The sequence below is a fragment of the Myotis nattereri genome (genome assembly GCF_964212035.1).
Source record: "Myotis nattereri genome assembly, chromosome: 4".
Classification (NCBI taxonomy): Eukaryota; Metazoa; Chordata; class Mammalia; order Chiroptera; family Vespertilionidae; genus Myotis; species Myotis nattereri.
Genome location: NC_138079.1, coordinates 65,636,614 through 65,708,702, shown reverse-complemented (window position 1 = coordinate 65,708,702; position 72,089 = coordinate 65,636,614).

Sequence of the window (72,089 nt, the reverse complement as noted above, 5' to 3'; positions counted from 1 at the left end):
TTGTTTTAACTTGTATGTGTACAATGATAAGAATGAAAATCTACCATAAAATGATGAATACCAGCAAGAAACAGTGACAGCAGGCACTGAGAAATTAAGAGAAAAAAGTGTTAAAAATACTAGTTTCGATAAATACATAAATTGTCAATTATATGTAATCACCATGTAGCACAATAACAATTATTCACTATTAAATATGTCAGATTAACATTGTATATATTTAATTTCAATCTAAACCATTCATGTAGCGTAGTTTTCAAAATTCCTTGCTTTCGTAACATGGTTGACTGTTCAGAGCATATATAACAATAGAGAGGACAATACCCACCCATGAAGTATCCACTATATAATTGTACCATTTGGTTGCTGTTTTGAAATTAATAATACTGGTTAAAATTTTTTTTTTTTATTGAACTGGAAATTTATTTTAATGATATTTCTAAACTGTAACAATTGGCATATTGTAATACTTGCCTTAGCTGACTTTTCTAAAGGAAACACATTCATTTTCAGGGCTGGCTAGTCTTGGAATAATAATGAATTGTTCCTAATGTTAAGTTGAGAAGAAATTTAATCAGATTGTTTTAATTTGGGCAATTTCAGGATTTCTAGGTTTTATTTCCTATTTCCCCAGCAAAAACTGAACAAAGAATATTAGATTTTTCTGCTCATCAGATACTCCATTTAAACATAACTTTTTTTGAAAACTGATATTTAACCCAAAAACAATCAAAGGAAGTCTCTTTCTTGGCCATCCCTCATCCTTGGTCATGCAGTATTTTTAACTTAAGTTGTATTTTGATTTTAAGATTGAAGAAATAATGTAGGCACTAAGGCAATCAAGTAAAACAAAACATGGGATTAAACATTTACAATTAAGGGAAGAAAAAGCAACTAGTGGCTTGATTATCAGATAGGCCTACCCTGACCCACTTGATGCAATTTCTTTAACCTTTGAGAGTCTGTTATGTGGGTTGAGCTCTGATTCTTTATCTATCATCCATTTGACTTTTCCCCCTTTTCCTTGAAGGAGTTATTCCAGATTCTTGGCAGCCTTACTGAAGTGCAGTGGAATCAAAGACTTTTGTGTCTTCAAGTTCTTAATTGTAAACACTGTAACAAGCATTGGCAAATTGGGATTTGGCAGAGTCCGTCTGATGTCATAGAAAATAATTTCCTTTGTTTCATTTAACAGTGGTTTCCAAGTTTTTCTCCAGTTAAGTCTGCCTTTTATCTCAAGCTCTAAGAGAGCCCTTCGCCAGATGTCGGAACCCAGACATAATCTTTGACTTCTAAGGACTTTACCCAGGTTGACCTGGATTACTCCCCTTCATGAATTGAATACAAACTTCTTATCTTAAATAACACTCCATTTCTCCAGGCCGATGTTCTGTCTTTTTCTTACATTTATCTTGCCCTGTCTGTCCTCAACCTTTGTCATAGGCAGTCCTTTCTCTACTCAGTTTTTTTAGTATAAAAGTGATTCTCAAACACTATCATCTCCTTAAAACATTTTCCAAAGGAGGTATTGATTCCCAACCTGATTTCATCCTCTATAAACAGACAAGTTACAGATGGATGAGTATGATGTCAATTAATGGCAAAACCTTAGACTATTAAACAAGTGGGTTGTTAGCATTTAGGAAAAAAGTCAGTGATAGATTATGAAGGTCTGCTTGAATTTTCTAAGAACAAATGCAAACTAACCTCTCCCTTAGCTAGTTACCCTGCATTGGGAGGTCAGAGGAACCTAATGGAGCATTTTGATTCCAGGCATTTGAAGTAGTTGCTCAAGATGACGTCATGGACAAGATGGAGAAAACAGCTGGGTGAAATGGCAATGTCTGGTTCAGCAGAACACTTAGTGAAATGATATAATTTAGAAGGTGATCTTTAGGGGTATGCTGCCACCCTCTAGATTTATAATTTGGACAAGTCATGGAAGGCCCTTTTCTATTTCCTATTTGGTTTTCAAAACCCTGCTCAGAAGCCCCTCCTACTGGGAGTCTTCTTTCACCTCCAGTTATCTCAGAAGTCTCTCTTCTGTACTCCTGGAGTAGTTTTTCATGGTCCCTACACCTTGCTCAATGAATCCTTATTGACCTGTCTGTTTCCTTTGCTAGACTGTGAAATTCTTGAGGTCAGAAACCAATCTTTTTTTTTTTTAAATATATTTTATTGATTTTTCACAGAGAGGAAGGGAGAGAGATAGAAAGTTAGAAACATCGATGAGAGAGAAACATCGATCAGCTGCCTCCTGCACATCTCCCACTGGGGATGTGCCCGCAACCCAGGTACATGCCCTTGACCGGAATCGAACCTGGGACCTTTCAGTCCGCAGGCCGACGCTCTATCCACTGAGCCAAACCGGTTTCGGCCAGAAACCAATCTTATTTGCCTTTTTATCCCATGGCATCTTTAGTATCCATTGGTAAAATTTTTTTTGAATATGTGAAAAAATGAGCGACTTAATGCCATATTTATCATTACTTTCATTTGACACACAAAAAGAAGTAATATAATTAATAACCATTAAAATTCAGAAAGAATTGAGAGGTTGAAAAAGTGGCTCTGACTAAAATGATGAAGTTTATTACCTCCCCTCCCTTGATCCTACCAGCCAGCATTTGTTGTTTCTTATACCTTGCTCTTCTCTGTTGCCTCATCACCAAACCTAATTTTATGGCTGATAATTATAAGCATTGCCTTGCCCATCTCTGGCCTTGTGCTTTATAAAACCACAACTCTGGGTAAGTCCAACTCTTTACATGCCTCCATGGATAAACATGGCAGAAGAAGAGCCCACCACCCTGCTGACTCACCACACTTTTAAAACACTTCACAATTATATAATGGAAGAGTTGTGATTTACCATTTACTTGTGAGGGAAAAAAATATGAGTTTTAGTCAGATATAAATACAATATACTATTATTCTCTCATTGCTAAACAGGTTAAGCATTAGATTGTGTAATGAGAATTAATCATCTTCCCATTGTACATTAAGTGCCACCTATATATTAGTAACTGTCATAGGTTCTGGAACTACAACAGTGAAAAAAACAGCTAAATATCCTTGACCTCACAGAGTTATATTCTTGTGTATTATACTTACTATATCTTCTATATCCTATCTAATACAAGAGAAACATGGTAATTAGCCGTACATCCGCTACCCTTCCCATTGGCTAATCAGGGCGATATGCAAATTAACTGCCAGCCAAGATGGCGGCCAGCAGCCAGGCAGCTTGAAGCTAACATGAGGCTTGCTTGCTTCAGTGACGGAGGAAACCAAAGTTCCCCGCCTGCCTTGCCGGCCTCTGAGCTTGCAGTTTGGAACATTGTTACAAATATAGAAGCTAAACAAAACCCCAGAAACCTGCTTTCAGCCAGCCTGGATCTCAGAGCTGGAGTTGATACAGTGTTTCGATTATAGAACCCAAACAAACCAGATACCTGCTTTCAGCAGCAGAGGCCTCAGAGCTGGAACCAGAGCTAAAGCTGGCCCAGAAAAAAAGGAGCAGTTGGGAGCTTCAGTCACCCGCCAGCCTGAAAACAGCCCTCAGCCCCTCACGCAGACTGGCCAGGCACCCCAGTGGGGACCCCGACCCTGAAGGGTGTGTGACCAGCTGCAAACAGCCATCATCCCCCCACCCTGATCCAGGACACCCTTCAGGGCAAACCAGCCGGCCCCCACCCATGTACCAGGCCTCTATCCTATATAGTAAAAGGGTAATATGCCTCCCAGCACCAGGATCAGCGGAGCCGTGAGGCCTCCCAGCACCGGGATCAGCAGAGCCGAGAGGCCTCCCGGCACCGGGATCAGCATGACAGGGGGCAGCGCCCAAACCCCCTGATCGCCCTGCGGCTCTGTGTATGACAGGGGGCAGGGCCACAACCTCCCTGTCCACCCTGCTCTGTTCATGACAGGAGAAGGCACCCCAACCCCCTGATCAGCCCTGCTCTGTGCCTGATAGGGGGGAGCTCCCCAACCCCCTGATCGCCCTGCGGCTCTGTGTGTGACAGGGTGCGGCGCCCCAACCCCCTGATGGACCCTGCCCTGTGCGTGACAGGGTGGTGCCACAACCTCCCCATCGACCCTTCCTTGAGTATGACAGGGGGCGGTGCCCCAACCCCCCAATCGGCCCTACCCTGAACGTGACTGAGGGTGGCATCGCAACCTCCCGATCTGCCCTGCTCTGTGCATGACAGGGGGTGGCGCCCCAACTCCCCAATCGGCCCTGCTCTGAGCCCGACCAGGGGCTGCACCTAGGGATTGGGCCTGCCCTCTGCCACCGGGAGCAGGCCTAAGCCAGCAGGTCGTTATCTCCCGAGGGGTCCCAGACCGCGAGAAGGCACAAGCCGGGCTGAGGGACCCCCCCTCTACCCCTCCCCCCCCCCCCCGAGTGCACAAATTTTTATGCACTGGGCCTCTAGTATATATATAAAACCCTAATATGCAAATAGACTGAATGGTGGAACAACCGAACAACCGGTCGCTATGATGTATGCCGACCACCAGGTGGCACATGCGGAACATGGTGGACGTCAGCCGCAGCAGGATGGTAGAGCAGGTGAGCAGGAGCACCAGACCAAGGCTTGGCGCCGGTTGCTGTCATTGGGGTGAGCCTCTGGTGGTTACTGAAAATTCTTTGATCCCGCGCCATGGTCTCACCTGGCACTTGTTCCTGCTGCCGGCGCCAGCCCCACTCGCACCTGCTGCTGGCGCCTGGCATCAGCCCTGATCGCTCTGCACCTCAGTGGGTGTGAGTGGCGACTGTAAGCCCCGATTGCCCCTCAGGGCTTCTCCACCTCCCCTTGCTCCTGAGAGGCAATTGGGGCAGCACCCACCACTCGCACCTGCTGCTGGCGCTGGCCCCAGTTGCTCCACGATGATAGCGGGTGCGAGCGTGGCAGGCTCCTTCCGTGTGTGGGAGCAGAAGCAGCAGGAGCAGGGCTGTTGGCAGAGAGGGGGCTGGGGGCCATGATGGGAGAGGCCGGGAGGGGGTGCGGAGCATGGGTCGAGACCCGCCCCTGTGCCCACCACAGCCTCGTGGCCCACAGTTCCTTTCAAGGTGCACAAATTCGTGCACTGGGCCCCTAGTCTAGTATAATACACTGTATCCATATGGGCTATGCCAGACCAATCATATTGCATTTCCTTTGGTTATTACTCTTTGAATAATATGTCACATTGCTTAAGAGCGTTGAAATCAGAGAGACAAAGATTTGAATCTTGGCACAGTTGACTGTTTGACTTGGGCAAGTTACTTAAACTTTCTAAGCCCCGGTTTCCCCAACTATAGAGTATGGGTACTTATGCCTGCTATAAAAGATTATTTACTTAGACCAGGGGTTGGCAAACTTTTTGACTTGAGGGCCACAATGGGTTCTTAAACTGGACCGGAGGGCCGGAACAAAAGCATGGATGGAGTGTTTGTGTGAACTAATATAAATTCAAAGTAAACATCATTACATAAAAGGGTACGGTCTTTTTTATTTTTAGTTTTATTCATTTCAAACGGGCCTGATCCGGCCCACGGGCCGTAGTTTGCCCACGGCTAACTTAGACTGTCAGGGCCTGGCCCATTCCAGAGTAATGTTTTATACTTTAGATATCTTAACTTCAAAAGAGGACAGTGATTTACAAAAGACATTTTAGCCTGACACTTTTGCTGTATACCATGAGATGTCAATATGGTAAGAAATAAGCAAATTTAAAGTGCATAAATGTCTATAAAATCTTTTTTTTACTTAAATGTCATGTAAATTACTTAAAGCATTTATTGCATATCTGTGAATGTTTTGCATTGAATGAAAATATTTGTTTACCTATAAAAGGAAAACATCACATAAAATCTAAATATTTAATGATGTAAACATATATATTTTGCCTACCAAATTTTTACTGCAAAATCAGAATTTATAAACTATACTCATTTCCTAGAAAATGGTACAGATAAAAGCGTGTAGTAATTGTTGAAGCACAAAATTTATTTTAAAAACATGAACTTTGCTCCTAACTTGCAGAAAGAGGTTTGGGAAGCTCTCTAATCATTAGGATTTGCTTCTCCTATAGCAGCCACAGGAGAGGAAGACACAATAGGTCTTTGGAAGAATTCAGGCAGGGGGGTTGGAGGGAGGCCTTTGCTTGCTTATGCCATCTTTCATTTTCAAGGCTTCTCCCAACCTGTACATCTGAAATCACTTCTGCTCACCAGTGAATAAATTTTGTTTTGTGAGGTCTATGAAATTTTTATAGCATCAAAGAGTCTCATCAGGATCATTTTCCAACCATTCTTTGTAATCCGCACCACTTTGTCCATTCTGTCAACACCTGCCTGTCGCTCGCAGCCTCGGAGATCACACCCCCTCTTAGCACAGCATTTTGTAGCGAAGTGATCTTTTGTTATTACATAAGTGTTACTAAAACTGGGTGATCATGAAAATCCCTTTTTAAAAACGAGTTGGTTATTTAAATGCTTACAGTATTTAAACTCTCATATAAATTATCTTCTATTGTACCTAATAGGAGATACAGGAGTTCAAATAATGGTAATGTATATAAAGAAGTTAGCACACAATTCATGGCACAGGGTAATTGCTTAACAAGTGGCTTCAATTATTATTATTAACAGAAAACTGGTGTATATTTAGAGGAGAATTCTAAGGATTGTGAAAGGATTCAGTGTCGTGAGGAATTTTTGAAAAAGCAATTATGCTTACCTATGTACATATCGTTCATATTCCTTTGGAATTCTCCCTGTACATTGTCCATGTTAGCTGATGAGTTCCTAGGTGACAAAGAACCACACCAATTTAACTTGCTTTTATTCCAATGTCTAACCAAGCAATACGAATATTGTAGGTACATTCTCTTTGCATTAGATAAAGTTAATTGAATATTTTTCTTTCCACTGAAGGACACTGGGAGTTTCCAAGATTCCTGGAAATCATTAAATTAGGATTAATGATTATCTTATAACGAGAATCTCTATTGCATAGATTGATGTTAGACAAGGTCAAGGATCTACATTATTCATTCATTTATTCAGCCTGTAATTTTCAAATCATTCAGTAAACATTTATTGAGCATTTATACCCTTAATTAAGTATGCTTGATGTTGGGGAATTAGATTCAAAAGAACTTTTAGGCTCTATTATTAAAGTGATATATATTTGTGCTGGAAGACTAGTTTTATGTGTGAAGTGGGAGGGAGAGGTTAGCTTACTTTATCTAAGACCGGACACTAGATTATATCATAAAGTTTTATCTTGAATATGCTTACATACAAATGCATGATTGTATTAGTTAAGGTTTTTTTAGTCCAAATGATAGAAAACCCAATCCAAACTAGCTTAAGCAAGAAAGGGAACTCATTGGCTCATGAAAAACCCAGGGTATTTCTTATTTGATCATTGCTAGATCCAATTTATTGATATAATCAGAACTAAATCACCCTTTTAATCTTGCTGCTGCATCCCTCTAGAATTTGCTTTCCTCTCAGGTTGGCTTTCTCTTAGCTGCTCAGACTTACATCTTCTGTGTAACAGAAAGGAAAGGATTTCTCACCCAGTGACTGTTACTTGATTATAAAGGTGAGGACCTGAAGTTCTCACCACTCCATATACAGGATTTCCAGTTGGCTTCCATAATGGCTGTGCCCTCCATTTCCAGAGACTTTCCAGGTTTCTGAGGATCCTAATGGCTTGCTTCTTATTTGTATCATGCTGTTGTAGATTTAATTTTCCTGCTGTCTGTTAAGTCATTTGTCATTTTTCTATCTAGTTTCTGCTTTTATATATTTGGTTCAGGGTTATAAAGATCTTCTAGTTGCACTGAAGTTAAAGTTTTTACTTGTTTTTTGTTGTCTATGTTTTTTGAGAGTAATTTTAAAAGAAATGGACAAAAATATTTTTACTATTTTGGAATCAGCTGTCATCTAATTTATAACTCTCTTTTTTAAATTAAAAATTTTAATATTTTTTCAGTTATTTTACATTCAATATTATTTTGTATTAGTTTCAGGTGTACAGCATAGTGGTTAGACAGTCATATAGTTTACAAAGAGTTCTCCCTAATATTTCCAGGACCTACCTGGCACTATACATAGTTATTACAATATTATTGGCTATCTTTCCTATGCTGCACTTTATGTCCCTGGCTCTTTTGTAACTACCAATCTGTACTTCTCAATCCCTTCACCTTTTTCACCAAGTCCCCCAACCCTCCCCGCCCCAGCAACCATCAGTCTGTTCTCTGTATCTATGAGTCAGTTTCTGTTTTGTTTGTTCATTTATATTCTTTCGAGGCCACATATAATTGAAATCATATGGCATTTGTCTTTCTCTGACTGACTTATTTCATTCAGCATAATACCTTCAAGGTCTATCCATACTGTCACAGATGTTAGCATTTCATTCTTTTTCATGGCTGAGAATTTTTTGATGCAATTGTAAATGGAATTGTTTTCTTAGTTTGCTAGTCTGATGGTTCATTATTGGTGTGTAAATATAATTTATAACTTTCTTGACCTCACTTTCCTCATTTGTAAAATGAACTATATGGCTTCTAAAGGTGAAAATTACATCATCATTATTGTTTTCATATTTATGTGAGAGTGTGTGTGTGTGTGGTATGTATCTTTTAAATTTCTAGTTTATTGATCTAGGACAGGGGTGGGCAAACTTTTTGACTTGAGGGCCACAATGGGTTCTTAAACTGGACCGGAGGGCCGGAACAAAAGCATGGATGGAGTGTTTGTGTGAACTAATATAAATTCAAAGTAAACATCATTACATAAAAGGGTATGGTCTTCTTTTTTTTTTAGTTTTATTCATTTCAAACGGCCGGATCCGGCCCGCGGGCCGTAGTTTGCCCACGGCTGATCTAGGACAAAATTTTTCTGTTAAGGAGGCCTGAAAAGTGAAAATTCCTATATGTTTATTAATTTTATTTCAGGGATATAAGGACAAGTTCATATGTATCCACTATTATGTTATAAGGTATTCCCGACAAAAGTGATTACTTAATGGAAGCATATTTTTATAATGGGACATCTTCCAAGCAGACCAAACCATATACAAATAAATGTGATTGTCTACTTACTGCTGTAGCATAAGATCTATGTAGCTTTGAGAAAAGTGACTTTCCAAAATGCAATAAATCTAAACCTAGTCTTAACACATCTTTATATTTTAGTTGAGGCATTTATTCTATTAGGATTCAGCTCATATGAAATGGAGAATTAATGATTTTTAAAACAATTTTAAAAGTTCTATGCTTTTCCATTGTTAAATCTTGGGACATAACAAGACCACTTTGGGAATTCATTCTGATCAAACCAATTATTAATAATACAAATGAAGACAAATTTTAACCCATATTTGGGATTTGAGTATAACACTTAACTCTGATAAGACCAAAGGGACATATTTCTTACTTATGTGTTTCTATTTTACTTTCCCCCTCCTTCCCACCATCTAGTTTTCTCTCCTAAATATCTTTAATCCTAATTTGTCACTAAGAAAACATTTCTACATGTCTGGCCAAAGGCCAAAGGCGAATGCCAAGCAAACTCAGTCACATCTTTGAAGATTAATGATGGGGTTTTTACCCAGCATGCCCTAGGTTTACTGTGTACAAGTTTTGCCAAGATAAATCTCTGGGCAGCCCAGTTTTTGTTTGGAAGGGGACTTGAGAAAAGTTTAATCATTCTGTGGGATTGATTTTTTGACAGGTCAGCAGAAAACACTGCTTTATTTAATCCATATATTTAAGTAAGACTTAGGAAATAAAGAGTATTGGTTTTGGCAGCAGATTTGGGCAACAGCAAATACATGGAGTTCTTGGGTAAGCCACCAATAAATATATGTCTCTGAGGAAAAAAAAACAATCCCATGAATTCATAAAGAAGCCAGTTTTCTAGTTATGTGGACATCGAGGATCAATTGTTTATAGACAAAGTTGGATAGAGGAGGGAAAATTGGGCCCTGGCTTCGGTTCATCATAGGACCCTGGTCTCTGGAAATCAGGGGTTCCCAGAAAAGCTTTCTGGAACCTTTAGTGAAAACCTCTGGGGAGAGGAGGAAGGGAAACTTGGAATGGAAAGGTAGCTGGGAATTGAATTACCATGCAATAGGGATGAGGGAATAAAAATGGGAGTTCAGGTACAGAATGAATGTTACCAGAAGCTAGAGAGAGAGAAAGGAAATGAAACAAATTAAAAAATGCTCCAAATAGACATGTCCTCTTGCATGCAGTGTCATCTAGAAGAGAGGCCAGCTAAATTTGGTCATCTTTTGAAGTCCAAATGGCTTGTATTTCCCAGGAGTGACTAGGCCCCAAGAATCTGACTCATGCTTACCAAAATACTTGCATGACTGAGGTAGACACAAGAATGATAATGCACTTATTCACAAAGGAAAACATAACTACTCTGTGGCCTGGGAATACATGTGAGAGCATGGTCAACACAGTTCTTCTTTGTAGACAAATGTCTCTGAGAAGCTTCATCATGGTTAGAAACTGTGGAAAAATACAGTGACTTCAGAAATAAAATTCATATCATCAGTCTGTTTACCCCCCAAAGTTAAACCACTTGGGAATTAGAGTTTCTTTGTGATCCTGGACTTAGAACAATGGGGCTTTAAATAAACTCAGTGTGCAGTGGCACTAGTCCAGGGGTATGCGATGCCTCCATCTCTTGAGAGGGATGTATTTGACAGATGGACCAGGGTAGTCACAGTCTGATGGCACTGGCTTCCAAGACCCAGCTCAGCCATAGAGCAGCTTTGCAATTGGACTGCAATAAGTATAGCAATCTCCTTTTCAATTTACTTGAATTTTCAGAACTGTTCAAAGTCTATTCTTAAATCCACTTCTACTTGATAATTGAGTGCTTTTGGGAACAGCTTTACTTAATGGATTATGTTCACCCTCTGTGACTTTCCAGCCGCCATCTGTCTCTTTCTTTGACCAACCAAGCTGGGTAAATAAGTGACAATTAGAATAGAAGTCACCACCCTTATATTTCAAAATTTCACTGATGTTACCATGTTGGCCAGCCCTCAGAATTGCAGTATGGCTTTTGGTTGAATATTGTGGTAGGGAGAGGTGTTACAGAATAGTTAATTTGTTCCTTACTCCTATATTTTTTGCTCTGTGAATCAGGAAGTTACTACGTGGGCTCTATGATTGATTAAGGATATCAGTTCTTCAGCTCTTGAATTTATAATTGCAAATAACCACATAATTGATCCAGGCTACTCTAAGACCCACTTATGAGGCTGTCAACATTTCACTTTTAACCTGAATCCCCTGTACCCCCATCCTGACCAGTAGACTACAGTGATATTCTGGGTGTCTAGAAATTAGTGTTAGCTCAGAGCCAGAGTGCAGTAGTACAAAAAGTTTGAGTGTCACATTCCCTAGTGGAAAGTTATCCCAGTTAATATTGTAGATTTCTATTTAGATGGATAATAAGAATAGATAACATTTATTGAGCACTTATTATGCATTAGGCACAATTCTAATACTTGCTTTTAAATGTTCTAAATTCTGGTATCTCTTTCACTAACTACCAAAGACTTAAGCATAAAGAATATTTTTCTGGGCCCAGCCAGGGAGCACATAAGAGGGTGGGCAAGTATTCCTATTTCGTGAAAGGAGAATTCCCTTCAAATAAGAAGTGATTCTTCAGGCTGGATAACCAAAAGCAAAACAAAACAAACACAGAGACCTGGTAAATGCAGGTCTAACTCATCCTTATAACAGTAACTGCTGCATAGTAGTCTATTGATCTGATTTCCCATTGTTTATTTACTCACTACTCCTTCATCAACAGACGTAGTTTCCCTATTTACTAGTATTGTTACTTCAAACAATATTTCATAAGTATTTTTATCTCTCTGAGTACATGGATGAAGATTTTTCTAGGATATGTACCAAAAGGAGGGTTTCATTAGCAAGTTTGTGTTTTGCCTCTATCTTGAAGGTGCCAAGTCCACATCTCTTCCCAGTTAAAGAGAGGATTCAAAGTACAGTGGGGCCTTGACTTACGAGTGTCCCGACTAACGAGTTTTTTGAGATACCAGCTGTCTCTCAGCCGATTTTTTGCATTGAGTTGATAGAGTAATTTGAGTTAACGAGCTCGGTCTCGGAAGGAATTAAACTCCTAAGTCAAGGCCCCACTGTAATTATAGTTATGAACTATGATAAGCAGAGGCAGAGGGCTTTTCAGAAGGAAAAAAAACAATGAATTGTAAATGAAATTCTTTCAAACAAACAAGCAAGCACACAAGAAACAATAAAAACAAACACTTTCACCAACAATCTTGTCCTAATAATGAAAATCAACCTTTATATGGATTCCAGAAAAATGAAAAAGCTTGGATAGACAACTTATGTTCCCTAGAATCTGAATAGGGACAATTAAAGCTAAAATAGGCTCCAACTTTTAAAAGACAAATTTAAAAAATATTTAGTTTTCTAAGCAAAATATCCAATGCCCTCATCTCTTTTTTCCTTCCTCTGAACTTACAGGAAAACACTGTGTTTATTTCTTACAGTTGGGAAAGCTGTTTTAGCCCCAGTGTTGACTGATAGCAATAGATACAAGGATTAATAAAAGAGATGTGTTCAATGAGTTACCAGCATAAGAGCTAAAACAGGTCACATCCCAAGATAAATCATTCGCATCCTAGCATCACCACATAGGGTTTTGAACCTGTGATTGAAAGTCAGAAGGGAGAGATATGTATTTGCCAAGAAACATCAATGCTTTTGACTTCTTTCAACCTAGACTGTTTAGTGGCATTTTCAAACACCTGATGAGGTCCAGAGGGGAGGCTATAAAGTTAAAGTAAAAAACCTTATTGAAGTGAATTCGCTTTAGATTTTTATTTTAAATGCATGAGTGTTTCTGGGTGAAATATTAGAAATGAAAGATGTTAGCATGAAATGATAGGCCAGGTCTATCTGACTTTTCAATAAGGGTAAAAAAAAGCCTGGAAATTTCATGTTACTCATATTCCTACTCAGATCCTATTAATGATATTCTTTAACCTAAAACAAACACCTAAACAAACATCTCAATCAACAGTATTATCTTAATAATGAAAATCAACCTCTATAGAGATACCAGGAAAGTGAAATAAAAAAGGGATAGGATAGACAATATTATTGATATCACGTATTATAATAACACCACAAATACTTGATCATGTTTTCCAGTAAAGTAGCTTCATACATAATTAACTTTGACCTCATCTTAAATAATCCTAGATTATCTGCGCACTTGCAATTAAAATGTTTCTCTAATTTGTTGATGAACCTATGCCTTTGGATATTATTATTGTTAGTATGAATTAGTAAGGACAGAATATGAGGACCAATGTGTCTCCTTTCAGTTGCGATTGCTTCTTTTCTAGTCAAGAATATCTCGAATTCCTTCTTTCATCTACTGTGGGCTCTTGCTTGAGCTTGGCACTTAATTCAATTGTATGGTCTCTGCTGAACTTATTTATTTGGAATTAAGTGATATGACTTTCCTCTCTATTCACTGTGGCTCTTAAAAAAATGTATATAGCATGTGCTATGTGATGAATTGTGTCCCTTCAAAAATTCATATGTTGAAGTACTAACTGCCAGTCCCTCAGAATGTGACCATATTTGGAGATAGCATCTTCATGGAGGTTATTAAGTTAAGCCCATTAGGGTGGGCCCTAATCCAATGCCTGGTGTCCTTATAAGAGGAAATTTGGACATAGACAGATGCAGAAGGAAGGCAGCCTGGCAAACTAATATAGCACAGATCCTTTATTCCTCGGACTTTCCTGCCTGAAACTCTTCACACATTTTCAGATTTATTTGTCCAATACATTTAATACACAAATAAAAGGTCATAACATAACTGTTTCTCTTTCCAAACTCAACATGGCATGGCACACACAATCTTCACTAGAAAAGTATTTTAAATTTAGGCCATCAAAATGAAGTCGATTGTCTTTGCATGTGATGCACGTATCATTTTCACACTACTAGATCCCTTGCTCTCTGGAACCCAAAGCAGGTTTTACCTTCATTGCATATGTACTATAGGAACTGCCATTAGCATGAATAGTGGCTTTCTTCAGATTCTTTCTTTTCTACTTTAGTGGGTGGCTTACTATTAATCCATAATTTGGGGTAGGGAAGTTATGACCTGGGTGATTTAAGATTGTCTATCAATTCACAGGGAAAAGAATAACATTTTTTGGCACTATCAATATAGTTCTATTTCCATTTCCTGGTGTTTAGAAACTTCATAGTCTTTTTGCCCACTGGTTTATTTTGTTGTTTGTTACTCTGGGCAATTTGGAGAACTTACCACTTACTATAATCTTTGCTTTTCTCTTTTCACCTTAATACCAATTTGAATGCATCAGTACATGGCAGACAAGTTCTAGTCATAGGTCATGTTTTCACCCTATTTATCCTCCAAATGTGAATTTGAGATAGGATAAGGAGATTCTAAGGCTTTAGCTTTGAGTCTGTATCACAACTGGGTGATATATACACTTATGAGTAATGTTGCAGTGAACACATAGAATTTGGTGTAACTTATGAGTGATGCCTGATTTCTCATTTTGGGCTGATGAGAAATAGGAAGTGCCTGAGTGACATTTATAAATAGCAAATCATGTGATTTCAGAATGCAGTCTCCAAGGGGGAAGCAGGTATGTGGATTAACAGGAGGTTATGATCCTCTGCCAGTGGTTCTTTGCTTTGGTAAGAAACAGTTTCCTTGTATAACTAGTAACTGCAGATGTTACATCTATAACCATCCAAGAGACTGAGGGTTAACATGGATTTCACAATACCTTTGAGGCATTATTCCTATTATAAACTTATGTTTATAATAGGAATGACACAATAGGCCATGATGATGGATGCATTTTAGGTTTTCTGAGACTAACATTTTTGAAAATGTAGAAACTGTTTTATGTAGTCGAATGGTATGTTTTATCAACCCTAGCAATCAATCTTCCTCTTCACCAAAGAAAATACCTTGCCAAGACAGAACTGCTTTTTTTATTTAAAAAAAAAAGAAAAGTAAAAATAGGATGGCTATAAATACAAGTCTTCTATTTATGCTTTCATTAAGAAACAGATATCATTAGCCTTTGAGTTTTGTGGTTTGTTAATGGTCTCTTATGTATTTTAGGAGGGATGTGGTTTAATATTTGTGTTTGTACTTTCTTGTGGTTGAATGTGTCAGTGGTTTAATATGGCAGGAATCTAAGAGAAGTTATTGTAGGTGGAGATTGGACTGAACACACATCTAAATTTCCCCTTCTCCTGAATCCCTTATGTGATTAAAATATATAAAATATGGGAAAAGTAGGTGGGGCAAAGATAAGTTTACAGTTGTTCATATGGAAAATAATTCAATAATTAATAGATAATATAAAAATAAACTGTGTACTCACAACTATAAATCTACTTTTGTCCCATCTTGTATCCTATATAATAAAACTCTAATATGCAAATCGAACGAACAGCGGAACGACCAGTAGCTATGACATGTACTGACCACCAGGGGGCAGACGCTCAATGCAGGAGCTGCCCCCTGGTGGTCAGTGCGCTCCTAGGGGGAGTGCTGCTTAGCCAGAAGCTGGCATCACGGCTGGTGAGTGCAGTGGCGGTGGTGGGAGCCTCTTGCGCCTCCTCTGCAGGCAGGTGGTAAGGAGCAAGGGGTCCCGGACTGTGAGAGCCCTGGACTGCAAGAGGGATGTCTGCTTGCTGGCTTAGGCCTGATCCCCCTAGGAGTCCCGGACTGCGAGCAGGCACAGGCTGGGCTGAGGGGACCTCCCCCCCCAGTGCACAAATCTTGTGCACTGGGCCTCTAATATAAATATATATATATATATATATATATATATATATATATATATATATATATATATATATAATTCAGGGCAATGTTGAAAAGGAGGAAGAATGTCATTGGAAGGCAGAACATTATGAGAAGTTTTACAAATTAGAAAGAATGCAATCTGTAAAACCTCCCAGCTGAGAGTGACCTACACTAGAGGAGAGGGAATTGGAGAAATAGCCGTCAGAATAACTCAACAGGAGCTGATATCTGAGCAAAAGACTGGTTCAGTCCTTTCTCTTCCCCACTGTATGGAATGACAGGCACAAGTGGGATTCAGTGTCAGGATCAGCCTGAAAAGTATTGTCAGAAATAGTCCTTTAGAGGTCTGAGTGAGAAGAAGAGGCAGATCACGTGGGGACTTTAGTGGGACCCATACAGGCACAGAGGGGACAGTCTGCTCTGCCAAGGAGGTGCAAGCTCTGAGGTGTTCCTCTGCCACATACTCACTTTCTTAAGTTGGCAAGGGGTAGAAGCAATGGGTACCTAGCCTGTCTGCCAGCCCATGCCCAGGGAGGCATAAGGGGTGTTGTTCTGTTGACTCACCTGTACCATTTATGTTTAAACTGAAAGCAGCCTTTTTGAAGAAAGCCGAGGCCTGGTGGGACATCAGGACAAGCCGCCCAGGCCAGCTGTGAATGGACAATCTCACGTCACCAGATGATGAAAACCAACAGAAGGAACCAGATGAACTAATGGAATCACTGATACAAGGTTATAAAGAAAATAATTCAAGAGATAGATGAAAGCTTAATAAAAAAACACTTAAAATATCTTTAGAGAGAGACAAGCTATTATTCATTAAAAGAAAAACAAAGACAGTGGAGGGGATAAAGAGGAGGGAGACACTCCTATGAAGATGAGTAATTTGAGAATACAAATTGGTTCTAGAAATTAAAAGTCTTATTGGCAAAGTAACAAAAAATCAAATGCAAGGAATGAAAACAGAAGGAACATTGATGGCTGAATTAGTATTCTGGGCAATAAAATATTCTAAAATCTGGAGAAAAAAGATAAAGTAATGGAAAAAAATAAATAAAAATAAACGTGAGAATTTTAATCCATGATATTAAACACACACTTAATAGGAATTTCAGAAAAAGAGAGCATAGAAAATGGAAGACTTGAAAAAGAGAGAGGAATTTCCCTTTACCCGAAGTTTTTGAATCTTCAGGTTAATAGAGTGCCCTTATATGGCTATATTCTAATGAAATTTCTCATCTCCAGTTGAGAAAAATCACTGATTATCCAATCACCTGGGAAGCTTTTGAAAAGTGCAGATCCATAGGCTCCATTCCAAGAGATGTGGCTTTATTAGGTACAGGGTGTGGTATGGGAGTGTGCATTCTAAAAAGCTCCTTATTGGGAAATAATTGGCTTAGCCCTTAGACACTGATGACTCAACTCCATTAGCTGTTTGGTCCACGGGGGGCTCCGCTCCATGGACATGAGCTCCAAATGGACTCATTACTCCTTGTTCTAAACCACAATGCTGACTCAGTGTGCTCTTTCTTAGGTCTCATGTGGCCAGACCCAGGCCACAATAATAATATTCGTGGTTTCTTCTTTACTTGAGACTAAACATGTCCTAGATGATAAACTAACAAAAGATGTACAATATGTTTGTGTATCTAACTCTCTTAGAAACTGTTATCATGTGTTTCTGAGCCACTAATTGATATTTGAAGGCTTACATTTCACAAATAGGATGAAGAACTTGGCAACAGTTTTGCATGCAGCTAATTTATGTGGATTTAATTAAATTTAAAATTAAAGGTTCATCACATAACACTATAGAATAGCTGCATTAGGAGAGAAGCCCTAGAGTTGTCTTTAAGTTCTACTAAATTTTTTTTTATATATATTTTATTGATTTTTTACAGAGAGGAAGGGAGAGAGATAGAGAGTTAGAAACATCGATGAGAGAGAAACATCGATCAGCCGCCTCCTGCACATCTCCCACTGGGGATGTGCCCGCAACCCAGGTATATGCCCTTGACCGGAATCGAACCTGGGACCTTTCAGTCCGCAAGCCGACGCTCTATCCACTGAGCCAAACCGGTCCCAGCTACTAAATTTTTTATTAAGAGAGAGTGCCTTATGCTGATCACATCATCACAAGTCACATTAAGGAAAGCAGCTTCTGCAATTAGGTACATGACACAAGCACTGAGCAGTAGGGTCAGAATCACACAGGAAATCAACAATCCATAATTTTGTCAGATCAATAAAATCTTAGCAGATCTTATTCATGCTGTGGATGTTTGAATCCATTGCTCTGCTTTCATACTTAAAGATAGAGAATACAAAACAAGACAAACAAACCAAAGGGGGAAAAAAACAACAAAAAGAATAAAGATAGAGAATACAGAGTCTATGCAGAGAGCCACCAAGAGAGGTATGCCAGTCCTGTGGTCGAATGTATTAGGTGGTGTGAAACTAAGTAAATGTTCTTACCTCATCGGGTTACTGTGAGAATTAGGAAAGAAAATGTGTGGGCGAAGGACATTGCATATTCCGCAAACTAATCAAATGGGAAGCATTTGTGTTCGCATTATTTTTATTATCATAGAAGCACTGACAGATATGTGAAGGCTCTCTCCTTTCTTTCCCATTTGAATTTATTTCTCATTATGCTCTAATGCAGCGGTTCTCAACCTGTGGGTCGCGACCCCTTTGGCGGTCGAATGACCCTTTCACAGGGGTCGCCTAAGACCCTCCTGCATGTCAGATATTTACATTATGATTCATAACAGTAGCAACATTACAGTTATGAAGTAGCAATGAAAATAATTTTATGGTTGGGTCACAACATGAGGAACTGTATTTAAAGGGCCAGAAGGTTGAGAACCACTGCTGCGATGATGTAGACCCATCAAAACTGTGACTGCGTTGCTCTGTCACAGTTCATTTCTCCCTCTGACTCCCTCCGGTGTGCTTCTTTGTTCCCTTCCTATAGCCTCCTTTTTTTTTTTTTAGAAGTAAGTCTTTTTAAAAAAATATATTTTATTGATTTTTTACAGAGAGGAAGGGAGAGGGAGAGAGAGTTAGAAACATTGATGAGAGAGAAACATTGATCAGCTGCCTCCTGCACACTCCCTACTGGGGATGTGCCTGCAACCAAGGTACATGCCCTTGACCGGAATCGAACCTGGGACCCTTCAGTCCACAGGCCGACGCTCTATCCACTGAGGCAAACCAGTCAGGGCCCTCTAGCCTTCTTTAAACACTCCTGACTTTTTTCAATATTAATGGGGAAGAAAAAAGGTACAAAAGTTGAAACATTTGTACAACTCAATGTTATTAGTAACTATTAGCCATTGTGGCTACACTGAGCCTCACTGTCATTAGTTTCTGTGGGTCCTGCCCAGCTGACCACACTTCCCCTGGGAGGTTCAGACAGCAGTAGATTTCTTTGATACACCTAATGGTTAAATATTTTTCATTTTCATTCTCTAATCAGAAAGGAGGGCTAAAATAAATGTTGGCTCCAAGGAAATCTCTTTGTTCGGCTAAGTATGTGTTGGAATTTTCAAGAGATTATTCTCCTCTCAGGTCCAATAAGTTAGAGGGAAATTTTGATTACGGTGCCTGGTATATGGGGTGAATGTGATTAAAAACTGATTAAAGGCCTATGGAAGATGTGGTGAAGATACTGGCTCTAATTTTAGAAGTTAATAAAAATCATGACCTCAGTGTTTTTGAATTTCTTTTGAAACTAAAGAATATTTACTTGACCCGAGGAAATAAAAACAAAAGCTTGGTTTATATGAGAACCCTAAACACAATCCTAGTAATCAGCTCCTAATGACTGTGTGTCCGGGGGAGGGAGAGGAGACCCAGCAATCCTACTTCAACCTTTACATATTTATGATCTTGTTTATATATGTTAAGATGCCAGTATGACTTATATATTTTCCTTTAAGTTGAAGACACATTGAGTGCTCTCAAAACAATATAGGAGTAAGCTATTGATTCTATTAGGAAAAAAGGTAACATTTTATCTTGATTTAGAGAATGGTGTATGTAAATTATCAAAAAAAAAAAAACACAAACAAACAAAAAAAAAACGGGCAGGAGCTGTGATCCTGATAATTTTTCTTTCTTTTTTTTTTTTTAATATATTTTATTGATTTTTTACAGAGAGGAAGGGAGAGAGATAGAGAGTTAGAAACATCGATGAGAGAGAAACATCGATCAGCTGCCTCCTGCACATCTCCTACTGGGGATGTGCCCCAACCCAAATACATGCCCTTGACCGGAATCGAATCTGGGACCTTTCAGTCCGCAGGCCGACGCTCTATCCACTGAGCCAAACCGGTTTCGGCATAATTTCTTGATAAATTTCAAGTTAGGATAACATATTTATTGGCCCTTAGCCAAGAGCTAAATTTTGTATTCATCCTGTATATATTTGTTCTGAGATTTATGATTATATTTTTATTATTGTTAAGTGGCCAAAACTATTAAAAATAGTCTGGTCACATCTTATAGGTAATGAGTGGTCACTTTGACCTCCCTCTTCGGCATCTTGTTATTTGAGAGCTTACATTTGAAACTGTCTGCAATTGGAAACATTGTTAATGTGCAACTCACTTTTGCTTTTCAGAAGTGGATTTGATGTCCACAGAAGTCTGTTAGGAGTTTTTAAATAATAATACCATGTTCTTTTTTGTTATTGTTATTATAAGAGTCTTTATTCTGTAAAAATAGTTATAAATATAATATCACATTTAATTATTTTTGAGAAATAACCAGTTTACACTATAGTTAAATAAAAAGAAGCAAAGACTAAAATTTAAAATAGACTTTGCCACATTTTTGACAAGCCTGGCACTTTTGTTCTTTTTTTCTATTTTTTATTGTAGAAAAATGTTGCTAGGGAGCCTCAAATGAAACAAAGTTAGACATAGAATCACATTTTAGATGTATATGGAGTAAATATAGCTCTTTATCTGTACTTCTAAGAAACCAGTCATATTCTTCCTTGTATATTAATATTTTTAACATAAAATATCCCTTTCTTAGATTCCACACTCTTTGAGAGTTTAAACCTTTCCCAGGTATCCTTGGCTTATAGGTGGGTTGATAGTAGATACATGGAGGACAACTAAAGTTTGTACTTTCATTTGTATCACCATCTCCAGGCTATTGGAGGAGAAAAACTTGTGAACTCTAATGCAAGGCAGGGCAAAAAAAATATATATACTACATATATATATATATATATACACACACACATACACACACACATACAGGATATCTATCTATATATATAGATAGATAGATATATCTATATATATCTATATCTATCTATCTATCTATCTATCTATCTATCTATCTATCTATCTATCTATCCTGTAGTGATGATATTAGAAAAATTATGGTGAAACCTAAAATGAGAGTAATAGAATACGTTTGAGGGTGGAGGAAGGAAATTAGGAGACCTTCACCAAAGGAAGCCACTCTGAGCCAGAGTCTTTAAGGATCAGGAACATGTCTGTAGGCTCAGAAGGAGGTGAAGGAAATAAGCACTACCCACATGGGACTGGAAATCAGCCCCATGACCCTGGGAGCTTATCTTCCTGGAGGGGAGCCGTGGGGTCATATCTCCCCTGCTCTAGGACGGCTCTGAGGAGTTCAGACTTTGTTCTGCATGAAGGAGGGCCAGTGAAGATTTCTGAGGAGAGAAATAACACATCATGAACTAGGATTTAGGAAGATGGCCCTGGTGTCAGCACATAGGGGGGACTGAAGCAGGGTTCTCCAGGTACGTACCATGTGAGCCTGAGTGGCGGTGAGGAAAGAAAGGAGTGGACAGATGTGGGAGCCGAAGTGGGAGCACATGGAGACTGGAAATGATCTTGTCATTGCTGAGGCCTTCCTCTTACCTGAAGCACAGAGTTAAACCCCTGACATAATGCACAGAAGTCTTCTTCCAGCTGCATGGATTCCTTCTCCCCATTGTGGCACCTATGTAGATCTTCTCTCCCTTCTTCATGCTCTTGCTTCTCTCTGATTTTGAATATTTTATTCACTATGGTTCATGTATCTTTCCCTTCTTTCTAGTTTCTGAAGGTCTACTCAGCTTTTAAAAACTCTACTTAGATGTTATCTCCTTTATGGATGTTTTCCTACTTGCACCTCTACTGTACCCCCCACCTCACAGTTGCTTGCTGGATTTTGTTGCTCCCTCCCCTGACACCCAGCACAATATGTTTGTCCCTCTTTTATAAAACTAATCAGATGACACTGCACACCTACTGGAATGGCTAACATAAAAAATGACAATACTAAGTGCTGGCAAAAATGCTGAGAAACTTGACCACTCTTACTGCTGGTGGGAATGTAAAATGGTACAGACATTCTGGAAAAACAATTTGGCAGTCTCTTAAAAAAATCTAAATATTAAACTATCAGATGATCCAGCAATTGTTCTCCTGGGCATTTATCCCAGAGGGGGGAAAAATGTACGCTCACACAAAAACCTGTACCTGGATGTTCATTGTAACTTTATTTGGAATAGCCAAAAGCTGGAATCAGCCCAGATGAATGGTTAAATTAATTGGCATAAGTACATACCATGAAATACTACTCATGAATAAAACTATTGATATATGTAATAACTTAGTTGAATCTCTAAGATATTATGATAAGGAAAAAAAAGTCAGCCCCTAGAGGTTACATACGGTATGATTCCACTTGTGTAACATTTTTGAAATGACAAAATTTTAGAAATGGTGACTGCCAGAGGTTAAGAATAGGGGCGGGGTTGAGGAGAGGTGGGTATGGTTATAAAAGGGCAACCCAACCCTTGTAGTGATGAAACTGTTCAGTATCTTCATTGTGGTGGTGGATACAGGAACCTACATAAGCAATACAATTCTACAGAACTGAACACACACACACACACACACACACACACACACACACACGAGTCCAAGTAAAACTAGGAAAATTTGAATAAAATGGGAGGATGGTTTCAATGTAAATATCTGGTTTGATATACTATAGTTTTGCAAAGTGTTACCCCCGGAGGAAATGGGACAAACTGTACAAGAGACCTCTCTTTATTATGTTTTAAACTGTATGTGAATCCACAATGATCTGAATTACATTACAAACAAATAAACAACCTAATAACATAGGACTGAAAATTGGTTTAAGTGGCCATATACTTGAGGGAAAATACAGTGACATATTTCTTTGCACTCCTAACCCTTCGAATGGTGACAGACATATGATAGATACCTAATAAATTATTGCTGAAGAATTAATTTGGGGGGCAAAGAGATGTGGATTCAAAGATGCTGAAATTTCTATTATGAAGTATGGGAAGATAGTGATACCTATAATTAAAATAAGAGACTTGAATACAGGGTATAGATAGGAGTTGAGGTAGGTAAGGTCTCTTTTGCTCTCTCTTAATGATGTATTGAATTTGGAATTTCAGTGGGATATACAAATAGAAATATCTAGCAGGCAGCTTCAAATATTTTTATAGTCTCTAGTGTTCTACTTGAACAACAGATGTTCTAGGTTTGAATCTATGTTTAAGGTTATATGTACCTCAGTACATTTCTTGAAAAGGACTTGATTGAGCTTTCATAGTCCATTTTCTAGTCTGTAATACTAGGTATTCAACCTGACAGCCCCCAATGAAAATAGAGTTGATTATCATAGTCTTCTCATTTTATAGCTGTAATCTGTTTATTGGCAATAATCTTGATCCAGAGTTTAAATTCTTAACTCTTTGTCAGAGAGATTATTAGATGTTTTCCCTTAAATCTAAGGAGTTAGGGATTCCTTTTAATTAAAGATCAATTATAGAAGGATATAAGAATATTTTATATGAAATCATAATATTAGTCAATGGGTATATATAAATCCAGCTACATATACTGTAGTTATATATCACTTTTAATATCCCTTTGTAGAAAACTGTTGGCCTTAAAACTTAGGTACAGGTTTTGGTATTACAGATCTAGAAAGGGATTTCAATACTCATCTAGTTCTGTGATCATAAGAATCTTGAATAGTGGTCAGTAATTGTTTTCACAATCTCTAGGCATTTATATTACACTAGTGTCCCAATGCACAAAATTCATGCACGGGGGGGAGGGGGTTCCCTCAGCCCAGCCTGTACCCTCTCCAATCAGAGACATCCTCTCGCAATCTGGGACCACTGGCTCCTAACCGCTCACCTGCCTGCCTGCCTGATTGCCCCTAACCTCTCTGCCTGCCAGCCTGATCTCGCCCCCAATGACCCTCCCCTGCTGGCCTGGTCTTGCCCCCAACTGCCCTTCCCTGCCACCCTGGTTACCCCCAACTGCCCTCCCCTGCTGGCCTGATCTCACCCCCAACTGCTCTTCCCTGCCGGCCTGATCACCCCTAATGGCCTCTGCCTCAGCCCCCACCACCATGGCTTTGTCTGGAAGGAAGTCGGATGTCCGGAAGATGGCCGGTCGACCAGGTCTAATTAGCATATTACCCTTTTATTAGTATAGATAGATTATATAGGACAGGATTGCTTAAATGGGGGTGGAGGGAAGCCTTTTTCATCAGGAGGAGATGCTCTAGACCAGCCGTGGGCAAACTATGGCCCGCGGGCCGGATCCAGCCCTTTTGAAATGAATAAAACTAAAAAAAAAAAAGACCGTACCCTTTTATGTAATGATGTTTACTTTGAATTTATATTAGTTCACACAAACACTCCATTCATGCTTTTGTTCCGGCCCTCCGGTCCAGTTTAAGAACCCATTGTGGCCCTCGAGCCAAAAAGTTTGCCCACCCCTGCTCTAGACAGACAAAACACATAATCCCTATGTCTGGACTGATAGCCAGCCATATGCACTATACTGCCGAAGTGGTCATTAAAAAAATTAAACCGCTTTCTTACACCTTACACCAAACAGCTGTTGCCCGTAAAACCCCTCCTCAGCCCCCATCTTAGGTTCTGCCTTCGTAGTTCACCAAGATTAGGTTATGATTGTCAGTTTCTATGCCAGTCAGTGTCAAAAGCTCTGCCTCCTAGGCAGCCATTGGCTCCTCACACTTCACCCAGATTAGATTCTGATTGGTTGGTTTCTATGCCAGTCAGCGTCAAAAGCTCCGCCTCCTAGGCAGCCATTGGCTTCTGGCACTTCATCCAGATTTGGTTCTAACTGGTCAGTTTTGATGCCAGTAAGCATCTCCGGGCCTATCTCTGGGCCTGATCAAAGAGGTGGGGCTGATGAGCAGCCTCCTCCAGAGGCCCAGAGAGAAACAGTGGCGCAGCTGCTGGTGAAGTCTGGAGTGAAAGAGAGAGGCAATGGCTGATCAACAGCTGCCACAGAGGCTTCAGATCAGACCCTGCCTCTCTCTCTGCAGGCCTCTCTCCAGGCCTGATCCACAGCCCCCTCTGCAGTCAGTGCTGGGTCCCTATGCCACCACCGGCTGCAGTCAGTGCTGGGTCACCACAGCAACCCAGCACCGACTTCTGGTGTTTGGTGGAGCCTTCAGTTGTTGTGGACATTAGGGACCCTGGCTCTTTATATATATAGATACTACAGGCCTGGTGCACAAATTCGTGCACCAGTGTGGTCCCTCGGCCTGGCCTATGATCAGAGCGAAACCAGCTCTCTGACATCCCCCGAGGGGTCCCAGATTGCAAAAGGGTGCAGGCTAGGCTGAGGGACCCCAATGGTGCACGATTGGGGTTGGAGGGGGGCACGGGAGGTTGGCCAGCCAGGGAGGGACTGCGGGACGGCTCCAGGGCATGTCCAGCCTGTCTTGCTCAGTCCCAATAGGCCAGACCCCAGCAGCAAACTAACCTACTGGTTGGAGCATCTGTCCCCTGGTGGTCAGTGCACTTCATAGCGAGCAGTTGAGCAGCCTTAGCATATCATTAGCATATTACACTTTGATTGGTTGAATGGATGACCAGACAACTGGACACTTAGCATATTAGGCTTTTATTATATAGCATACTTCTTCAGCCAGTTCTTGAGTTTTATTACTTGGTTGTTCAAAGGAGTTTTTCCTATGTCCAAATGCACTAACTTCTATTGGCAGAGACTATGTTGCATTCATCTTCATGGTTCTGCAATCTCCTATTGTGTTAGGCCACAATGCAGATGCTCATATTCTGTGTCAATTGCTAAATAAATGCTATAATTGTATCCCATTTTCTCATGTCTAAGCCTTTAAGGAAAAGAAAAGCATAAAACCCCTTCTGAACATGAAGATAATAATCAAATCAGCCCTTCTCTTCAAGTTAAGTAATTGGAATTAATTTAACCTTTTCTCCTAGAACTTAATTTCCTTTCCTAATTAATCATCCTCACCATTCTTTGAATCGCTCTAGCCTTCACACACCCTTTAAAAATTTGTCACCGATTGGACACTCCATTCCAATAAGGACCTCATTAATTTAAAGTACATCAACTCAGCTCCTTTGTGGCTTATGTACATCCTTCATTTGTTACCCAAGTTTCATAGACCACACTACCCTGTGACTGTTTCTGCCACATTGTAAGCTTTTGATACATATTTGTTGAATGACTAAATGTGTTTATGATTTGATCATGTTAATAGGTCTTTCTCTTTGAGAAAAAAGGTACCATGCTGTGTTCCTGTCCGGCCCAATATCCTACAGATCTTTGTGCAAACAGCTCTTTCTGCTTTTACTGAAAGGGCAAAAGAAACATTTAATTCACAGATGTCACAATGACATGTTTATGACAATGAATGCATTTCTACCAGGCTGGTTTTACTTACATCATCCTGTCTTTGTGCTACCTTCTTAGGAAGGACCTCATAAGTTTTGGTTCCTGGTAGGCACATCTGAATTGGAACAGTGAATGCTTGGCTTACTCTGACACCTTTGTGCCATATTATAATATCATGTCACTTTTTTTTTTAAACAAAGGTATTACTTAGATTTTTAGATTTTGAATTTACTGGAAAGCTGGAATTGTGTTTCATTCACCTTGGGTCTTACACATGACTTACACATAGTAGGCACTCAAGTATTTGTTGAACTAAAGGCTGAATGAATGACATATCCTGCTTATGATATTTTAACGAAGATGTCGTATTTAATTTTAGGAATAATAGCAAACAAATTTGGTCCATTGATTTAAGCTGGTGTTTTTATGCCATTGGTATAGTAAATTTGGCAAATATTATTATTTTAGCATTCCTGGGATCTGTCGAATTTACCAAATTATTATACCAAAGAGACAGTCAGTATTTTCCCAGTGTTTTCTAAACTGGGAGTTGACCCAGAGGAGTTGTGCTCAGGAAGTTACAGAGACTGCAGCCCCAGCACTCTCAATAGCTGGTTGGGGAAGAGGCAGTGAACTGTGGGTGACCCAGCATTTTCCACCTACTGCCTCCCCCTGGGCACTTCCTCCTTTCAGGTTTGATGCGATCCTGAGGGGGAGACCAGAGCTACTGCAGAATCAGTAAGATGAAAAGTGTACTTATTTTTCTGTGGACAGTTGTTATGAGTCATGGAAAACTCAGGGGAGTTCACAGGATGAAAAAATTTAAGAAGTCCTGAGGTGACCTCAGGCTGATGTTAATTGAATTCCCTTGACAAAGGATCTTAAATGATGTGGAGCAGTTACTGTTTTTAAATGAGTGCAGGGAAAACAATTTTCCCAGGGTGTTTCATTGGAGACCAAAAGGTCACTCAGATTCTGTGGTTACCAGTCATGTGCAAATCAGTCTTCAGATTAATTGAGGACTCAATCCAAGGGTTCTGAAATTAGAAGACTGGGATTTGTCTTGGTAATTGTATTTTTCTTTTTAGTTGAAAGCAGTGTGATTCCATTTTACCTTCAAAGCTTAAAATATGTGAAATAAAACATTCAAACTTCAATTATCCTTAGCAGAAGTTCAGGATAATTTTATACAGCTGCAGTCTATTAACAATTGGCGGCAGACTGATTTATGTTTGTTGTGTCCCAGGGTCCAGGCCTTTACCTTTCTTTGTATTTCACACATCTCACAGAACAGCCTCAGCCAGGCTCATGACTTCACCATCCCTGTGGACAAGGTTTTGTTGGGACATGCTCAATTTATGCTTGTTCCCTGGGGAAGTTATTGGTAGACCTCTGTCATTCTCCAAAATGTACTATAGATAACTCTTTTTGAAGTCTAGACTCATAGGTCATTTTAGACACCTCAACCTTGAAATAACACAGACACTTTACCCTCCTTATGCCCAATAAACAGCACTTTTTCTTTCCTACATTCCTTGCTCCCTTGACATGTCTCATCTTCTGTGATCTCCATGTGCATGTTCCTCCCCCACTGAAGATCATGACCCTCTACTGCTCTTGGAGTTGTTCCTGATAAGCTTTCTGGTGTCCTTCCTCATTCATTGAGGATTCTGGGTGGCTTCTTGCTCAGTCTCTTCCCCTTTAGTCCCACAATCTATCTGAATTACTTCAGTGCTCATGTATACGAATGTGGCAAACACCATTGGTCCTACCCAAAAGCCATCAGCCATCAGTCTTGTTCCCAGACAAATGAACTCTGCTATTGTTCGTGTAGAAACATGCTCAACTCTAGGAGATAAATCATCATTAGTTTCATTAGTGATACTCATTCCTCTTTAGATTCCTCTTGTTTGGGGTTCTCTGTGCTTCCTGGACTTGTAAGTCTATTTCTTTCACCAGGTAGGGGAAGTTTTCTGTCATTATTTTTTCAAATATGTTTTCAATATCTTGCTCTCTCTCTTCTTCTGGCACCCCTATTTGAATCTTCTTGAGCGTTAAAGAAAAATGCCACTGCTAGGAACCACCTCGGAGATTCTGATATATTTGATCTTAGATAGGGCATAGATGTATATGTTGGTTACTTTGCAGATAATTTTAATATGCAACCAGGCATGACATCCATGGCTTCAAACTCATCATGGCAATTACATCTCAATGCCCTTTGTGATAGATCCAAGGCTATGCACACAAACCAATTTCTACTAACGGTTTTTGGGTTTTGTTAAAGAAAGTTTTGTTTTCATAATTAAAAAGAACTTCATAAGAAAGACTCTCTTTTTTTTGGAATAAATCTTTATTGTTTAGATTATTACAGTTGTTCCTCTTCCCCCCCCCCCCCATAGCTCCCCTCCACCTGTTTCCCACCCCACCCCATGCCCTTACCCCCGCCAGTGTCCTCGTCCATAGGTGTAAGATTTTTGTCCAATCTCTTTCCACACCCCCTCTTACCCCCATAAGAACTGTCAGCCCAGTCCCTTTCTATGTCCTTGATTCTATTATATTCACAAGTTTATTCTGTTCTTCAGATTTTTTATTTACTTGATTTTTAGATTCACTTGTTGATAGATATGTATTTGTTGTCACTTTGTTGTTCATAATTTTTATCTTTACCATTTTCTTTCTTTGCTTAGAGAATACCCTTCAGTATTTCATATAATACTGGTTTGGTGGTGATGAACTCCTTTAGCTTTTTCTTATCTGTGAAGCTCTTTATCTGACCTTCAATTCTGAATGATAGCTTTGCTGGGTAGAGTAATCTTGGTTGTAGGTTCTTGCTATTCATCACGTTGTATATTTCTTGCCACTCTCTTCTGGCCTTCATAGTTTCTGTTGAGAAATCAGCTGACAGTCATATGGGTACTCCCTTGTAGGTAACTAACTGTTTTTCTCTTGCTGCTTTTAAGATTTTCTCTTTGTCTTTTGCCCTTGGCATTTTAATTATGATGTGTCTTGGTGTTGTCCTCTTTAGATTCCTCTTGTTTGGGGTTCTCTTCGCTTCCTGGACTTGTAAGTCTATTTCTTTCACCAGGAAGGGGAAGTTTTCTGTCATTATTTCTTTAAATATGTTTTCAATATATTGCTCTCTCTCTTCTTCTGGCACTCCCATAATTTGGATGTTGGTATGCTTGAAGTTGTCCCAGAGGCTCCTTACACTATCTTCATATTTTTGGATTCTTTTTTCTTTTTGCTTTTCTGGTTGGGTATTTTTTGCTTCTTCGTATTTCAAATCTTTGACTTGATTCTTAGGATCCTCTCATCTGCTGTTGGATCTCTGTATATTATTCTTTATTTTAGTCAGTGTGTGCTTAATTTCTGATTGGTCTTTTTTTATATCCTCCAGGGTCTCACTAAATTTCTCAGAGGTTTCTAGAAGATTCTTGAGTAACCTTATAACTGTGGTTTTGAACTCTATATCCAGTATTTTGCTTTCATCCATTTCTTTTGTTTTTGACTTGTTTCTTTGTCTCGGCATTTTGGCTGCTTCCCTGTGTTTGTTTCTATGTACTACTAAGTCTCCTTGAGTTAATAGAGTGGCCTTGTGTGGTTGGTGTCCTATAGGGCCCAGTGGCTTAGCCTCCCCAGTCACCTGAGGTGGACACTCTTGCTGCACCCCTTTGTGGGCTGTTTGCACAGTCTTGTTGTAGTTAACCCTTGATGCTGTTGGTATCACTGGGAGGATTTGACCTCCAGGCCAATTGGCTGTGATCACCAGCTGTGTCTACACTGGAAGATATGTTGCACAGGATACACCCTTTTGGGGCAGGACTTGCTTCAGTGGGGCTTTGGTGCTCACTGAGTCTGCCCCTTGAGTGTGTCTCTTATGGGTGTGAAGAATTGTAATCTGTTATGGTCTCACTCTGACCACTGAGTACACTGACTCTTAGATCTCCAAGGAGGTGCAAGGTCAGCCACTGTCTGGGGCTGCCCAGCAGGAGCTACAGAGACATCTACAGATTCCTCCTGTTTGTATGGGGTTTGGAAGTGCCCAGATGAGGCCCAGCTATGAAGCAAGGCCACTGCTGCTGCCAGGTAGTGTGCCTTCTTTTGGAATCTCTGGGGCTCTCTGACCCAGCTGCTGTTTGTTTTAGGTGAAAGGACAGGCCATTGATATGCAAAAGCCAATGCACACAGCTTGGATGTGGTTGTAAATTGGGTGGGGCGGGGTCTCTGGGAATCACCAGGGCAGAGCAAACAGCATTGGCTGCCCTGGACCAGAGAAGTCCCTGGTTCTCTGCATCCCGCGCACCCGTGCAGGAACAATGCTCGCTGGGAGCACCTCTAAGAGTAAGCTGCCCTTATGTTCCTGTCCCCATGCCAGACAATCCAGTTTCTCCCCGTATGTGTCTGGGTCCCCCAGAGTCTCACCCGGAACTGGAGTTCAGAGCAAGTGGGAGCTTGTATCTCCCTCCCGGTTTAAAGAACAGCACATCCAGGTGCCAGCATTTTCCGCACCTCTGCAACTCTTACCAGTCTCAGTGAGCTTTCTTCACCTCTCTAGTTGTGGAATTTCCACTCAGCCAGCTTTCCCGAGGTTCTGGGTAGTAGTTGTTTTGTCCTTTAGTTGTAATTTTGATGTGGTTGTGAGAGGCAGCAAGTATAGGTGATTACCTATGCTGCCATCTTGGTTTCTCTCTAAGAAAGACTCTTTTGCCCTTTACTTTTCTTCCTTTTTGGGTGCAGTCCTATGAGGTGCTTGTAGCTGTTATAGCCATCTGGAAAGTGAGTTACCATCTGAAGTGGTAAGTCATCCTTCTGAAAATGGAAGATGGTAAAGATCCTGGATTTCTGATGTTACTGTTGAATCTGTGAACTACCTGGAACCTGGCTAATGCTGGGCTGTAAGTTAGAAAAGCAATAAACATATTTATATTTTTTAACTTTATTTTTAACACTATTACAGATGTCCCCATTTCCCCTTCTTTTCCCACTTCCACCCAGCAACTCCTGTCCTCCCTCTCCCCTGACCTTCACCAAATGATGGTGGGAAATGAACCCTTTATCAGATGTATTATTGGCAAATATATTCTGCCATACGGTGAGTTTCCTTTTCATTTTGTTGATGGTTTCCTTTGCTGTGCAGAAGCTTTTGCTTTGATATAGTCCCATTTGTTTATTTTTTCCCTTTGTTTTGCTTGCCCAAGGAGATATATGGGCAAAAATGTTGCTACGAGAGATGTCTGAGATTTTATTGCCTATGTTTTCTTCTAAGATTTGTATGGTTTTGTGACTTACATATAAGTCTTTCATCCATTTTTGAGTTTATTCTTGTGTATGTTGTAAGTTGGTGGTTTAGTTTCATTTTTTGGCATGTGCCTGTCCAATTTTCCCAACACCAGCAATAAATATTTTTAAGACCAGTCTCTGTCATGTCTTATGTATTTTGCTGAAAGCACACTTATAATGGAGTATTCCATCAAACTTTCTCCAGCGGTTCTCAACCTGTGGGTCGCGACCCCTTTGGCGGTTGAATGACCCTTTCACAGGGGTCGCCTAAGACCATTCTGCATATCAGATATTTACATTATGATTCATAACAGTAGCAACATTACAGTTATGAAGTAGCAACGAAAATAATTTTATGGTTGGGTCACAACATGAGGAATTGTATTTAAAGGGCCAGAAGGTTGAGAACCACTGTCTAGACCAGTGATGGCGAACCTTTTGAGCTCGGCATGTCAGCATTTTAAAAAACCCTAACTTAACTCTGGTGCCGTGTCACATATAGAAATTTTTTGATATTTGCAACCGTAGTAAAACAAAGACTTATATTTTTGATCTTTATTTTATATATTTAAATGCCATTTAACAAAGAAAAATCAACCAAAAAAATGAGTTCACGTGTCACCTCTGACACGCGTGTCATAGGTTCGCCATCACTGGTCTAGACCATGGCTCAAAAAACTTTTACTATAAAGGGCAAGATGGTAAATATTTTGATCTTTGTGGGCCATATAGTGTCTGTTGCTGCTTTTGAAGCACAAAGTAATCACAGACAATATGTAAACAAATGAGTGTAGCTGTGTTCCAATGAGGTGTCATTTACACAAGTAAGTAGATAACCAGATTGTCATTAAGAAGTGTCAGGGTATCCGTTTCCAGAGGGCTAACGATATCTTTCCTATTTTGGGGGTGTGATGAGATTAGCTTCTTCTTATTACTCAGTATAGTAAATAGCTGCAGAATTGGGAATGGATTAGAGGGGAGGCAAACAGAAGAATATTACCTGGACTCAAAAGGTAAGAGAGAGTACATGTGGAGGCAAGAATCTTAGAATTCCCACAGTGGTTTTATTTATTTACTTTTTAAAATATATTTTATTGATTTTTTACAGAGAGGAAAGGAGAGGGATAGAGAGCCAGAAACATCGATGAGAAAGAAACATCGATCAGCTGCCTCCCGCACACCCCCTACTGGGGATGTGTCCACAACCAAGGTACATGCCCTTGACCGGAATTGAACCTGGGACCCTTGAGTCCACAGGCCGACGCTCTATCCACTGAGCCAAACCAGTTAGGTCACCATAGTGGTTTTAGATGGTCATTAATAATTCCAGAAATTTTTGTGTCATGGGAGTAGAGAGGTGATATTACTTCCATCAACAAAAGGTTTATGGAATTTCCTGAAGCATTACAATCTCTTTTGACTCAGAACTTCAGCATTTGTTATTTGGAGAGAGAACCATGTGCTGGGGTATATAAATGATGTTGGGAGGACAAACGGTCTAGATGGGATTCTGATTTATCAGGCTGGGCTTCTGTGGGTCTCCTCTGAGTGGACAGATTTTCCTTCTGGCAGCAATTTTATATAATAGGACAGTTTTTGCGTAAGATCTGCTTGCTCTTTGGAAGAGGCACCAGCTGGCTTTAACTCACCAATTCACACATATATTGAGGGGAGGCTAATAGGTGCTACCTGACTTGAACAAAGATAAGTTGCTGGGTTATAGTGGAGGAACTCAGGCATGGACTGTGGAATTTCCTTTTTGAGGTTTTTAGCTGGACAGTGAAACTCATTAGGGCCCACGGGAAACAAAATAAGCCTGTTCTTCAGGTCTATAGACACCTGACAATTATCCAAGCAAATTTGGTAGTATTGCTTTTCTCCCCTATTTTCCTTCTAAGGCTACCATTACTCATTTACATTTAAATATATTTATATAGAAACTAGAGGCCCAGTACATGGATTCATGCACCTGTGGGATCCCTCGGCCTGGCCTGTGCCCTCTTGCAATCCGGGACCCTTCGGGAAATGTTGGAGAGCCGGTTTGGCCTGATTCCTGCAGGCCAAACTGGCTCTCCAACACGGGGAGCTGCCCCGTGGTGGTCAGTGCGCTCCCACAGCCAACCTCCCGTGGTCCCTCCCCCTGGCCAGCTGGCCCCGATCGGCCCTGATTGGGACTGGGTGAGATGGCCCAATTGGCCCCAATTGCCGATTAGGCCGTGGGACTCCACCTGTGCATGAATTCATGCATTGGGCCTCTAGTATGCATATAAGATCTTTGGTTAATCTCTTCCTGCCCTCTCCCCTCTCCCCTTCCTTCTGAGATTCATCAGTCTGTTCCATGTTTCCATGCCTGTGCGTTAAGCGTCTGCCCCCTGGTGGTCAGTACGTGTCATAGCTACCAGTCGAATGGTTGCTTAGGCTTTTACGTATATAGATTAGGAAGCACAACAGTTATGGAAAGGGAATGGGAGGCTGGGGTAGATAGTCTGGGAGACAATGTTTTATTGGGTATCCTTGTGTAGTATTTAAAAATTCTGATTTGCATATATTCTTTATCAAAAATATGTTAAGTTACCTATATTTTAAAAACTACTGGACATGTACATGGCAGGTAGGTTTGGTAGATGAAGGTTTGAAAGGTGGATATTCATTTTAGATAATGAGCGCTGCTGGGGACAAGTAGTTATTCTCATACATTTAGCTGTGGCCAGTGTTTATGATTAATTACAGAAAAATGCATACATCCTGACTTGCCTAATCATATAAGCTTCAACATAAACACTGATAAAACTACATACACAGATCTGTGCAGCTTGGTAATGCGAGTTCCAGTGCTTGCATGGACCACAGCCCTTCTGCTTCAGGTAGTTATCAGTATCACATTTCCTTCTCTCCACCCATCCATAGTGACTGGGCTTGACACAGGCAAGTAAAGGAGCCCAAGGTACTATTGAGTTGAAGCTAAAGTTCACATAGATAAGTGTAATGAAATAGAGTTATGCACAAATAGAAGTTAAAAGAAGAAAGGATTAGTAAGTAGACGTTATGGAGTAGATATTGCGGAAACCAATTAGTAATGGAGAATTAAGCATCCATATCAACAAATGAATGGTAATTATGTGATGTGATGGAGGAGTCAGCTAATCATTTTGCAATATGCAAGTTTATCAAATGAACACACAATATACCTTAAACTTACACTATGTTATAGAGAGTAAATGAGTCCCCTGTGTTTGGATTTTGCTGCAGAAGTTCCTAGAGTTTTCCCCAAATCAACTCTTTGTGGGATTTGCTTGTTTCTGCTCTTGAATTCCCGTGAGATCTCTATTTTTGTTTCTTTTTATAATTAACCTACTTTTGTTGATTCAGTCTGGGTGAGTCTGTGTTGTTTCCAAAAAGCTAATTCAAGCCAATTGAAATTCCTGCTGTAGATTTCCATCATTTTCTCCCAAACACAGAATCACTTTAGTCAGGAAGCTAGGATAGCATTATCATCCTTAATGGCTATGCCATGAATCTTAAATTCATCATTTCATTTTGACAGAGAATATATAAAACAACTCCACTATCCAAAGGATATTTCAAGATCAATAAGTAAAAAGTACAAGCGATATGCATAGATTGAATGTAAAAGAGAAAGAATATGTATGTGGGAGGGAGAGGTCATTGAATGGAGGAGGAGAATACAAGCAATCAGCCAGGGCCAGCTCTGAGAAAAGTTGTGAAATAGACTTTCTCTGTTTATACCTCTCCCTACCCTCTCCAGGCACACACCTTGTGTCCCATTTCTACAAGTCTTGGCTTCCCTAGCCAATCTTGTTTGAGCTGCCAATGTTATAACCCATCTTTCTTCATCCACACCTTATCTTCATACATCAAGAAAATGGAAAGATCTCAAGTTAACAACCTAACTAGAACCTAACTTTCTAGTTCTCAAGGAACTAGGAAAAAAAAAGAAAAACTAAGCCCAAATTTAGCAAACAGAAAGAAATAATAAGGATTAGAGCAGAAATAAAAGAAATAGAGAACAGGAAAACAATAAAAAATTAATAAAACCAAGAGTTGGTTTTTTGAAAAGATAAACAATCTTGACAGATCTTTAGCTTCTTATTCTGGGGTTTGATGCTACCAAGGCCTGAAAGGTAATGTGAATTAATGAAGCAGTGGAAGACAAACTTTGTTGCTTATTAAACTTGTAAGTTATTTTTCACTTCCATAAAAATGTACATTCTGTTTTAGTTCAGGCAGTCAAGACAACTAACTACTGTAACAAACAAATATCAGTGACTTAACATACTACATTTCTCACATGTTACAGAGCACAGTAGAAAGCTGTGTTCCATGCTGTCATTCAGGGATCCAGTCCACTGCAACTCTGTGGCTCCACCATTCCCTAGTCCTCCATTGAATATTTTGCACTTTGCTAGAGGAAAAAGTATGAAGAAGGTACATCCATTTTTAATCCTTTCAACCTATATTATTATGTCACTTGCTCATATTCTATTGGTTAAGATCCAAAAGGACTGGGAAATGTAGGGCCCAGGAAAGGCAGGAAAACACTGATGTTGGTGAACACCAGAAATCTTTACCATGTGCTTTTCCCATGTTTTGGAAATGCCCTACCTTGGCAGTATTTTCTCTTCCACTTTTATTTATTTATTTATTTTTTAATTAATTTATTTTTTTAAAATATATTTTATTGACTTTTTACAGAGAGAAAGGGAGAGAGATAGAGAGTTAGAAACATCGATGAGAGAGAAACATCGATCAGCTGCCTCCTGCACATCTCCTACTGGGGATGTGCCTGCAACCCAGGTACATGCCCTTGACCGGAATCGAACCTGGGACCTTTCAGTCCGCAGGCCAACGCTCTATCCACTGAGCCAAACCGGTTTCGGCTCTTCCACTTTTAGATGCAGATATAATTATAAGAAATATTTCTTGATTATAGAAAAGCTCCAGAAAAAATACAGTGGTAAGTAGTAACTGACATTTCTTATAGTCACAAGAACAATAATAGGTAGGGATAAGGACTGTGACAAATAGAATACTGCATGCCTCATCTAACAGGAGTAGCCACTACTTAGCACTGACTAATTATTACTATGAGAAAATGTAGGCAGTTTCCATATTATCTATTTTTTTCAAATGAATATAAGAGTCTGGATTGTATGTGAAACATCCCATTTTCAATAGATAGCCTCATTTACACAATAAAAATTGCCCATTTTGGTTTTCTGTAATTTATGAAGTGGTTCTCCAGGGAGATGGCATATCAAAAATCTGTGTGTGTGTGTGTGTGTGTGTGTGTATTTAGAACCAACTGCACTGCAGGGTTTTTACATTGTTTCTATTGCTTCTTTTTTTCTATTTATTGCCATTGACTCTTAAGGTATTAGCCGGTACAAATACAAATGTAAGAGTCTGCTCATAGGTATTTGCATTATAACAAAAGACTCCTAAAAATACAAAATCAAAACAATCTAAAGGAGCAAATTTCTAACTATTTCAGATAAAATTGTTAAGGACATGTTTTGTGGTTGTTGTTTTAGTGGAAACATTATCCTGTGACCTTCTAATCACATCTTATGGGTAGAATCCATTTTACTTCCATACAAGGCTGTGTTAGTTGAAGAAAGTCTTTAGTTGTAAGCATTAAGCTGCTATATAGAATGCTTGCCCATATTACCATCTTCTGATGACCTGACTGACTTTCTAGTTATGGCTCTAAAATAACTCAGAATGTCTTCACCACTCACCTTTGTCCAGTGTCCCTGCCAATATTACTTGGCAAGTTTCAGCTCTGTGAGCAGTGACTGGCACTGTTATGGAGTAAATAATGTCTCCCCAAAATTCATACGTCGAAGCCCTAACCCACAGCGTGACTGTATTAGGACACAGGGCCTATGAAGAAGCAATAAAAGTTAAGTGAGTTCATAGGGTGCAGCCTTATCTTACAGGGCTGGGGCCCTTATAACAAGAGGGAGAGACACCAGAGCTCTCTCTCCGTGTGAAGACAGAGGAGGTGGCTATCCATAAGCTAAGAGGAGAGGGTTAACCAGAGACCAACCATACTGGCACCTTGTTCTTGGACTTCTAGACTCCAGAACTGTGAGAAAACAAATTTCAAATGTTTCCACTCCCAGCCTGTGGTACTTTATTGTGTCAGCTCAGCAGACTAATGCAGGCACATATCACCTGTGATATCAGTGTTAATGAGGTCCCATGAGTATTTAACGTACTTTGAGAAATTCATGCAGAAATGTTAGAACTGAAGCATTGGCAATCATTCAGGTGTTGCAAAGTGAAGGTCCACAGATACTTTTGGTCTACAGAGTTTTTCTTAGCCCAGTGCTTTAAAATGTGAGTTTGAGGGTTTTTTTGTTTTGTTTTTGTTTTAACAGACACGCATTCTCCAGTTTAGTCTAGTCCCCTGTGCTCCCATCACTAATGGCCACTTGTACATATTTTGTTTTGGCCAGTTTTCCAGAGGTACTTGTGTGATCTGGAACAAGACCAGTGTTCCTATTTCACCAGTGATGAAGAGGTATTGGGGGGGAAACTGAGGTGTGACTAAGGAGGTCAGAGACAAGACAAGCAAGATCCTGGGCCTGAAAAAAAATTGTTTAAGTAAACAGGAAATCGGGCAGAGTGTCATGTACAAGAAAAGGCCAAGTGGTAGGTGGCAGAGCGAGCCTTCTATTTGCTGACTCAATGACCCTTCCCTTCTTTCATGCTATGTTGGTTGATCCTAGAACTTGATGTCCACAACTGAGACAATAAAGATGTCAGATGCTTTCCTAGCATTCCTTGCAGCTAGGGATGACCCTAAAACTCACTTTCAATGAGGCATGAGGGGCAGTGGGGCTGATTCTTTGCCTCATCTATAGAGAAAAATGGACAAACAGTGTTCCTGTACCTTCCTTCCTCACTTTGTGTGCAGTTGGATGAGGGAGTACTACACAATCATGGGGCCACAGACCGGAGCGTAAAAGCCAACATGCTGAAAAAGGTGGCACAGAAAGATGGAAAGAGGCCGCATTTATGATAATGTTACTGAGTTATTGAACAAATACCAGGTCTGCCCAGCTTCCAGCTTTCCTGTGTGAGAAACAAAACCAAACAACAAAACCCCTTTACTTAGTCTACTTTCTGTTGGTTATTCTGCATCTCAAGACATACTAATTGATACACTCAACAAGAACATGTCCAGTGTTGTGATGGGGATAGGAAGTGATGCTACTACTGAGGTCCAATTAAACTGAGTGTGAAGGAGAGAGACACTGACTCGGCTTTATAGGGAGTCTGAGAAAGCAGAGATTAAGCCTAGAACTCCCTTCTATAAGGCAGTATATATGGAGATTAAGGGTGTAAAGTCTGGATTCAGAAAGATATTGGCGTAGATCCTAAGTCTACCATTTGTTAGTTGTGAACAAGTTCTCTAATCTTTCTAAACCTCTATTTTCTTATCTGTAAAATAAGGATGAAAAGAGAGTATACTCAGGATTGTTGAGAGGCTTAAGTAAGGTCACATAGGTGAAGTTCTTAGAATAGGGCCTAGCAAGTGTTTAATACATGTTAGCTATGATCTATGCTATTACTGATCTTTAAGCCTGCTACGCCATACTTCCCCCTGGATTGCCCATAGGCACCTCAGATTCCTTTTGCCTGCAACTCCTTCTCCCTCCCACCGTATGCTCTTCATTTCTGCTAATTAGGAAAAAGTCTTGGGTGTAGCAGAAAGACATGTGGTGTTCTGTGTAGAATTGGATGTTTGGTCATGGAGAGATTTAATTCACAAAGTATGCTATGGGCTGTCTGGCTTTCCAAGGAACTCAATAAATTTGATCTCATCCTACTGATTGAATTTGCCGACACTCTTATCATTTCCTTTTACAATTTTTATGGTCCAGAATGACTCTGTTGGCAGCATCTTCTGGTAGCAGAAATTACTTTTCCAGGCAGTGTAATCCTGCTATTTATCAAAGGAAGCACTGGACTCCAGAGCTGTGTCCTGAGCATCTAGCTGAGTCTCGGCAAGAAGCTCCTTTGTCCTGTAGCAGTTGAGCTCTATCCCCAAGCACTAGCATAATTGGAATGAAAGGATTTGGAAGTATTCAGCTTTGTATGTGAAGAAGAACTTACTCTTTATGCATAAGAAGGGACATTTTTAAAGGAAGGAAGCACTTACCGGATGTTTAGTTCCTTCCTCACTCACCTCTTTATTTTAACCTTGCTCTTTTTACTTGGGGGATGTTTTTAATTCTGTATTTAGGAATACAAACACTTTATGTAATTCATGTATTCAGTGTTTACTGAGTGTCTGCTATGATCTTGGCACCATTTTAGGTGGGATACAGTGAGGTCCCTGCTCCCGTTGAAGCTGAGCCTTGGGCTTGGGGTAGGTACGTGGTACGACAGAAGGCACTTGGGTGAGGCAAAGAGGAATGTTCCAGGAAACAAATGGCAAAATTGTTCCAAAGGGGACACTGGATGTACAACCTATATTTCTTAAAATGTTAAGGATGCCATAAAACAATTTTTCTTTTAAAAAATATTTTTATTGATTTCAGAGAGGAAGGACTAGGGAGAGAGACAGATAGAAACATTAATGTGCCCTTGACTTGAGTTGAACCTGGGACCCTTCAGTCTGCAGGCTGACAGTCTACCCACTGAGCCAAACCAGCTAGGACACAAATACCAATTTTTCTATCATTCTTCTAACCACACCTTTTCCACTGTGTGAGTGTTATGTGCCATTGAGTAGACTGACTCCTGGTGACTCTGTGAATGAGTGATGTCCATGATGTCCTGTCCTCAACAGCCCTGTTCAGCTCTGCTACACTCAATACCGATGGCTTCTTTTATGCAGTCAGTCCATCTCATATTTGGTCTTTCTTTTTTCCCCCGCTGCCTTCTATTCCCAGCATTATTGTCTTTTCCAAAGACCCCCGCCTCTGCTCAGCCGGCATGGCTCAGTGGTTGAGCATTAACCTGTAAACCAGGAGGCCACAGTTGGTTTGATTCCCAGTCAGGGCACATGCCCTGGTTGCGGACTCAATCCCCAGTAGGGGGTGTGCAGGAGGCAGCTGATCAATGATTATCTCTCATCATTGATGTTTCTCTTTTCGCCCCTCTCCTTTCTTTCTGAAACCAATAAAAATATATATTTTTTAAAAAAGAACCCTGCCTTTCACGATGTACCAGAAGTAGGACAGTTTCAGGCTTGTCATTTTTGCCTCCAGAGATGATTCAGACTTAATTTGAAGTAGGATCCATTTGTTCATCTTTCTGGCAGCCCGGGGTATCGCTAGAACTCTCCCCCAACACCATATTTCAAATGAATCATATATATGTATATTTCTGTCAGCATCCTTCACTGTCCAACTTTCACATTTGTCCATATAATTGAGAATGCGAGGATGTGGATGATCTTAGCCTTGACCCCTAATGATACATGCTCTTGGTGATCTTTCCTAATTCTTCTATTGCTGCCCTTCTGAGTGTCAGCCTTCTTTTGATATATTGGCTGCAGTCTCCATTTGAATTGATGACTAAACCAAGATAAGCAAAATCTTTAACAATTTCAATGTCTTCATTGTCTATTTAAAGTTGTGTATTTCTTCTGCAGTCATGATTTTTATCTATTTTTACTGGAGCATTGAAATAGAGGTCCTATTTAAGTCAGGAGCTGTTATACAATTCTGAATGAAAGCAGTAGCGATTCCGTATAATATCAAATCAGTAAAATCTTAGGCCTCAAGACATAATATACACCATAAAATCGTGATATAATGTAGTTAATCTATACATTGAGAGTTAGCTTAATTCTCCTCAGTTATTAAAAAAAGCTTTACTCCAGCTAGAAGAAAGTGTAGCTTAATTTGTAAAAGTTCTATATGCTGCTACCTTAGTTAAACAAAGACAGAAAAGCAGGGGGAAGGAATATGAATATGGTAAATGCTGGCATAGGATACAAAGCAGCAGTGAGTCCTTAAGATAAATGCATTTCATTCTAATAATTGCAGGTGAACCTACCTATTTGGGGGGAAGAATAACAAGAATGAATCAATTCTGTTTCAGGTTAGCATTTTGATGTAAGGTTTTAAGTATTAGTAATTCCAAGTTAATAAGCACAAAATGTGCTATTTTAGTTTTTAAAATGAATTTCTATGTTTATGGATACTGTTTCTATATGTAGCGTGTGTATTTTCAGTATAACCATTTTCCTTCCAAACACTTTTCTTAGAACCACATCTCTTCCTAAACTATCCTATATCCCTCTCATTAATCCTTAGGTTTTCTGGAGTCTCTATGGTAATCAACTGATCCTATGCCCTAGCCCAGTGGTCGGCAAACTGCGGCTCATGAGCCACATGCGGCTCTTTGGCCCCTTGAGTGTGGCTCTTCCACACAATACCACATGCAAGTATGTACGTACAGTGCGATTGAAACTTCATCGCCCATGTGCAGAAATCAGTATTTTGTGGAAGAGCCATACTCAAGGGGCCAAAGAGCCGCATGTGGCTCGCGAGCCGCAGTTTGCCGACCACTGCTAGCCAGTCAGTGTCTTTCTCAGGGATTTAGATACGGGGACAGAGCCCATTGTTCCCATCTTATTCTGAGTCTGTAAGATGGGGTTGAGTGGTGAGGGGATGTTAGTTTCTCACCTAAGATGAAGTGCGAGCCCAGAGGAGCAGAAAGACAGACAAGATTACTTGTTCCCAGCTTCAGTGCTGAATTTCTGTTCTTTAATTGCGCAGAACACTCTTCTCCTGATTTCCCCTTTTGATTAAAGTAGTTCAAATTGGGTTCCTATCACATGCAACCAAGCAATTCCTAATGAGCCCTTCGTTTAATTCAGTCTATTCACTCTCATTCCTAAACCTATGTCTTCCTTTCTTTACACATCTGCATTGGGACCTCTGCCATCTCTCCCTTATGGAAGTTTAATCCTTTCTGACATCCAGCCAAGTCCTACATGCCTTGCACATCTTTCCCTGACCACCTGGGCATCCTCTCTATCCTCAGAGCTCACATAACCTCTATTCTCCATACACACTCACCTGCACTTTCCTTTTCCCTAAACTAAGACTATAAACTACTTAATTGCTGAGGCAATATATCCTACCTTTGTGTCTCTCCAGTGCCTTAAACATTGTAGGTGCTGGGTTTTGATAAAGATGATGTTGCCAACTATTATATATATTTAAATTGTCTTTATTGCTAAAAGTATTACAGATGTCTTCCTTCCTCCCCCACCCCCCATTGACCCCATCCCATCCATCACTAGGCCTTTACCACACTATTGCCTGTGTCCATGGATTATGCATATATGCATATAAGTTCTTCGGTTAATCTCTTCCTGCCCCTTTCTTCACCCTTCCCTCTGAGATTCACCATGCTCTCATGTTTCTGGATCAATTTTTTTGTTAATTTTTTTCATTAGATTCCATATATGAGTGAGATCATGTGATACTTGTCTTTCTCTGACTGGCTTATTTCACTTAGCATAATACTTTCCAGGTCCCTCCATACTGTCTCAAAGGGTAAGAGATCCTTCTTTTTTATAGCTGCACTAGCGTCCCAGTGCACAAAAATTTGTGCACTCGGTGGGGAAGAGAGATCCTCAGCCCGGCCTGCACACTCTCACAGTCCGGGAGCCCTCAGGGATGCCCTAAGCCGCAGTTTGTCCTCCCTCTGTGGGAGGCAACCAGGAGGCTGATCAGGGGAAGGCGCTGGCCAGTGTGGCCCTGCCCTACCCCCATCACCCCTTCGCTGCTGCTGGTCACTGCTGCCTCCCCCACCATCGCTGTCCCCTCCCTCTGCCTGCTGACATGCGCCTTGGCTGGCCTGGCGCTGCCTGCTCACTGACCCTGCCCCCCACCGACTGGTCATTCCACCGTTCGGTCAATTTGCATATTATGCTTTTATTATATAGCATAGTATTCCATGGTGTTAATGTACCTTGGCTTTTTTATCCACTCATCTACTGATAGGCACTTGGGCTATTTCCAGGTCTTAGCTATTGTGAATAGCAATGCTACAAACAGAGGGGTGCATACGTTCTTTCTGATTGGTATTTCTGATTTCTTGGGATATATTCTTAGAAGTGGGACCACTGGGTCAAATGGCAGTTCCATTTTTAATTTTTGAGAAAACTCCATATAGTTTTTCCATAGTGGCTGCACCAGTCTGCATTCCCACTAGCAATGTACTAGGGTTTCCTTTTCTCTGCATCTTTGCCAGCACTTGTCATTCGTTGATTTGTTGATGGCAGCCATTCTGACAGGTGTGAGATGATCCCTCATTGTCATTTTAATTTTCACCTCTCTGAATATTAGTGACTAAGCATTTTTTCATATGTCTCTTGGCCTTCTGTATGCCCTCTTTAGAGAAATGTCTATTTAAGTCCTTTGCCCATTTTTTAATTGGATTGTTTATCTTCCTTTTGTTAACTTGTATGAGTTCTTTATATAATTTGGAAGTTCCCCTTATCAGATGTATCATTGACAAATATGTTCTCCCAGTCAGTGGGATCCCTTTTCATTTTGTTGATGGTTTCTTTTGCTATGCAGAAGCTTTTTATTTTGATGTAATCCCATCTTATGGTGATAATCTTGAAAATACAATTTAAGTGAAAAAGGAATTTAAATATAATGAACTCATGTTAGCTGAGTAATTATTTTAGGATTAGTTTAAATTAAATAGCCATAGCCCTTATAGTGATGAGTTTTATATAGAGATGCTACTGTATGGTATATGCACTCCGTGTTTGGCAGAGAGGGCGTGTTTGGGGAAATAGGAGTGCTAACAATGTCACACCAGGTTGTTAGAGCAGAACTGTCAAGGCCATGCATTCCTGGCATGCCAGATTGACAATACTGCTTCTATTCTCTTCAAAGGAGTAGGAGTCAGTCATGACATGCTTCTGGCTCCGTGTTCTTCTAGGTGTTTTTCAAACAATATCAAGTCAGTTATCCCAGGCTACAGAAATGTTTACGATTCTGCTCTAATGTTACTATTTTTCCACCAGTCCCTGAATTGTCTGCTGAGCCTCACTCTATGTTTCCACATCTATTTCTTTGAGGGCAACGCCAGCTGCCTTACAACTTGTATAAATATAGCATGATATTTTCCTTGCTTTCTGTGAGGCAAGTCCAACTCTCTTACTTTCAAACATTTTGTTATCTATAAGAGTAAAAGCTCTTGAGCAGACCCAACATAATTGGCAGAAATAAAGGCTGAGGAGGAGGAGGACACACACAGAGCAGGCCGGCTGTGGGAAAGCTCAAGGCAGCACATTCAGGGGGAGGGTTTTTGCAATGCCTCTCAATTCTTGTTGGCTGGGTGCCCATAAGTGTGGGAAGACTCAGCACACAGGGAAAATGTTCTATAATAGAGAACAGAAATGGAGGGTGTACATATGTTGACATATGTATATGTAATTAGGGAAAATATTTCAGAAACAAATCGCTTTATAACAAATTAGGTAAGCAGCACTAACCCTGGTAACTTGGATAGAAAAAGGAGAAATTAAATGTAAATATGCATTCAATAACTTATGAATAGGCCCTTTTTTGCCAAACACAAGTGACAAATTCAAAACTCAGGGCTTAAGAATCAAAAGGAAAGAGGTCAGGAAAGGTGAGAAACTAGATCACAAAAATAGAGACCATGTCACAATACCACAGTGGTTATAGGATGGATTGGGGTGACCGTTATTTCAGGTAATGAAGACACTAAGGTGGAGAGTGGCCTCTGGATGAGCAACTCAGTGAAAATATAAATGCCACATAGGTTTGGGACCTAGGACTTGGCAGACAGGTGAAAATGTAGATGTCAGATAGGTTTGGGACCCAGGGCTTATTAGAATTGCTATCCCAGCGTGCCAGAGGGACAGATAACATGTGCTCCCATGAAAACCCTGACAAGCTTCCATCCTGGTCAAATAACTCTGGCCATTTGTATTATTTAAAAACTAGAGTCCCAGTACACAAATTCATGCACAGGTGGGGTCTCTTGGCCTGGCCTGCGACTGGGGCTGATCAGGGTGTCTAGCCCAGTCCTCATAGGGGCCGATCGGGGTTGGCCAGCCAGGGGGAGAGACCGTGGGAGGTTGGCCGGCTGCGGGAGGTTGGTTGTGGGAACACACTGAGGGAGCAGCTCCTGTGTTGAGCATCTGACCCCTGGTAGTCAATGCATGTCATAGCGACCGGCGGAGCAATTGTAACAGTTGCTTAGGCTTTTACATGTATGGGTAGCTTTGGTTAACTCAGAAATGTGAAAGAACTATTTTTTCCCCCTCAGAAAAGATAATGCCTACAAATATTACATGTGGATAAGAGCTAGAAGGCCATCACAGGCCCATTGGATTTCATCCTAATAAGGAAATAAGTTTCAACCATTAATTTATAAAGCAAAGTAGCACATTTGCCATGCAGGGAAAATTATAACTTAAGATTTCAGCTTCTGGCAGTGCAAGATCAGAAGAAATGCTGAGAGCTGTGTTTTTGAGAAACGAGTACAGCAAAATGCAGAGGAAAGAAATCTCTTTTGCTAGCATGCTCTTGAGATGACAGCATACCATTTTCACATCCCATTTAATTTCTAGCAACTGCAAGGCTTCTCTTCCAAGCAGGGCCAGGCTCACGTGCACCTTGTGCAGTCAGACAGGGCCCGGCTCCCAAAAGGGGCTTCCACTGTGACAAGGAGCATGTGCGTGAGTGGAGGACCTGTTTGAGGGGCACTCACTGGTGGCTCAGGCCCGCAGACCATGGGCAATGGGCATGCGCATGCCTGGAGAGGTCCAGAAAGCTGTGGGACCTCTGAGGGGGTGGCTGGGGCTGGGACCTGGGTCTAGATTGTCACTAATATTGAGAGCTAAAGCAGACTGAAACCATCATTTTGACACTGGTGCACTAAGAGGAGACCCACGTGTGCGGGCAGATAGGTTTATTCTACTTGATGTCTGGGGAATAAAAAGTAGATTTAAATAAAAAATAAATTGAGAACACAAATTTTAGTTCTAAGGACCAAAAAAATTTATTTTACAATTTATGGTTAGGCTTTTACTTATTACAGTTGAAAAATTACTCCTGGAAGATGCCTATCCAAATCTATATTTTACACAACTTAGAGAAGAGATATTGCAGAGCAGGTTTAGGAAGAGGAAGCATTTTAAAGCTTTTATGAAACATAAAATGGAAAGAGAATTTCCCCTATAATTCTATTATTAGGTTTTATACTGAATGAGTGTGGAAGTGCAATTCTTTGCTGTAAAACTTTGTTCAGAGACAGCAGGAGTTTTGCTTCACAATTCTTTAAAAATATATATTTTTCTTGATTTCAGAGAGGAAGGGAGAGGGAGAGAGAGATAGAAACATCAATGATGAGAGAGACTCATTGATCAGCTGCCTCCTGCACATCCCCTACTACAGATCGAGCTCACACCCCAGCCATGTGCCCTGACTGGGAATGGAACCTAACCTCCTGGTTCATAGGTTGATACCCAACCACTAAGCCACACCAGCCAGGCTGCTTCACAATTCTTGAGGATGGAGCAACTTTCTTTCACTAATCCTCACTTTTCTGCAATCCACTATCATAACTTTACCCAATTACTCCAACTTTCTGGGTTATTCCAAGTTATAGAATCTTAGGGTTCAAAACATCTGACAGTCCATTTATTCTGATAACTTCTCTGGGACTTGAACCCAACCTACAGCATGTACAAAACTGGTACAGTCTAGTAATAGCGACTTTATTCTCTGCCATGACAATTTTCACTGTTAGGAAGAAAATCCAAATTTATCTATTAATATATCTTACCATTGTATGCTGAACTTCTGAGGGCTGCTTCTACATGACATGTCTTTAAATATTTAAAGAGAACAATCAATCTACCTTCTTTCTTCAAGCTAACTATTCTGTTACTTTGCCACCATTCAGGTTGTAGAGGACAGAGGAAGATTTATCTCCTTCATTATGGCTATTGTAGATCTATTAATACCCAAGGTCATATTAGCTTCTTTTTTTTGGAGAGTCACATGTTGACTTATATTAAGCTTGCAATTGGATAAAATATTTATGCCTTTTCCATAAATGGTTCTGCGATATCACTGTCTCCCTGTCTTGTACTTTTGTAATTTGGTTTCGGAATTGGTTGAATTTCATCTTCTTTTGCTCCACCTGGCCTTCCACCTTTTTGTCTTCTTTCTGCCGTTCAATATATTTACTTTCCTTCTTAGCATCATGATCTCCAAATGTGATGAACATGAATTCCACATTTTTAACCAGGAGGTTGGATAGGCAACATTCTGTGCTCCACTGTTGGATATTTCTTTTTAGGCCAGCAGTTCCCCATTAATCGGTACATGATGGTCATTTTTCTAGTGACAAAGTCCTCCTAAATGATTCCCATTTCTCAAATTTGACCACAAAGATCTTACGGGAGACTGTCAAGTTCCTTTATACTATCTGGCTGCATTGTGTCTATAACATTTCCCTAAGTCAGTCCTTTAACAGTATATAAAAAACTCCAATAAGTTTAAGAAATTTGACCTATTTTACATTAAATCTTTACTTATCCACCTGGGGTGGGGCAGGGGGTTGGAGGTGAGCAGATTGTGAAGGAGTTATAACTTTGTTTTGCAGACAGTGGGGGATTCCTGCAATTGACCATCACTGCATCTACATGTGATGTGTAGGGCTGGTGGCTGCCCAGATGCTGGGAGAAGCTGTGATCCAGAGGCTCTGAGAAACTGAAAATATGAAGCCATGGGGCTGGTGTGTCCAATGTGTGTAATTCATTGAGGAGGGAATTCTGAAGCCAAGGCCTGCAGTTTTTGGTCAGGGAACATTTTCCTAATGGAAATGATGGTGTTGAGACATTGCTAAAGCTCCTTTAAAATCAGAGTGGCTGTAGGACTTCCTCCTTATAGTAAGCCAAACCTCACTCCTTGCAATTGCTTTCTTGTCCTGCTTTTCTCCTTGTGAGCAACTTTGCAAGTTTATTTATTCGTCTCTCTGTGTATTAAATATTTTAAAACTAGAGGCCCAATGCACGAAATTCGTGCAAGGGGCCCGGCCCTCGAAGCCGTGCTGGCTGCCTCAGCCCTGGAAGCCCCGGCTTCGTCCAGAAGGTCATACGGATGGTCGTTCCGCCATCTGGTCTGATTAACATATTACACTTTTATTATAGATAGGGCCCATATTTCTTTTATTCAGGCCAAACATTTCCAGTATCTGTACTAGGAATTTTATTGACTTAGCATTATCTGAAATAAGAGAGTAACTCTTTTATGTAATGGACTTTACTGGAAAAATGTAAATTTAATATTTTATTTTAATCTTTTTTGTGTGTGCCAGTAGGGTTCAATATGTAGTCCTCCTTCCCTCCCACAAAATTATCTTTTTTTAAGATTAAAATAAGCCCAGATTTTTAAAAAAGATGTGAATGATATTATCCTAATTTTTCTTGATGCCAAGCCAAGATTTTTATGAAAAATGATCTCCATTAATTAGACCTTTTGAAAAAGGGAAAAATTATAATTAGTTGAAATCTTTTGCTTGAAAACCTTTTTTTTGTGTTAGCCTATAATGTTGAAAACAGTTTTCTGACATTGTATATTGGAAGGAAAATAGTTAAATTCTTTTCAGTTAATGAATTTTGCAGTAGATTCTGCTGTTGTGCCACTTATCCAAGATGAAAGCATTTAAAAAGTAATCTGTTTTTTCCCACAAATTATTCTTTATCAAAGCAGCAGGAGACAACCAGGAGGCAGGTTGAACCAGGTGGATGAGATGAGAGGGAGAAAGATCTCTGATGTCTTGGCTGGAGCAAAGGAGCTATGGGAATTTAAGGTGAGATTTAAATGAAGATTTAGCCATTGATGGATGATGAGCCTGGAGTTAGGGTAAGGACTTTAGCTTTGACATCGTAGACAAAATAGAAAACACTGCAATTCTTTAAGTGAGAGGGAGTGAATACAATGTCAGCAAAAGGAAAAAAAAAATTGTGTGCTCATGCACTAAAGTGAGCCAGGAGATTAGTTGGGAGGGTGAAGTAAACCAGAACTGAGATGTTAAATAAAGCATGTGTTTTGATTTTCTTGACGGTAATGAGAAAGAAAGACAACTGTAGAGAAAGAATTCGTTGGGCAAAGGAGAGAGAAGTCATTCTATGTATGTTAATGGTGCTTGATGAACTGGTGCCTCGAGTAGTTGTACATCTTTATTCACTAGATCCGGGATTCTCAACCTGGCCCCATTGACATTTTGGGCTGGATAATTCTTTATTGGGAGTGGGAAGTGGGGGGCTGTCCTGTGCATTATAAGATATTTAGCAGTAGCTTGGCTTCTGTCCACTAGAATACAATAGTGCCCTTCCCATAATTGTGATAAACAAAGATGCATCCAGACGTTGCCACTGTCCCCTAAGGGCAAAATTGTCCTAGACCCTTCTCCGGGCATAGCCCCCTGCCCTGTCTTTGGAGAAGCTGTGCTGATTGATAGTCAACATTTTTTTCTGCTCATTGAACTACTACCTTTGACTTGTGACTGTTGGGACAGAATGAAATAGGTTGGGAAAGGGAGAAAGAGGACATAAACTTTAAAAAGTTTTATTTATTTAAAAAATATAGTACACGTGTTCTGTAAACTAAAGTGTGATTTACTTTATTGCAGTTATAAGGATTTTCTCGCCCTCATTTTCTGTTTGATTAGCAACTCCTTTAGCCCATGTTTTCTGCTTAATTATGCTCTTTTTTTCCTCCTCTCACTTCCTGGATTTTTGCCTTTTTAATCTGCTTTGATGTTTTCTCAGTCTTATCAAATCTACATATTTTATTTTGTTACTGCAAATCATTTTTAGAAACAGGAGAGATATTAATAAGCAACAGCAAAATATCTTATTAGCACTACATCACTTCTGTTAGCAGTTTATCTTAACTCCACATTTAAAAAAAATCACAATTTCAAATTTAATGCCAATCATTTCAAGTATTTGCAGCCTAATTTTAAAAACTGAGTGCAGATTAAAAGCAAAATTGATCACAAAGAAATGGTGAATTGAAATTATTATTTTTTGTACTTTTCAATTTTGTTTTCATCAATAGGTATCATTCACCAGGGAAACTATTAATTTTCTGATCTTTCACCATTTTTATTAAGCTCTTGTAATGGCTAATTCCTTAAAAACAAATTCCTCTGTAGTGGAATTAGCATTAGTCACTCCATTGGTTCAACTCCCCCATTTTACAGAAACAATAACTGAGCTCTTCCCTACCCAGTTTTTAATGGCCCTCCTTTCTGTGGTTTGCTTTTGTAAGAGATCTGAAGCCTTCATATTTCTTGCCCATTGAGGGAGAAAGGTCTGTGAGACTGCAACGCGACTGCCCTGCTACAGCATTTCCAGGTGTGGCCACAGACCATCACCAGGGGTCTTCTAGGAAGACCACCACAGCCTATTTTTCTGCTAAAAGCCTTTAAGTAGACTATGTTCACACTCTACAACACAGAAGTTATACTCTGTCCAGGAACATACCCTGGAGAAACTGTTACATCTGTAGGCCAAGAGACATGTTTAGGAATGTTTATAACAGTACATTTGATAATAGCATCAACCTGGACACATCCAGTTGTCTATCAACAAACAGATTAATGGAATATTATATATTCACACACTGGACAGTTATATGGCAATAAAATGAACAATCTCTACACATCCATCTAGTGCAGCGGTTCTCAACCTGTGGGTCGCGACCCCTTTGGCGGTCGAACGACCCTTTCACAGGGGTTGCCTAAGACCATCCTGTATATCAAATATTTACATTATGATTCATAACAGTAGCAACATTACAGTTATGAAGTAGCAACTAAAATAATTTTATGGTTGGGTCACAACATGAGGAACTGTATTTAAAGGGCCAGAAGGTTGAGAACCACTGAATTCTAGTGGAATCTCATAAATATATGTTGAGTGAAAAACATCAGACATAAATGTTTATATATAATGATGTGATTCCATTAAATAAACAAAACTAAAAATGCCTTGTTTGGGGTTTCATGTGTAAGTAGTGAAACTGTGAAGTAAAGTAGGTGAACAGTCCTCACCTAAGTGGGGAGAGGTTTCCTTTCAGGGGAAGTGGGGTGCCGGAGGAGGGGGCAATGCAGAGGTATGTGTGAGGGTTCCTAAGGGACTGGTAGTGTTCTAGATCTCTGTCTGGGTGGTAGTTTCATAAGTGCTTGCTTTACTATTTTTAAAAATATACAATTATTTCATTTGTTCTTCTATCTGTATCTATATACTTCAATAGAATTTTTTTTAAAAGTTCTTATCAATGCAGGCAGTGTTACATAGTTAAAAAAAAAAGAGAACCAAATATAAAGTAAAAATAATTAAAATCAAGATTACTCTTCACATTATTCTTGCTTTGACTTTGTCACTATAAGAGCTCAGTTATTGTTTCTGTAAAATGGGGGAGTTGAACCAATGGAGTCACTTCTTATTGTAATTTTCTATTTTTTCCCCACCAAATATCACTTCATTCTGCCTTTTCTTTCTTTTCCAAGCGTACTAGCTATTGGCCTTGAACACAAGCTATGTGAAAATTGTGAATTTGAGCAGGGAGCCATAAAAACTTCTATAGTAAACACAACTGTGAAAGCAGCAGGGAGTTAGAAGGCCCTGAAATGCGTCTCTGGACAGGGCTCAGGGAAGGTTCGGTCTCGCTTCATTGACTAACCTTAGTTCTCAGATTGCTCTCTGTGTCTCTTCTCATTCTGAAATGGGTTTTGATGGTCCTTTTTTAAAACTCTTGTTCTGTGAATAACATTTCTTGGAATAACATTTTCATATAAGGCTTATAGCTTATGCTTGAGAGTTTCTCTGAGACACTGTCACTCTCTGAGAGATTCATTGAGTATTTAGGGAAATGTCTATTCAAGAAGAAAAAAGAAAGTACATGACAATGTTTTCTGTGATACCAATTTTTCTCCTCTTGCAATGGTATACATCCTTAAAGGTCTTACTGTGGATAAATAGAGTTTAGGATTGGAGAAGGTGAGGAATGTTTTGAGTGCATCAGTTTTACTACTGAATATATATATATATATATATATATATATATATATATATATATATATTCATTAACCTCTCTCAGTGATTTCTTTTTTTAAAGATATAAATTTAAGATAGGGTTTTTGCAGACAAAATAGAGTTAGGAAAAGAACTGTAGGTTGTGACAAACAGATTGGTCACCACTGGTGAAGCCAAGACAAAAGAGTCATGGTGTTGGAATGAAAGGAGTGCTGAACTCTCAAGGCGACTGAGCTTTGTTCTCAAGGAGGCTGCTGTTGAGTGAATCATGCTACCCACTCAGGGACTTGACACTGCACTTGACTGGAGCCCTAAGTTAAAGCAGACCTTCATTTCTAAAAGGCCATCTCAGGTTCTCTTCCTTTTTAGAAATCTAGCCAATTGCTCACTGTCCTCTTAACTCTTCTGTTAGAATTCTACATGTTTTCAAAATCCACAAAAACAAAATAAAGACATGGGCTCTCCTGTTCACCAAGGCCTCACCACTCCCAATTGCCACTTCACATGCTTATGTTATTGCTCAGTCCCTAGAGCATTCAAATTTGGAACCTCTAATTATAGAATCAGGAGAGATTAGAGAATTAGCAGTCAGCGAATCCTGGCTTACAGGATTTGCAACCAGAAGAAATTATATGAAGGAAAAATTGTAGGGCTACTTGAGAGATCATTGATGTATAGTAAGTAAAAGCAAGCAATTTTTTGCTGTAGAAATATGATAGAACTCAATCCTAAAATTCCAAATAAAACCCTTTAAGTAAAGTTAAATGAGCAAAAAATGTTTTAGGTGAAATTAGAATATTTTGAGCATGTTTTTACCATTTAAAGCAAGCCTCAGGAAGAATTGTTTCCCATCAAATGTTATTTCTCTACTGTCAGATTAAGAAAGCTCTTCTAACTGGATTACAGATCAATAGCACCATTGCTTTCTTAGGGAAAAAAAAATCAACATTAAGTTGTGGTTTATTGACATTTGTTTTCCTTTTTGAACTTAAGTCCAGTGGGTCTCCTTACTCTACTTTGATTCCCTACATGCTTACCTATTCAGGTCACTTAGTCCTGAACTCATGTGCTATATTCAAGTAGAGACAAGGTTTTTGACCCATCCCCTGGATTGCTTTTCACAGTGATGATGGATTTGCAATAATCCATCTTCCTCTAGTGTCATGACCTTGTGAACAGTGGCACACATTTTTAAAAGGCCTTACTGTGGAATTAAATCAAGCTAACTGATTTATATGCCTCAGCCCCCTCAACGTTTGCCATTGACTGTGTTAAAGAAAGAGAGAGTGATTAGTTCAATAGTTACAGTACGAAAGCTTCAGTCTGTGACTTTGATCTGCTTGAAACTTCTTAGGTATGAAGCAGAATAGTGATTTTCAGACTTTGGGATGTCAGAAATCATTGAAATTTCAGGAAAAAAAAAATGGGAGATACAGGTTTGTTGGTCAACCTTTGATTTTGGTTAGGTGCAAATATTAAAAAAGCCCACAACCACCATTAACTTTAAGAGTCACCAAAATTTATAATAGAACTAGGGGTCCAGTGCACAAATTCGTGCACCTTGAAAGGAATTGTGGGCCACTAGGCTGCGGTAGGCACAGGGGCGGGTCTCAGCCCATCCTCTGCGCCCCTACCCAGCCCCTCCCACCGCAGCCTGTGGTCCCCTGTCTGCTGGCAGCCCTGCTCCTGCTGCCGCCGCTCCCACTTGCTGACAGCGCTGGCCCCACTTGCACCCGCTGACAGCACGGAGCAATTGGGGCCAGCACCAGCAGCAGGTGCGATCAGCCCCTCAGGAGCAGGGGGAGGTGGAGAAACCCTCAGGGGTGATCAGGGCGCACAGCCACCGCTTGCACCCACTGATGATGCAGGGTGATTGGGACCGGAGTCGGACACCAGTACAAGGTGTGAGCAGTGGCTCTGGCACTGGCAGCGGGTGTGAGCGGGGCCAGCGCCGGCAGTGGGTGTGAGCGCTAAGCGGGACCGCAGTGCATGGGAGCAAATAATTTTCAGTAACCACCAGAGGCTTGCCCTGATGACAGCGATTGGCGCCCTGCCTTGGTCTGGCGCCCCCACTCACCTGCTCCACCATCCCGCCATAGCCAATGCCTGCCATGTTCCACACACACCCCTGGTGGTCAGCGCACGTCATAGCGACCAGTTGTTCGGTTGTTCTGCTGTTCGGTTTATTTGCATATTAGCCTTTTATTATATAGGATGAAATTTATTTGCACTAAAAAGGCTGTAAAAACAATCTAAAAATTTAAAATATTAAATCAACAGTTTTATAAAAACTTGACTCTTTTGCTTCTTCATTTGGTCCAGAGAAGAGCATCTCTTGGCCTGGTAACTGTCCATGGATCATCATTTTGGTAGTTTTCTATTCTAAACATTTTATTATTTTTGTTTCATAAAAAAAGGGTCGTAATACATGAAGTTGATTTGAGAGCCCCTCATGATTCACAATATCAGTTTGCAAAACATTGCTCTGTGGTATATATGCCGAAGTGCAATTGCTGAGTTGTGAGGTATATGGACTTTCAGTTTAATAGAAATGATGCTAAATTGCTTTGAGGTGTTTAAACTAGTTTATTTTTTCACTGGTTTCATATGAGGATACAATTTTCCCTACTTTTTTGACATCTTGAGAATTTTTGTCAATACTATAGGTAAAAAATGGTATATTTGAATTTGTGAAGTTTTGCAAAAATATATATTTTGGATGCTGTTTTCTTTATATCTAACCCAGTTACTCTCTGATGCTGTTTACATTTTAATTATGCATAGATCACGTTTAGTTTAATTTAATGTGCATATGGAAAAGTGCACATGTATTTGTAAAGCCTGGTGGTTTTCAAAAAGTGTAATCATCACCCAGATCAGAAGAAATTTCCCAGCATTCACAGACCTCCTTACACCCTTCTCTAATTACTACCACCCACCCCTTCCTCAAGATAACCTCTATTCTGAATTCAAACACCATACACTAGTTTTGCCTGCTTCTAACATTTACATAAAGGAACTTATAGAGTATATTTTAATGTTTAGCCCTTACCTATTTTATTTGGTCAAATTTGTTTCTTCCCTTTATGTGTTTTCTAGCAACTTGCTTAAGAAAACTTTTCCCATCTGAAACTCATATTATCTCTCAATATGTTTGCAGTTTTAATGTCCACATTTAGTTCCCCAACTCATCTGATTTTTTTTCTTGTGTGAAATAGTAGTTTTTTTTCTTTCTGAAAAGCAAAATATAGCAAAACTGCATTGAACAGTGTGTCTTTTCCTAGTGATTTGTGACATGCTGTATCACTATCTGTTCGGTTCCATTATTTTGTTTGTATATTCTTGTGAAAACAACTTCGTTTAATTATTTTTAATGTTGATATGTGTAGCATAAACTTCTCTCCTACCAGTGTCTTTAAAAAAATTCTTGATATTCATACAGCTTTCCAAAGAAAATTTTATAATCAGTTTGTCCTGTACTTTGTGAATTCTTACAAGGATTTTATTTTATTAGAACTCTATGAAATTTATAAGTTATTTAGACAAATAAATAACACTTTTAAAATGTTGAATTTTATCCATGAACATGGTTTGTTTTCTAATAACAATTCTCTTTTGCACTTCATTATAATAACTTCGTGCATATTTTAGCAAGCCTAAAAATATCTTATCCTATCTAATAAAAGAGAAACATGGTAATTAGCTTACGTCCGCTACCCTTCCCATTGGCTAATCAGGGCTATATGCAAATTAACTGCCAGCCAAGATAGCGGCCGGAAGCCAGGCAGCTTGAAACTAACATGAGGCTTGCTTGCTTCAGTGACAGAGGAGGAAACCAACGTGTTCCCCACCTACCGCGGCCGGCCTCTGAGCCTGCAGTTTGAAACATTGTAACAAATATAGAAGCTAAACAAAACCCCAGAAACCAGCTTTCAGCCGGCCAGGATCTCAGAGCTGGAGTTGATACAGTGTTTCAATTATAAAACCTAAACAAACCAGATACCTGCTTTCAGCAGCAGAGGCCTCAGAGCTGGAGCCAGAGCTAAAGCTGGCCCAGAATAAAAAGAAAAAAGAAAAAAAGGAGCGGTTGGGAGCTTCAGTCACCCACCAGCCTGAAAACAGCCCTCAGCCCCTCACCCAGACTGGCCAGGCACCCCAGTGGGGACCCCCACCCTGAAGGGTGTGTGACCAGCTGCAAACAGCCATCATCCCCTCATCCAGGCTGGCCAGGCAACCCAGTGAGGAGCCCCACCCTGATCCAGGACACCTTTCAGGGCAAACCAGCCAGCCCCTACCCATGCACCAGGCCTCTATTCTATATAGTAAAAGGGTAATATGCCTCCCAGCACGGGGATCAGCGGAGCCGCGAGGCCTCCCGGCACCGGGATCAGCGTGACACGGGGCAGCGCCCAAACCCCCTGATAGCCCTGCGGCTCTGTGTGTGACAGGGGGCACGGCCACAACCTCCCTATCGGCCCTGCTCTGTTCCTGACAGGGGAAGGCACCCCAACCCCCTGATCAGCCCTGCTCTGTACCTGATAGGGAGGAGCTCCCCAACCCCCTGATCGCCCTGCGGCTCTGTGTGTGACAGGGTGCGGCGCCCCAACCCCCTGATCGGCCCTGCCCTGAGTGTGACAGTGGCGGCGCCCCAACCCCCTGATTGGCCCTGCTCTGTGGGTGATAGAGGGCGGCGCCTCAACCCCCTGATCCGCCCTGCTCTGTGTGTGACAGGGGGCGGTGCCCCAACTCCCCTATCGGCCCTATTCTGTGAGTGACGGGGGGACCTCCTCAACCCCCTGATCGGCCCTGCTCTGTGCATGACAGGGGGGAGCTCCCCAACCCCCTGATGGGCCCTGCTCTGTGCGTGACAGAGGGGAGCTCCCCAACCCCCTGATGGGCCCTGCTCTGTGCGTGATAGGGTACAGAGCCACAACCCCCCTGATGGGCCCTGCTCTGTGCGTGACAGGGGGCAGCGCCCCAACCCCCTGATTGGCCCTGCTCTGTGCGTGACAAGGGGTGGCGCCGCAACCTCCCCATCGACCCTGCCTTGAGTGTGACAGGGGGCAGTTCCACAACCCCCCAATCGGCCCTACCCTGAGTGTAACTGAGGGTGGCATCGCAACCTCCCAATCCGCCCTGCTCTGTGCATGACAGGGGGCGGCGCCCAACTCCCCAATCAGCCCTGCTCTGAGCCCGACCAGGGCCTGCACCTAGGGATTGGGCCTGCCCTCTGCCACCGGGAGCAGGCCTAAGCCAGCAGGTTGTTATCTTCTGAGGGGTCCCAGACTGCGAGAGGGCACAGGCCGGGCTGAGGGACCCCCCCCTCCCCCCCGAGTGCACAAATTTTTGTGCACCGGGCCTCTAGTGTATTTTATATTAGGCTTATTTCTGTTTTTGAGGTTTGATATTATTTTGAATGATATTATTTTACCATTACATCTAATTAGTTATTAAGTATAAAAATAAATATCAATGTTAGAATAAAAATTTTGAACCCAGATACTTTACTGAAGTACCTTAGTTTTAAAACATTACATTTTGTTTTTCTTGGATTGTCTATGGGAAGTAAATTTTATCATCTATAAATAATGACAGTTTTACTTCTTATTTTTTCATCTTTATGTCTCACTTATTTTCTTATTGTATTCTATCCCAAATTTTATGGATAAAGAAAGATAGTTTTATATAAATTAGAAATCTTGTAGAATTTGTCAAGTGTTTTGATTCTGAAAAATTTACAGGAGCATCCTATCTAATAATAGACAAAGATTGAAATTGACCATACCTTCGCTACGCCTCCCATGGGCTAATTAGCGAGATATGCAAATTAACTACCAACAAAGATGGCGGTTAATTTGCATACATAGGCGCGGAGTGAAGACTGAAGGCGCCCCTGGCCGCCAAACCCACGAGAGGCTTGGAGGCGCCTCCGGCCACCAGAGCCGTGAGAGGCTTGAGGTGCCTCTGGCTGGAGCAAAGGCCTGGGTTCCGGGTGCCAGAGGAAAACCGATGCCAGCAGCCAGGGGAAGGGTAGGCCTATTGCACGAATCTTTTTGTGCAATAGTCCTCTAGTTTATATATAAAACATAATAGAGTATATCACATTGATTCTTGTTTGAGTAAAAATGTTTTCTCAATTCTGTACATAAATTTTACTAAGTCCTTATATATTTTTCTAATTTTTGCTTTCATGAGAATGCTTCTAAAGTTTGTCCTAACATAAGATGTTTGCTGTTAGTTTTTGAAAGTTCCACTTAGGGAAATTCTCTTCCATCACTACTTTGCTGGGCTTTATTTCTTTTTTGAATCATGAATAAATATTTTTGCATTTTTATCAATTATTTTTTAAATCTATTGAGATAATCATTATACATTTTGATGTTATCAAATATCTTGTCCTTTATACTTTCCTTGTGACTTTTTAAATCTCTATTTTTCTTAACTTATTTACCTTGATAAGTTTTCTAATGATAAACTATACTTCCAACCCTACTTGGTCTTGTTGTATTTTGTGCAACATGACCATATATATGAAATCAGACTTGCTTCATTAATATATTCTTTTAAATTTTTGCATAAGTGAGATTTGCTTATAATTTTTTTTATTTATTGTCTTGGTTGAGCATAAATATTACACTAATGTCATAAAATAAGTTAGATAGCATTTTTTCTATTATCTGGGAGAATTTATATAAAATAGGGATTATCTGTGATTTAAGTTTGATAAAGCTATATGATTCCAGCTTTGTGAGAAGTTGTATATTACTTCCTCAGTTTCTTTAATGTATATTGAGCCATTGAGATCTTTATAATCCCTTGTGGGGTCATTAATGGCAATTCAACAACAGTTCCTAGAAAATTTACTATTTTATCACATTTTAAAATTTGTTGGCTTTAAATTGCTGAAGGCACTTATATTATTTTGACAAATCACAATTATATGTGATGTTACCCCTTTTCATTCCTGATGTATTTAATTTGAATGCCCTTTCTTCTGATTGCTATTTATTGGAAGTAATCTTTTTTTTCCCCTCTTTGGGAAATTGAAGATTTCTCTTTAACTTTGATGTTCTGCAGTATCACTATACTTTATGTCAATGTAATTAATTGGCTTTTACAAAATAAAGACTCATCTTTCTTCCCTTTGGAAAATTCTCAACTATTATTTTTTGAGTATTGCCTCTCCCCAGTTTCACTATCTTTTCCTCGTGTGCTCTTTAGATGTATTTTGGATCTTCTAAAATGCTCTTCAAAGTCTTGTAATTAAAAAATTTTTTTCAGCTCAGTTTACTTTTCTCTGTCATTGTAGAAAATCTCCTTAGATTTCTCTTCAAATTTGTTCTCTTTTCTATTGTTTTAATCTAATATTAAATTCTTCTATTGCGCTTTTAAATACCAATGTACTATTTCATAACTTTCTGTTTTTGTTTCACAAAAAAAATTTCTTTATGTCTTTGAAGAGTTTAAATGTACTTATTTTAAAATATTTTCATTGTCTTATTTCTTTGATGTGAGTTATGTCTGTTATTTTCTTGATGCAGACATTCTCATACATTTTGTCATTCTTGTCTATAGGCTCATTTTTCCTGGCATTATCTTCTTTCTGAGATGCTTCATGTACCCACAGGGAAACCTCACTGTTGCTGGGGAAGTTCTTATGTTTGGCTCTGGATTTTTTGGACTGAGATAGTATAATGAGGCCTCCACAATCATGAGACACACACCCAAGATTCTAGAATCACATGGGAAACTATTTCCAACCACGGCTTGAGTGAGTGTTTTGCTTCCCAGGTCCTGTTCTCTCAGAGGAAGCCCAGATGTGTTGTTGTTTTTACTACAGGGGTGGGATTTGTAACTCCAGCTCTCATCCTCATCCTCATCTTGGCATTGAAATCCAGACTCTATGACTCTGTTTACTCCCAGATCTGCCTTCTGTACTGTATGTTGCCAGACTTCAGCTCAAAAATTACTTTGTTTCTGGCACTTGAGTATTTCTGATTATTCTTTTCATGCAGGCTATGCCCATAAAATAAAAGTAGTTTAATATATTCTATTTAGTATTTCAAATTACTTGAATGGAAGTGAGTATTTCTATGTGTACTTAATATGTTGTCTTCAAATATCCACAGTGTTCCCCCATATATAGACACAGAAAGAAATTACTTATTGGTCTCAACATAAGGAAAAGTTGCGTTTCTTTTTTTTGTTTGTTTTAATAACGTGGAATGCTTTATGAATCTGCACATCATCTTTGTGCAGGGGCCATGCTAATATTTTCTGTATTGTTCCCAATTTTCGTACATGGGTTGCCAAAGCAAGCACAAGTTGTATTTCTTACCACAAATCTTGTAATTGAATATGTCTTCAATCTATTGTCTGCTAGGTAATTTATAGACAAATTTGTTGCTCACTTCTAGCATCAATAGATACATTATCCTGGAGGGCATGCATTTGTGTGAGATTTTCATTTTTCTGACTCTCCCAACTATTAATTTTACATCTTTGCATTTTATGAAATTTTGTAAATTTTCTCAATTTTTTGGTAGAATAGGTGGCATATCAATAAAGAACTTGAGTATTATCATCCTGCTTATTTATATCTGTTAATCATAATAGATTATGACCCAAAGAAGTGCCAGAACTGTATTCCTCTTTGAATAAATACAGATTGGACAGTTACTGGGTTTAGCAGGTACTCAGCAAATGCTGGCTGAATGAAGGAATGAAGCACTGAGAGTATGTCATTCAGTATAACCCTTTACTTATTCTTCTCTTTCCTTTTGTGTGTCAGGAAGGCAGAGCATAAGTCTGATTGCAGAGGAGAATATCAATGCATGTGGAGATGCATTTTTGTTTCCCAAGCAAACCAAAAAAACCCAGGCTCAACGTCAAATTCACTGAGCCTTCTTTCTCATGCATTTTCATTGTAAAATTAATTTGTTCTCTGTCACTCATTCAAAAAACAATTTTTAGAAAATTATTATGTATTTTAACACTATGGTAGGCCTTGAGTATGCAAATATGAATACGACACAGTCCTTGTCTCAAGGATCTTCCAGTTTAGTGGATGGAGGAGCACATGAGGGAAGTATTTTAAACTGCATTGAGGATCTTGGTTGGCAGGTATGGCCTGCTCAGAAGCCTGAGAGTGGGCACAGATGGATGAGGCTGAGGGAGGAAGGCAATCATGCTCAACTCACTGTACAAGAAAGCATCAAACTGGGCCAAGACCAAGACAGAGTGCAAGGGGATGAAGTCTTTGTGTTAGGAACTTGTTGGCATCAGGTCCTTGAATAGAGTTCAGAGTTCTAAAAGTAAGAGTTGAAAAGCTGAGTGTTAAGAAAGAAATACAGTTATTTCAACAAGTTTTATAAGGCAAAAGTAAGGTATCAAGGGTCAGCAAGATGCCACAGGGCACGCAAGGCAGAAGCTGAAGTGAATCTTTGGAATATTAATGAAGGCACGACTGTCTTTCATCTAGGCCTGCCTCTCTGTTTTACATGCTGTTATGGATTGAATTGTGTTCCCATAAAATTCTTACATTGAAGCCTTGACCCATGATGTGACTGTATTGGGAAATGGGTCTTTATGGAGAAAATTCAGATTAACTGGGTGGGACCCTAAGCCAGTAGGACTGGTGTCTTTATGAGGAAGAGATACAGTGATGTGAGCACAAACAGGACAAAGGCCATGTGAAGACACAGTCATCTGCGAGTTGAAGAGAAAGGCAGGAAACCAACCTTGTTGATAGTTTGAACTTGGACTTCCAGCTTCCAGGATTATGAGAAGCTAAGTTCTATTGTTTAAGTCATTCAGTCTGTGGTATTTTGTTATGACAGCCCGAGGAGACTAGTATACACACTCTTTCTTTTTCTTCTTAAAATAACTCTAATATGCATCTGATCCTAAGTTAGTCCTTATATCACCTGCAACATTTGGCACTTAGTCAAACTTTTGTATGATTACCAATATTCATCAAAATGTATTTTTCAAAAAGATATTTTACATCATATTCTTGACCTCTTTCTGCTCCAGGCAGGAAGTGGGTGCAGCATGGTCTGAGGTCACTGCCCCAGACCATCTGGGGACCCAGCTTCTAGATCTATGCAAAACCTGGAAGCATTTAACTGCTCATAGCCTCCCTGTAACATGAAGGAAAACTGTCACTTTCCATTTTAAACAATTTATTTCTTGCTTTGCATTCCTGCTCTCTACCTTCCTTATCCCTCTATTTTTTTTTCTCCCTTTCACCACCTAAATATTTATATTTGTGAGCTAAGGAGAAAATATTGTTCTCCAATATATCAATGGATGTTTTGACATGTAGAGAAGTTGTTTTTAGAGCATGTCATTTAAATTATACCAAAATGCATCTATTTGGGGTTTTAAAAAGCCATTCTTTGACAGTTTTGGGCAGTCAGAAAAAAATTTGAACCCAAACATACCACTGCTAATGCCATGAAAACATTGACAGCTTCTGACAAGCCAAGAACACGTGCACAGTGAAACAGTTCCTCTCCCCATCACTATAATTATTTCACATTAATAGGTTGTTAATAATGAATTAGGCGTGGCCTACATATTTCTTTTTTTCTGACCCAGATCAGTAATCTGCATCCCTGTAACACTGATTTACTAATCCTCACTCTTCGTCTGGGTCTGGGAAATGTGAAATCCCCCTCCCACCTAGCAGTTCTTCTAAAATCTGAAGACAATCACATGATATACCAACTGTGCCTCAATAGAACCCATATTTCCCCATCTTGGCCAAAAAATGTCACGAGAGACTTAATTATGTGCCTAGCTGAAAGTTAGATGTCAATTCTCTTGAGTTAAATTCAAGTTAGGGAGATGTGTGGGGCCCTTGAGAATAATGTCACAATTCCTTAGCTGGCGTATACCTCACTGTCTGGCCCTAATCCATCCTAAATGTGCTGCTACTTCTACAGGTGCTTGTACTTTAAGGACGAGAGGCTGGAGCTTCCCACCCCCTGGGAGTGATTATTTCAAAATATTTCCCTTAATTGTGCCATGTGTTTCCACATTGTTGTGCCTTTGCATCTGTTGGTTCTTCTACCTAGACTATCCTCCCTTTCACTCTTATTCTTCAAAACCCAGCTCAAATCTCCTGAAATATATTCCTCGACTCCCTCAACAGGAGTTCATTGCTCCCTGCTCCCTACTCTAGACACTTGGTTCATGTCTGCCTCCTTTCTACTCTAATGTGATGTAAGTGTCTGTAAGGTTTTTAAGGGCAAGAGCCATGTGTTTTTAAATTTTTGTGTTCTCGGTACTTAAGCTCATTAATTGAGTTGGCCCTTAATAAATACTTGTAGGACACGTGACACTTGGAGAATGAAAGCATACTCGGCCAAAAAAAGCATACTCAAGCTTAAAAGCTAGAAACAGTTGGAAGACAACTAGTGCAACAGAGAAAACGACAATAATAGAGGAGGTTGCCAGTGATACAGGAGAAAATCTTTGGGAACAAAACTACTGACCTCAGATGATTCTGTACTCGGGCACAAAGTGTTCAAAAGGAAACTGGTTGAATCAATCCCAAAGTATATCATGGCCATGGCCATGCATGTATATGGCACAGGGGCCTCCCACACACCAGCACCTGCTTGCACATTGCCTGCCTATGAGGTTGGTTCTTGACAGGACTTTGAGCTCTGCTGCCCTGAATCATTCACCCCAGGGTAGGAAGTCTCTGTGCCCTGTCCTCTAGGTATCAGCACATGTACCTGTTTTATGATAGCCTAACGTGTACTTCACTGTGGCTGGGATTAGGCTAATTGTTATTTATCTTATCTTTTATTAAATAGCCTTCTTCAATTTCTCTTCATGCTGGCTTTCTCTTCTTTCATCATGATTTCCTCTCTTCCTTCCCTTAAATGAGTTTTCCCTCTTCTTTTTCATCCCTTTCTCCCCTCCTTAAATTCACTTAGATCAACAGTTTTCACTATGAAACCAAGGTGCAATTCAGTGATTTCAGTGTTCTGGGTATATTTCAACAACTGCCACATAGGAAATTCTTCTTGACCATCTTCTGCTACTTTCTTGTCTCATTTACCTACCCAAGTTATAAAGGAAGAGAATTTCCTTTACTATAGCCAACTAACTAAATAAAATAATCAATACTTGTGTTCCAGAATAATATCAAAGGACCTGGGAAGATAAAAAAAAAACAAAACAAAAAACAAACAAGGCTGATATCCTTCCATTAAAGAACATGATCAAAACCAGATCATCCCAGAGGTAGCTAAACAGGAAGCATCACCCTCAGAGCAGCCAAAGGCACAGATGAATCCTTCTCTCACCATCTCCTTGCTCCTTCCTTGCTGTCAGGCCTTCTGTGTAGGTGGTTGAAGCTGCCTTTAGGTGATACAACATGAAGACCAGCTGGTATATACTGAAAACAAGGACTTCTCTCCTCTTTTCTCTTCTGTCTACTCAACAAAAGCTTCTCAGACTATAGTTGGTGGCACAATTTGTCTGTGAAGGGAAGGAGTGGGAAATTGTATTCAATAGGTAGCCAGTTAAGAACTATAGAATAACTTGGTACATGTGGTTCGGACCAACATATCCTTACAAATAGTGTGCTGGGGTAGAGGTATGGTGAAAGAGAATGGAATGTCGGGTGTGGGGAGGAGAGCTCTACATGGAACCAAATAGGGAGATGTCCTTTGGCACTTTTCTGCCTCATTCTGGGCTTGGGATAGAGGTACACCATTGCTCCACCATTTCAGTTATTACCCTGAAACATATGACATACCTCACAAATACAGATATGAATCATTATAACAATGGCATGATGTTTGAAATGGAACCACAAAATAAATGAACACAATTTAAAGATTTTTGAGATTTCAGGGGCTGGTGAGGATGAAGAACAATGAGAATGAGGATATTTTTACATTATTGAAGAGAGTCTAAATTAGTACATTACTTTGGAGAGCATTTGGCAACATTTGGCAACTCATGTAGCATTTGACCCATACATGTCACTGCTAAATTTAAACCTCAAAGTAGGGTTTAGCCAACTGAAGAAAGTTTCAGAAAATGAAAAAGGCACAATAATAAATATTTTCAGCTTTACACACCATACATTCTCTGTCACAACTACTGAACCCTGCCACTGCAGTGGGAAAGCAACCATAGACAATGAGCATGGCTGTGTTCTGATAAAACTTTTTTACAAGAACAGATGGTGAGCCAGATTGGGCCAATAGGTACAGTTTGCTAACTCCTGTCCTAAAGAAACAGTCTTACACACAAAGATAAATGTACAAGAATGTTTGTAACAGCATTGTTGGTATTAAAAAATTAGAAACAACCTAAAATCCATCAGTAGAATAATGAATTGTTTTATATATATATATATATATATTATGTGCAATATAATATTATAGCAGAATAAATGAATAATCAAGAATACTCTGTATTGTGATTAAGTCTCACAAGTGTAATATTCAAGCAAGAAGGATGCATTCAATATAATACAATTTATTTAAAGTTTTAAAATATACACAACAATTATACATATTGCTTTGATATATACACATATGTACTAGAAGTATAAAGACATTCATGAGAAAGACAAACACCAGAGTTAGGATGGTAATAACCCCTGGCAGAGAGTAAGGATAATGGTCAGGGAAGGGTGTATAGGGGACTTAAATTGCAATTTAATATTTTATTTCTTAAGCTCATGGAGAATAAACAAATGTTGGCTAAATGAGCGCTTTTTATACTGTATCTTAAACCTTTTTGTATGCCTCAAATATCTTAAGATTTTAAAAATTCCTAGGGTTTTTAATTTTGAAAGCCTTTGTGTTAGCTGCAGGTCCTGACCTCTTGTTGATACACAACTGCAATTACCTTGAGTCTTGCTGCCTCATTCAGTGATGTGGCCCACATGCTCCCTAATGGGGCCTGTTTGATAGCACATTTCACATGAGAACACTTGTGCTGGATAATGAAAATGCTTTGCATTTGGCCTTCATCTTCCAGCAACACTGACTTCTGATAGGTTGCTATGGAAAATAGCTGGTTGAAGGGAGAAAGGGTTATCAGGATTTTGTTTTGTTTTTCATTTATTTGTCTTTAGATACTTTACCATTACTCCAGTTTCTTGTCCAGACTCCATGGTTTCTAAGTGGCTCTCTGTTCTATTTTAATCTCCTTTAACAGTCTAGTAAGAGATTTGGCAACAGTTTTTGTCCTTTATTTCACATCTTAGCTGGACACGTTTAGATCACCAAGTCTCCAAGTTAGGTGACTTTCTAGTTCTCCAGGGAGGACAGGAGAAATTGGAAATTGCTTCCACATGGGGAATTGATTAAGTTCACATTTTTCTCACACTGGAAAGATGCTGACTTGGATTCACAGTCATGATATGAGTCACCTGCAGCTGGGAGCATATCGTCCACTTGCAGTGAGCTGTCCCGTGCTTTGGAAAGATGACAGACGGACAGGGCAGGAGAGAGGTGTTGGGTTTGTTTTAGTGTTTAGGAATTTTGTCCATGAAGACATGCCTTGGACTACCACTCATTTTTGTATGGTGCTTTGGCACAGCTGTCTGGGAACAACTCTTGTTTGTGTCTCTACTGGGAATATAAGACAAATGGTCTTTGAACTTGATAGAACTGAAATATTCAGGACAGATTCTAGCTGCCTGATAGTTGGCCTACAAGCAAATACCACCAGAGCATCTCTCTCATATGTAGACTATAAGGGCAGAAGGACAAAAAGACTGAAAGCATATAGTTTGCATTGGTTGTTCTAAAATAGTGAGAACTCATTTCAGTGTGAATTGGCCAGCGTTTATCCAGCACATTGCATTCTATTTTCTCCACAGTTGTTCACTGTCATACATTTCTAATCCAAAATACAAAGTTGTCCAACAAATGTGGAACACATTGACCTGATCTTCCCACTAGGGAAATAGCAATACAGGAAAGATAAAATTATTAGATTGAGGCTTTTGTGGGAAATTAAATATTTCTGGATTTACAGGGAAGAGTAGTCTCCTACCTCTCTCAAAAGAAATTTATCTTCATTATTTAAAATTTGAGACTAACAAATGTGCTTTTCCAACAAATGTCACTTTGATGTTTAAAGAATTTAATACAGTTCTATAATGACATTTTATAATTGATACATAAATGATAAAACTAAACACTCGTTTTCAAAGTTGATAAATATTCCTATTTTATGTAGTTCAATACCACCTATGATTTACTAAATTGCATTTTTTATTATAATTACTAAGGTAGGCAATTTAGTTCATTTCTTAATTGAAAGAGCACAATCTGAATTAATGAGATTTGCACTCAAGAAGTTTTTCTCTAACAAATTTAGCACTTAGGACCTCCAACAACAATGTTTTAATTCATTTTAAGCAAGCATTTTTAGGTAGCTACTGTGTGCAGACATCTATGAAATATTGTGGGAGAGGGAATACAGTAACAGAGACATTCATAGCTATGTTTTTTGAAATTTATGTCTTTTAAAATTTCAAAACTATTTTTGTAAAGGACATTTAAACTATAAACTGTGCTTCTGAATCTTACAAATAGCTACTGCCCCCAGAAGAATGAAAGTTTATTAGCTAAATTATGTTGTAGAAAAAAATTGGAGTAATAGTGAGGAGACTAGCATTTTCTTTTTCTTTGTTACAAGAAATTTTATTTTTGGTTGGTTTTGGTTTTGGTTTCCCAACCGGTTGACCATAAAAGTCTAGCTGTGTGGCTGGAAGGAGAAGCAGAGATAATTATGGAGGAAGTTGTGGCTATTCTTGGGGTTGAGGTGGGGTCAATGGGAATTTATTTTTTAGATGGGGAGGAGAGTAAAGAGGCAAAACAGTGTCCTCTGGACAGTTGTCAGCCCCTTAAATAAATGCCCAATAGAGGCAGTGTGCCTTTTTCACAGGGGACTTTACTGGAAAGAATGAGAGTAGGAGGGGAGAAAATGACCAATTCTCTGTGACAACTGAGAACTTTTTAAGGGACTGTCTTTCAGTATGGCCTGCTTTATGTGTTAAATGAAAAACTGTGTATTTCATGATGCTGTTATTCAGATCAAACAAGACAACACGAACTTGCTTTAAAACCCAAAGCTCTGTACATGTATAAATTAATGTTGTGAAGAACTTCAGTGAGACTCATGGTTAACTCTATAAACATTTGCCGTTTGTAATGTTGGTAGTACTTTGTCAAGGTTCATTTAAGGATCTGTTTTTTTTTGGGGGGGGAGCAGCTGGCGACATAAATTCTGTGCCCATTTTCTTGTGAAAGGAACTAAAGCACAAAGGAAAATGAATTAAATTTGACAAGATCTCACCAATGGATAATTACCAGAATCAGCAATTCCAGATTGGTAGATTATTCTGGTCACAAGCTCTTACAAATTTAGTTCTTCTTACATAAGTTTGTGTTATGTCATATTAGAACCTCTTTGGATAGTCTCTTCTCCTTCATTCTCTCCTCTATTTGGTTCAGGTGGGGCTCACACTATCTAGCTCTGGGGGAGGGGATGTATCTCAAATCTGCTTTATGAGTGTCCCGTTTATCCTTGATCACAGTTAGTGGTTTAGAGTTAGGAACAAGGTGAGCCAATCAGAGTTAATAATAGAAATTCATGGATACTGTCTAAATTGGATTGCTAAACTGATTTAGATCTTTTCCATCTTTTTACAGAGACCCTGACTGAGAATAAAGCAGATACTGAGGAAAATATGACTGTGAAATAGAGAGAGACACAGTGTCCTAATCATAATATGTATGACCCCAGATACAACTATCCTGAAGCCAGATTCAGCTCTTACATATCTAAATATGTGTGGACAATTTTATTTTTGTGGCTAATTTACTTTGAGATTATTTTTTTTGTTCATTTTCTTCTCTTCTTTCAGTTCTTCTTTCATTTTCCTTTCCTTTGATTTTTATTTTTTTTCTTTTCCTTTTCCCCTTCCTTTAAAGGTCTTCCATAAGAAACTATAACAAATAGAGTTAGATCATAATGGGCCTTGAAAACTAGGATAACAGTGTTGAACTTTATCAGTAATACCCTGAAGTTTTATTTTTAATTTTAGAAATGAATAGCATGATAAGAGTTGTACATTAGGATGATTATTACAGTAGAAGTACATAATAAACTAAGAATGAAGAGTATATACATGAAGAGCAATTAGGATGTTGTCCAACTGACAAGGAAGAGTTCTTGCTTTGTGTTACAATGGGACATCTAAGTCATGATGATCAGTGAACATATATAGGTTCTAGAGCTCAGGGGAGAAGTTCAAGGTAGAGGTATGGCTTTGAGATTAATAAACATATAGTTGATGATTGAAGATATGCATATCTTCACTACCCAGGCAAAAGTATGTAGAGTGAGAAAGGACTGGGAAAGAATGCCCAGGAAACCCAGTGTTTAAAAGGAAGGTAGAGGATGCAAGGAAAATCAGGACAATGTTCCCATGAGATTTAGGGAAGAGAATGTTCGAGGGAGTAGAGTGTATTTCACAAAAGAAAGCATAACTGGCATATATTATATGTTAAAAAATGTTAGCTATTATTATTACTGACAAGAAATTAATAGCAAGGAGCTTTATTAATGTGGTATTTAATTCAACAGGGGACAGAGTGAAGGTGCAAAAGGGGAACCAATTGTCAAAGCTAGGTAAAAAGCTGAAAGTGCATACTTGCTATTATTTGATAGTACAAACTATTTCACAATGGATAAAAGACACCTGCAATGCAATAAAATGCAGATGTAGTAACATGCACCCGAGACACTGGGAAGAACAACAGAGCCTATTTGATAGTCTGTTTTTCACCGACACAAGGGATGACTCCATTCCATGTGACAATGACTCTCACTTAGATAGGAATGCAAATCTCATGAGAGTTTACTAAGTGAGAAAATTTAGAATACCCACAGTCAAAGTGAATATGAATCATTTTTTATTTTATTGTTGTTTGGTGTCATTCTCAAATAAAAAATTAAATTATATTAAATATTTTTGTCAGGATCAGAATTAAAATTATTAAAAAAGCTATTCCTCAGATGATTGCCATAAGACAATAGAGTAAATGTCTTTCTTGAAGCTAAGTTAATGTAATTATTTGTATGAGACTAAGATAATGCTTTATGGAATTGATCCCTGAGACAGTTACTCCTATCATAAAAGCAAAAAAGTAAAAATTGGTTTTGCTCTCTTATAAAATGTTGGGCTAAAGGGACAGAGATTCTGGCCCTGTTCCCTTTGGAATCATGGAGTAGGAAAAATATAAGGAACTCTCATTCCTTACAGAGACATGAGCATCATAACCAAAGTATCAGTTACCTTTTGAAGATACTTTACAGTAATCACTATTTCCCCTGGCTGATACAGTTGATCCTCATTATTTCTGGGTTTGGTTTTCGTGAATTTGCCTACTTGCTAAAAATTTTACTTGTAGCCCAAAATCAATACTCACTGCACTTTTGTGGTTGTTAGTGGTCAAGTGCAGAGTGTAGAAAAGTTCCCAGCTGAGGTCGGGTGAGGCAACGTTCTGCCTTCTTGTCTCAGTCTCATACTGTAAACAAGTGTCCTTTTCATGATCTTTTTACTGCACATTTTCCACATTTTTATGCCTTTTTTTTGTGATTTCCCTGTTAAAAGTGGCCTCCAAATATAGTGCTGAGGTGCTGTCTAGTGTTCCTGTATGCAAGAAGGCTGTGACATGCCTCTGGAGGAAAAGATGTGTGTTAGGTAAGTTTCTTTCAGGCATAGTCTGGCTGTGTTGAGTGCAAGGTAGGGAAGGGGCAAGTGGGGAAATATTGGGGGAGTATGATCCGTTAGTTTATAAATATTCTGTACATCCATGGTTCTCTTCTGGAAAAATGATTATTAAAACTACAAAAAAACAATCCTACAAAAGTACTCTTTCTTTTCTAGGTTGCCCTCTCATGTTCATCTTACCTGCCCACCTCACCAAGATTTGGGTCTCTGCCCAGAATGTGTTCCTCCAGGATGCTAACTCCCACAGGCAGAGTGTGACCATGTGGGTGGTATATTCTGCAGCCTCTCCAA